The 72089-nt window shown below is 42.7% G+C and overlaps 1 protein-coding gene across 1 annotated transcript; it reads left to right on the forward strand.

The window, feature by feature from the left end:
- The first annotated feature begins 33255 nt into the window (after nt 1–33255).
- Nucleotides 33256–46994, forward strand: ATP6V1G3 (ATPase H+ transporting V1 subunit G3). Its single transcript, XM_033099715.1, has 3 exons — nt 33256–33363; nt 42811–42911; nt 46550–46994. Exons 1-3 carry the CDS (start codon nt 33282–33284, stop codon nt 46721–46723), a joined length of 357 nt encoding a protein of 118 aa, XP_032955606.1. The 5' UTR covers nt 33256–33281; the 3' UTR covers nt 46724–46994.
- Nucleotides 46995–72089: the final 25095 nt, after the last annotated feature.

Here is a 72089-nt window from a genome sequence, read left to right on the forward strand (position 1 = left end):
GAGCAGGTCTTCTGTGGTGAACTGAGCAGGCTCCCCTCTGCCCAGAGCCAGGGCCAGTCCCAGGTGCCTGCTCGCAGGAAGGCGGTGGTTCCCCTTTTGGCAATTCCGGCTCAGAGCAGAGCCTGCTCTCACTGTCCTGCAAAACCTCCCTGTGCTGGATGGGGAGGCAGGGCTGCCCCCTGTGGGACTTCTTTCCATTGCTGGGTGGAGGGGACATGGGAGGGAGGTGCAGGAAGCGGCAGCCTGGGTCTCACAGTGCAGGCTGTTGGCTAGGGTGATGCTGAGCCCCAAGTTCACCACTGAGAGCTGAGTTCAGTGGCCAGGATGGAGCCGGGGTGGTTGTGGCAGAGGCAGGACGTGTCCTGGCATTCACATGTATGTGACACACACTGTAGGCAAAGCAGCTCCTCCAGCCAGGACAGGCCCCAGGCGCCCCTGACACACACATGGAGCTCACCTACATCCCTGCCCCGGACTCATGGATGCCTCCTAACTCGAGACAGGATCCTTCTTCGTTTACATGAAGAATGTGTGATTTCAGACCACATGGACTGGGTTGACAATCTCTATTCTGCCTAGAAACAGAGGAATGGCGGGGAGCCCTTCCTTGGTCATCATGACTTTCATTGTTTATAAAAAGGTAAACCAGTGACTGAAAAGAAGCAAAGGGCAGGGTGTGCAACAGGACTATATCAATGACAAACAGACTTTATCTTCTCAGGTGTAGGAGGGAAGGATATATTTTCTTGGTAGTCATCGGAATCAAGGCTGCGGAAGGAATTCAACTCATTCTATTAGATTTACCCTTTTGATCCCAACTGACCCTGACCGAAGGTAATCCTTGGATCCGGGCTCTTTTTGTTGTTGTTTTTTTGCTTTAAACTTTGTTTCTTTGAAATACAAGGGCAAGGTCCATGTTTGGCTGTGTTGGAAGAGAGTTAGCTTCCGTCTGGTTGTCTGTGGTGATAGTTTTAAAGGTGATAGTTTTAAATGAACGTAGGCTCTCCCAATAGACATTCATGGATGAACTTGTCTGTCTTCCTGGAAAACGAGCGTGCTTATTTATGGATGGAACAAGTAGGTTCTGTACAGCACATTTTGTAAGATTCCTTTGATGTAGAATTGTGTGTGTGTGTGTGTGTGTACGTGTGTGCACATGTGAACACAAATATGTGCATAGATACAGGTCCAGAAGTGTGGTTTCCAAAAGGGAAACAGTGATTGTCTCTGAGTGTTAGACAGACACTGACATTCTCTTCTTTGTACATCATAGTCTTTCTTGGTTTTGATAGTGATTGTTATATCACTTTAAAACACAAAAGTCTGGTACAGCAATTAAGTAACACATTGACTTATAGTCTTATAGGACTTATAGTAACACAGTCCTATAAGAAATCCACGAACTTGTTGACCAGAAACATGGTCTACATGACTGATAAGGACTTTTATAAGAAAAATGCAATGGCAGGAAGCTATTTTTAGGGGGTATTTATGCTATTCTCCTTTTCCATTTAGGAAAGCATTTGAATATGTGGTTTTTATTTCAAAGAATTTGAAATTCTAAATAATAACTGCCTCCAACACTGTATTTCCCTCCCTATCTAAGGAAAGAATTATTCATATACTGTAGGCAGGCTAACCCATTAGAAAAGCAAGTCCAAGTCCAACTATTACATTTTCAATGAAAAGCTCTTTCTACCCATTTCAAGTATCATTAGCAAGGTAGCCTATACGTCACCTGAGAGCTGTCTTTTGACTTACTCTCACTGTGTACTTTAGACTAATCCAATGTCATATGTCAATTAGATCTCAACCAAACTGGAAAAACACTTTTTAAGTTTATAAGATCTGTAGTAATAGCATTTTTTAAATTACTGATGTTCATATTTTATATTTTCTGTTGTTTTTCTTGATTAGTTTTGCTAGAGACTTGTACTAATCTTTTGAAAGGACCAGTTTGGGGACTTTGCTAATTTTCTCACATATATTTATTTTCATATTTAATTGATTTGGGTTTTGCATGTACATGTATGTATAAATATATACACACACACACATATATATGTATAATTATTATATATTATTTCCTTTTGTGTACTTTCCTTTGGTTTGACTCCATTCTGCTTTCTTGAGATGGAAGCTTATACCTCATTTTTCTTACCTCCTTCGTCTCTGAAGGCATTTGGGTTGACAAATCCTCTAAATGGCCATTAACTTGTCTACAATCAGTGTGACATGTTTATACGTTAATAAAAGGTAGCACAGCAAAGATTCAGTGCAGGCTAGTAATGGTTCAGGTAACATTGCGTCACGTGGCCAGTGCTGACCACCTAAGAGACAGCAACAATAGGACACTTATGTCACTCATAATAAACGCAGCCGTGGACATGGAGGTCTATATTTTATAGGATCAAGACCCTCCATTTGGCCCACGAAAACAGTGGATGAAGCATGAACTCAAAATGACTCAGAATACGTATTTTCTGAAATAATTTTCATCTCGAGCTTTCTGCTTTTCTATTCTCAACCTTGCCATAGGAAAATACAGGCAGATGATAAAAATGAAAACAGTAAAACAAACTCATGTGATATTCACTTATCTTTTTAAGTCAGCATTTACTCTTTTGTGGTTTGAAACTAACTGTCCTGAAATGATAAAAGTCTAGGTTTATTGGAAGCATTTGAGACTTTTAAATTGAACATAATAATTCGGACATAAAGGGATTTAAATATAGCATTGCCTACATTTACTTAGAACTGTCATATCTGGTTTTGCACACAATGACTCATTCATTTATGAGCCTGTGATTACTGTTTGCATATTGAGGTTGATATTCTATGACTTTATTACCCATGACTTACTTATCATCAAACTGATTTTCGGTTTTGGACAGAGGGTGTTCTTGAAGGGATGGATCTGAGTTGCTATAAATGGGAAAATAGTTCTCAACTAATTCCCTATTCAAGATGCGTAACATAATTATCGTTGAAGGTCCAGCAAGTTTGAAGCAAAATCTTGCTGAGTTTCATTAAGTAGATGGACTATTGACATGTTCATAGTTCAATAAATGGCAAGCATTGAGTTCGCTGGCGTTCTTGACCTTGGAGGCGCTTAGCGCGTCTTAGTCTTGGCACCGCTGACCTTGTGGTCGGATGATTCTTCATCGTTGGGACCTGTCCTGAGGAGCGTAGCATGTTCCCCTGCACTCCTGGCCACTTCCCACCTGATGTCAGGGAGACTTCCCAGTGTCTGCAGTAACCACAACTGTCTCCAGGTAGCATCAACTGTCCTAGGGGTGGGGACAGAGGAGGGGAAATTTCCCCCGATTGAAACTACTGGGTTGGACATTAGGCATTTTTAAAAATGAATAAAGTACAATAGAAACAACGCGATGTTTACCTGGCATTGGTTTAAGACCACTTTCAACGAACGCAGGCACACGATGACATTCGTTCTCTTTTTCCGTAGCTATGAAGCACGGTCAGGACAGAAATGAAGAGTGATGCTGCGTTACCTGGGGATAGAGCTAAACCATGCCATCTAAGTAACCCCCATGAGAAAACACGCACAGGTATTGTCACTGGGTCGCTCTGTGGTCCGCGGAAAACCTCCATCTCTCACACATAGGAATGCAGAAAAAGTGGTGGCTTTCTTTTTCTTTCTTTCTTTCTTTCTTTCTTTCTTTCTTTCTTTCTTTCTTTCTTTCTTTCTTTCTTTCTTTCAAGTTTAATTTTATTCTTTTTGCTGCAATTGCAAAAGGAATTGTGTTTTATTTTTGTTTATGATTTCATTTATTTTTCTGAGATTTCATTGTTAATACACAGGAATGCAATGGATTTTTGTACGCTGACTTTGTAGCAGGCAACTTTACTGTATTCGTTTATTGTTTCTAATAGTGTTTTGGTGGAGTCTTGAGGGTTTCCTCTATAAAGCATCATGTTCTAGTGGTAGCTTTTCAAGGGCAAAAGAATCTGCTGTGTCTGCTCAGAAGTGACTGACAGTGAGAGGGAGCCTCTGCATTGGTCCCTGCTGCCGGCCTGGACGTGCCAGCGGGGAGCGTCCCCATCACACCGGCCTCCTGTTGTCACTTTTGATGTGTGCTGGCGTCCTGCTCAGAGCCGCTTCGCCCTGGGCAGCTCCTTCCAGAAAATATTAACAAGCACAGGCATGGAGGCACCAAGCGCTCTCCTGCCGGGATTCTGACCGGAGGCCACAGATTCGGGACTGACTTTACAGCTTCATAGCATGGTTTTCATTTAGTCACCTTGAAGATTTGTATTCCTCAGACTTGCAAATGCCCTCCCCGCATGCGTAAGCCCAGAGGAAGTTTCTGTTGCAGAACCCAGTCAGGTAACTAATGAGAGAGTTTTTTTCCTTCTTCCAAAGGCACTTTGGGTGAGTGCACCCGTGAAATCACCACCGGTATCCCTCACGCGGTCCCCTCCACCAAATTATCTCCTATTTATCAGAGTTGGTCACTCTGAGTAGCTTTGAACCTGGAGTTTGACAATTGAAATTTTAGATGTCTCCGGAAAAGACAAGACTGACTCTTAGAATTAACTTTGGCCACAGAGATTTCACCTTCGAATGACTTCAGGGTGGTAGATTTTGCTCCATTTAATGCAGGTTTTCTCAATAGTGACATTTTGTTTGGCTAATTCTTGTTGTGCAGCCTTTCCCAGGCATGCATCCCTGGCCTTTTCCCACCGGAGGCCCCAGGGGACAACCAGAAAGGCCTCCAGAGTTCGCCACATGTTCCCTGGGGGTGGTAGTGCCCCTGCTGGAGATGTCACACAGCTCACAGCTCACAGAAAATACCTGTCGTCGGACTGTAGGCTGGAGCGTCAGGGCTGTGACACATTTACTACCAGATACTGTGACAGCCACAAAATCAGGTGGCTTTTTTTTTTCCCAGAAGGAAAACTCTTATCGATTTAATTTTTAAAATTTGCCAAACATCTTGATATGAACTAGAGAGACACTCACTCAGGAGGAAGCCAAGGTTTTTCATTTTTTTGTGAGTGGCTTAAGCGATAAGTGGATTGTTTTCATAATCAAGATGAATATGACAGTTCTCTCCAACAGTTACACACTCGTTGCTCCATTTTTATCCTGATCAGGTCCAGAACCTCTGCGCTGCAGAGCATTGGGGGAAAGCTGGGCCATGAGATAAGGTGACCTGCTGTCAATCATTCATTTGTGATTGAATAATAGGGAACCCAGTGAGTTCGGAGTTTAGCAAGGAAATATCGCCAAGGCAACAACTGACAAACTATACACATAGAACTCTTCAAAATTAAATTAATTGATGTGGTCTTTACATCATGAGGGCATAAGGCGTGTTTAAAAAAAATATTTTTAACTACGTGCATTTTAATTTTACAAAAGAGTATAAATATCTATGCAGCTGGGTAATTCCTGATTTAATTCAAGTGAGGAATTAAAAGAGAGCTGACCTGTGCACTTTACAAGCATTATCCTTGACGCACAAGCTGAAATCAGGGTCATTTGCGAAAACCCGTAATAAAAACTATGACAGACAGAACAGGGCTTGATATATATAACAAGTAGAATAATCACCCACAAAAAAAGAAAAAAATTAAGATTCAAAACAAATAATGACACAAAACTACCATCATAGTTTAATCGCTTTGCATTTTGGAGTATACTTTGGCTATGACACAATAAAGCATAAAAAAAGTCAATAGTAAGATCCCAGCCAACCACAAGCAGATAGTTTTCCATGATAGTCACTGTTGCTAGGAGCAGGGGTGGGGAAGAGAATTTTGTCTTGCAAAAGGCAAAACAAAGTAGGACGAGGGGCTTCTGGGTAATGTCGGAGATATTCTTCCAGGAAGCAGCAGACAGGGGTGTTGGTCTCTAAATGTTCTCTCCCTGTGTGGATTTTAAATGGAAAGCTAGCTTACTTGTATGCATTATGTCACTGGCAGCTGCAATTGGAGGAATTCTACTGCCTCACTTTTTGAAGCTCCAAACATGAACAGAAACAGCAAAACTCTACCAATAGATTTCAAGGTTAATTAAGACACTGCACTTTAAATGACTGCCTTTGGAGTAAGTGTGGTGAGACAAGAATTGTCTTTAATTAGTGTGTCAATTCTGGGATAAATTGCCTTCCATCCAAATTGTTTTTGCTTAGCATGTGCTGTAAATCAGGATAAGGGATAAAACACGAACAGAGAGATGTCAAAAGAAGACAATCACCATACAGGACCAGGAGCTAGAAAACTGCATTATTTGCTTCTGACTAAAGTCCCCATTAATAATCTAACAAGAATAAGTGGAAACTAATATGGAAAACGTTGTTAAATTTTTATATTACTTGTACGTAGTAGGTAATGTATTTACGCTTAGGTTCGACTGTTTAGTAAACTAGACGCATTATTTTATTTTATGTTTTCCTCTTTGCTTTGTACCCATGCCCTCTGACGGGTGAGCTATGAACCACTTCTGATTTAATGACGTGGTTTGGTTGTCTTTATTCAAGCTACTGGCCTGCCATCGCTCTTGCTTCCTCCACAAAACGTGAGTGCAAGTGACACAACATTTCTGGGTGGCAGCATTAAGAAATCCTGCAGAATTACTAAATACCAACCCAAGATGTTGATGAATTTACTCTGAAATCACCCACTCCAGACTTCTTGTTAACAAAGCAATAAACATCTTCATGCTTGAAACCACACTTGGGAAGTTTTTCTGTTATGCATTAATTCTTGGTGATAGAGGGAACACTAGCCAAGTAGCAGTTTAGACAGGAAAGCAAGTGTCAGCAGGGAAGTCATGGATAGAGTTGTAGGAATCCAACTTAACTGAAATCTTAATTGATAGCATGTGATGGGATAAACTGGATTTTTTTTTTATTTATTTATTTTTTCTTGGGTTAGAATCTTTCCTCAATAACCAAGGCATCTTGGTATAACGGAAGAATAGCGTTTGCAAACAAACAATCTACAAATCCACTCCTGTATATTGTAAGTGTGCGACTTTTGGCCAAGTGACCCAACATTTTTGTGCCTCTGTTTCTTCACCTGGGAACAGTTATCTAGGGATCTAAGGTCATCGGAAGAATTCAATGAGATAATGCATGTAAAACACGCAACGCACAGGGCCTGGCACATGGTTAGCCGTTGGGAAACGGTCTGTGAGCATCCACTTCCTCAGGACAAATTCGCACACAGGCTTGATGTGAGAATCAAATGCGACGACGCATATCGAACACGGAGCAGAGAGAAAGTTCTCAGTCACCACTCATCACTGCGTCTCTAGAACAATACGCACGGCAAATTCATTATGGGACCGTTAATAGATGCTTAGCTATAATTGTTTTCATATACAATTTCTGCTGGAAATAAAGTGCGTAGTCAAAGAAAATGTCCATTTTTACAATATGGTAGAATAATTTGAAAAGTGTCAGGATCTAGTTGGTTTGAAGATCTTGGAGGTCAGAAATTGAACCTAAATGGGAGGGGACTATAATGAACTAGACATCCTGTCTATAGGACTATAATGAACTAGACATCGTGTCTATAGGACTATAATGAACTAGACATCCTGTCTATAGGACTATAATGAACTAGACATCCTGTCTATAGGACTATAATGAACTAGACATCCTGTCTATAGGACTATAATGAACTAGACATCCTGTCTATAGGACTATAATGAACTAGACATCGTGTCTATAGGACTATAATGAACTAGACATCCTGTCTATAGGACTATAATGAACTAGACATCGTGTCTATAGGACTATAATGAACTAGACATCGTGTCTATAGGACTATAATGAACTAGACATCCTGTCTATAGGACTATAATGAACTAGACATCCTGTCTATAGGACTATAATGAACTAGACATCGTGTCTATAGGACTATAATGAACTAGACATCCTGTCTATAGGACTATAATGAACTAGACATCCTGTCTATAGGACTATAATGAACTAGACATCGTGTCTATAGGACTATAATGAACTAGACATCCTGTCTATAGGACTATAATGAACTAGACATCGTGTCTATAGGACTATAATGAACTAGACATCGTGTCTATAGGACTATAATGAACTAGACATCCTGTCTATAGGACTATAATGAACTAGACATCGTGTCTATAGGACTATAATGAACTAGACATCCTGTCTATAGGACTATAATGAACTAGACACATCGTGTCTATAGGACTATAATGAACTAGACATCGTGTCTATAGGACTATAATGAACTAGACATCCTGTCTATAGGACTATAATGAACTAGACAATCGTGTCTATAGGACTATAATGAACTAGACATCCTGTCTATAGGACTATAATGAACTAGACATCCTGTCTATAGGACTATAATGAACTAGACATCCGGTCTATAGGACTATAATGAACTAGACATCGTGTCTATAGGACTATAATGAACTAGACATCCTGTCTATAGGACTATAATGAACTAGACATCGTGTCTATAGGACTATAATGAACTAGACATCCTGTCTATAGGACTATAATGAACTAGACATCCTGTCTATAGGACTATAATGAACTAGACATCGTGTCTATAGGACTATAATGAACTAGACATCCTGTCTATAGGACTATAATGAACTAGACATCGTGTCTATAGGACTATAATGAACTAGACATCCTGTCTATAGGACTATAATGAACTAGACATCCTGTCTATAGGACTATAATGAACTAGACATCGTGTCTATAGGACTATAATGAACTAGACATCCTGTCTATAGGACTATAATGAACTAGACATCGTGTCTATAGGACTATAATGAACTAGACATCGTGTCTATAGGACTATAATGAACTAGACATCCTGTCTATAGGACTATAATGAACTAGACATCGTGTCTATAGGACTATAATGAACTAGACATCCTGTCTATAGGACTATAATGAACTAGACATCGTGTCTATAGGACTATAATGAACTAGACATCCTGTCTATAGGACTATAATGAACTAGACATCGTGTCTATAGGACTATAATGAACTAGACATCCTGTCTATAGGACTATAATGAACTAGACATCGTGTCTATAGGACTATAATGAACTAGACATCCTGTCTATAGGACTATAATGAACTAGACATCCTGTGTATAGGACTATAATGAACTAGACATCCTGTCTATAGGACTATAATGAACTAGACATCCTGTCTATAGGACTATAATGAACTAGACATCGTGTCTATAGGACTATAATGAACTAGACATCCTGTCTATAGGACTATAATGAACTAGACATCGTGTCTATAGGACTATAATGAACTAGACATCGTGTCTATAGGACTATAATGAACTAGACATCCTGTCTATAGGACTATAATGAACTAGACATCCTGTCTATAGGACTATAATGAACTAGACATCCTGTCTATAGGACTATAATGAACTAGACATCGTGTCTATAGGACTATAATGAACTAGACATCCTGTCTATAGGACTATAATGAACTAGACATCGTGTCTATAGGACTATAATGAACTAGACATCGTGTCTATAGGACTATAATGAACTAGACATCCTGTCTATAGGACTATAATGAACTAGACATCCTGTCTATAGGACTATAATGAACTAGACATCCTGTCTATAGGACTATAATGAACTAGACATCCTGTCTATAGGACTATAATGAACTAGACATCCTGTCTATAGGACTATAATGAACTAGACATCCTGTCTATAGGACTATAATGAACTAGACATCCTGTCTATAGGACTATAATGAACTAGACATCCTGTCTATAGGACTATAATGAACTAGACATCGTGTCTATAGGACTATAATGAACTAGACATCCTGTCTATAGGACTATAATGAACTAGACATCCTGTCTATAGGACTATAATGAACTAGACATCCTGTCTATAGGACTATAATGAACTAGACATCGTGTCTATAGGACTATAATGAACTAGACATCCTGTCTATAGGACTATAATGAACTAGACATCCTGTCTATAGGACTATAATGAACTAGACATCCTGTCTATAGGACTATAATGAACTAGTTGCATCCATTGGAATTAACGTCTGAAGAAATGTCACGCACGTGAGAAAGGAGACGAGCACAGAAGTCTCAATACCCATTTCTTGATACTCGAGTGAGGCTCTGCTCCCTGCCTTTATCACCTATTTGTTTACAGCACAGAAGTTGAGCTTACCCCAGCTAAGACTCACGTTGGGTCCTCCCTCCCTAGAATGCTCCCCGACCTGTGTCCCTGGCCTGGGATCCTGAAACCTGTTAGAGCCCCAGACATTGGCAGCTGTGTTTCTAACCACGGCCTGGTAGCCCAGCCATGAACCCGAAGAACCACCATCTGGTTTACGATGTGGTTTTCTTTTCTACTGGAGCCTGAATAGTTTCACCATTATACTTGCTTGGCCCAATCAAATGTCAGCGATGTGTGACTTCTGGGTGGCAGTGCTAATAGCCAGTGTATGATTCACGCAGTTACCTTTTCCTACCACATAGTCCCAGAGGCAGATCCACAGCTGATCTCCGAGGGACTACAACGGGCAGAGCGAAAGGTCCCCTGCCCAGAAGCAGAACTTTGTTCTGTTCAGTCTCTGCGATGTTGAGCCTGTTGGCTTCTACTGCATAGTCTCCCCAATCCAGAAAACACCCCTATTAAAGGAAGCTCCCCGCCCCCCCAATGAAAGAACTCAGAATCCAGATTGGGGCGAGCCATCGCAGGTATGCGCCATCCACCTGAATTCAAGATACTGGTAACGAACTAAGGTTTCAAAGGCCCAATGGCGGGGGCCATGTTTCCACCTCATTATCTGATTGATTAAAGCTCAAGGACAAAATGGGGGGGGGGGCATTGGTCAGGGTTCTCCAGAGAAACAGGAGAGAGAGACAGAGAGACAGACAGACAGACAGACATTGACTGAGGAACTGACGCGCGCACTGTCATTGAGGCTCAGAAGTCCCACTATCTGCCCTCTGCAAGCTGGAGACCTGGAAAGTCGATGCCATGATTCAGTCTGAGTTTGAACGCCTGAGAACGAGGGACACCAATGATGTAAATCCCAGTGGGAGGACAGCAGAAGATGAGCTGAGATGTCCCAGCTCAACAGTGAAGCAAAAGGGCCAAGTCTCCCCTTCCTCCCTCACTGTCCAGGCCCTCAGAGGCCTGGAGGACGCCTGCCCACACAGGGACGGCCGTCTGCTTAACTCAGTCCATCCACGCAAGTGCTAAGCCCAGCCAGAAGCGCCCTCACAGACACACCCAGAAGTCACGTTCAACCTGGGCACCCTTTGACCAGGCAAGTTGGCACATAGAATGAACCTCCACGGCGGGTAACACAAACAAATGCCAAGAATCAGAACGTCACTACCAAGGCAGGGAGAGCTCCTTCCTCGGCTTCCTCCCTCCACTCCTGTCTGAGGAAGCAGGCAGCTCTCCTCTCAAACACTGGCTCATCTCACATGTCAGCACGACTGACTTCAAAAACCATGAGGTGATACGGTTGAAAGTAATGGATTTTTGTCCCCTTTTGTTCTTTTACTCCATTTCCAGTGAGATAATTGGAGTATTTCCTTCGTAAGGGAGTCCGGGAGGGCAACCAAGGGGGCCTGCCAGCTCCGTGCCTATCCATGGAAAAGCTGCTTTGTAGGTGACACGGTCACTGGAAGGGCCCTTGTCACCCTCACTTTCACACTCCCCTGGGAGCAGAATGCACATTTACACCAGGCCCCACTTCCACACTCTTTCCAACCCTTGAAAATGCTCACACCACTTCTTCTCCAAGGCTACAAAAAAACACGCCTGATAAATAAACTGTTTGCTTCATTTAGAAATTGCATTACTCATGGATAATTTCAAAGGAAAATTCTACAGTTGCCTCAGCTCACTGATTTGAAGGAGACTCCAGGCCCTGGGTCAGTGGGGGAGGAGCTCAGGTGGAGCCTAGAAAATTCCCTGAGTTGAGGAGATGGGTCCAAGAGTTCCGGGGAGACCAACAGGGCTGGTGTGCAGGACAGAGTCCAGGGAAGTAGAAGGCTACACGGTAAGAAGCCTCGAGACCTGCAGAAGGACCCCTGAGTGCTGAGCAGAACGTGCCCATAACAGACGGACTTGGTCATTGGGGTCACAGCTTCTCCGCCTGCATCCACAGCCCATTTCTGTCAGTCTCCAAAGCGACCACAAAACAAATAGCTATATGTTCAGTGATGCTTTCAGTTCAAAGGAGCCTTTATTTCCTCTTCCAACTCATATTTCAGACGATGGCAGAGTGGCAAATGCCTTCTCCGTTCCTGACTGGAAAGGCCTTTTGATGGTGAATTTGTCTCTGGGCAGTCAGTGGACAGGTGCATTTTGGGAGCGGCTTTGGAAATGAATGCCCGCTCCAAAGTCTGGGAACAAGTTGTGTGCCAGGCCAGCTGCTGCTTTGGGGCACGTGGGTGTGTAGGCAGGCTGAATGCACCCCTTAGGAAGCTTGGAGAACATTCTGTGGTCAGCGAAGAAGACTCTCTCTGACCAGAAGTGCAGAAACACAGGCTGTGCGTCCAGCTCACCACCCTGTTCTGTGCCCTCAGCTGTCTCACTTAACAATGCTTAGTGCACCTTCCTTACGAGTGACCCAGGAGGTCTGGATCCTCAGGGTCTCAAGTTCAGTTTCTGCATCAGCTTTGTTGTCATGCCACAAGCCTCCTGAGGACCGACTATGTCAGGACATTGGATAATTTACATTTCATCAGACCAAGAAAAAAGAAAAATGTCCTCTTAGCGAATTTCTATCTTTACGTGCACTTGTACTCCACCGACAATCAATTACTCCCCTGTACACCAAGACGTATTTCCATCTATTCAGAGAAGGGAGCAGCTGGCTACCCACGTGCTACAATTCCTGCAGAGAGGTCCCCTACGCGGAGTTTCCAGAGAGAATACAGGACACCCAGTACTGGCCAGCATTTGGGACATATTTATACTTTAAAATATATGATTTATTCAAAATTCGCATTTAATTGGGTGCCCTATGTTTTGATTGCTAAATCTGACAACCCGACCCTTGCACTGAGTGGGAAACTGAGCTAGCCCTGCAATACTCACTCTGAACACGGGTTTACCATTCCCAGTATACCGGACCAAGACCAAGAGTAGGATTTAAGAGAGGGGAAATAGTCATTGAACAGAAAAAGAAATTTGCTAATCAGGCAGACCTGTACCCCCAAAACGTGACCCATTAAATGAGTACCCCATCACCAGACCAGGTGACCTGCATGGAGTCCAGATTGTGGTCTGCAAAACGGGAATGTGCCCAGCTCAGGGGACACTGAAGGCAATCCACCGAGGTGAAGGAAGCAGAAATGACAACATGCAATTTTTAACTAAGAAAGAGGTGTTGTACTATTACTGAAGAGAAGAGTTGAGCCTGGTCCCTGTCGGTGTCAGGAGGCGAAGGTGTCCTGAGAGCTATGTGACGCTTTCACAGCAAAGGGAGGTCAACAGAGAGATGCAGATATTCATTTTCTGCACATTAAACTGGATGGATAAAAATGTTTCCAAATTTGGTGCTTTGATTCGCCACAAAGGATGTGGCATCTTTAAAAATGTATCAGCGTAGTGTTCTAAACTTAGATTTTCCCATACAATGTCTGCAGAGTTTAAATTCATTTTCAAAAACAGGAAACTCCAAATCTTCCAAATACCATGCAAAAGTAGCTCATGGACACCAGGGATGGCAGGAATTACTGGATAAATTTCAACAAAATCCTTTGTTTCATTGCTGGATGAAATTTAGTACCATAATTTAATAAGCACAGTTAGTAACATGTTGCTTTTTCTTTCGGATCTATAGATCAAGTTGGCATATATTTTTTTCAATTATGACAACCATTAAAGGTAAGTATCAGAATTGCATTGTCGTAAAATTTTTGACAATAATGAAGCATTTCCATATTTTCCATGTATGAAAATATTTTTATACATCTTTGTGAAAATAGAAGTTTTGATATTTTACCTTGCATGTAATAATAGTTCAGAGTAATTAAAAGGTTTTGAATTGTTCATAATAAAATAAGATCTATTATAAATTATTTTTATTTGATCTTTACCTCATCCATTTATTTTTAAAGTTTGGTGCATATTTTATTGTATCTGAGTACATTTGAAAACTTATATAATGAGTAAATAATATTCAGAAATTAGAGGTGAATGCTTAAAAATGCCTGTCAATAACTGTGTATTAAAATATGTTTTCAGTGGCTGGCACAAATATCCATCAGAGGTAGTTAGGGGACGTTCCAAATCTGGGCTGGAAATTTATTCGAAATGAGCTTTACGTTTTGTTATTTTTTTCTTCCACTCTGAGTTTATGATTTTTCAGTAATTCCATGTTATCCCAGGTAAAGCTGCTTTCTTTTGGAGGGGTCTGTTTTTGCAAATAAAATTTAATTAGGGGACCCAGACCAGAACTATTCTTAAACTACCTTTTGCTTCCAAATTTAGTGGAACATAGATAATTCTTTATCTTTTCTTATAATAGCTCAGCTTATGTAATATCTAATCTAATCATTTCTACTACAGATTAAACCTACGAGTATTTCCTCTTATAACCACTCAAAAAAATGACCTACAACTCTGGACTGGAAAAAGATTGTTAGGTACTTTTCTTTAAAAAAGACTTTTGTCATTTTTAATTTGGTAAAGAGGAGAGCAATCTGTTCTTTTCTTCTCTTTCTTTCTCTCTCTCTCTCTCTCTCTCTCTCTCTCTCTCTCTCTCTCAATTTTATTACTTTTTTAAAAAATAATGCATTTGTGAAGTAATTGAATAACAAAACTAATCATTTGATTTTGTATTTGGGAATAAAGAGTTAACCAAGAAATTAAGAAAATATTAGATGGAGCAAAAAATGGACAATTTCAGGTTCCTTAGAAGTGCTATGCCTTTTTGGAGAGCTGAAAAGAAATAATTGGACTTGAATTCACATGAACTTAGATGTTAATAATATGCATAAGTGTGACCTTTTTAGTAGGGGCAGCTCAATTTCAATAATATAAAGTTAAAAGTCTTTTTTAATTCAGGAAAGAGATAAAGTAATGGTTGTATGACAAACAAAAAATGTTCTTAGTGTTTTGACTAGGCCTCATTTTACAGGCAAACTAAATATAAAGGAAAATATTTTAGGGGTCTAAATTTATTGTTGGATGCCATTTTTCTACATAAGAGGTATGTGGTAGAAACTACATATGCATATAAAATCAACACATATGCTGATTTTTTTCAACCTGGCTAAAGTAATTGAGTTTTCTAAAATAATTCCTCTTATTAATACTTTGGTAACTTATCAAGAAAGGTCCCTAGAAATTGGCATTTAAGCACGTAAAATAGCTCACTGAGTTACTATACACTGACAGCAGATAAGACGAGTTAAATGGACCCTCGGCCTGAATGCCCTCAGGTCTGCAGGGACCTTGTCGGTTCTTAGGGTTTCACTTGACTGCAGCAGACTTCTATAATGCGCTGTGTTGGACACAGGAGTTATTGATAAACCGTCACCAGCATTGTGGTTACCAAAACCACGCTAAGAAATAAAAAGAGGGACTCAGGAAAGAAAGTAAAGGCTCAGATAAAATAATGTGACATAATAATCATCCTATTTTCTGTGCTTTTTCCAAGATCACAAACCCTTTTTCGAGGATCGTCCAAGCTCTTTCCCTCTCCTTAATTCCATTTAATTTTTAGGCGACACGTGGAGATCTAGCATTCTGATGTAAGCCCTAGTTCCCAGCACTCCCGTCCACCTGAAAAACATACCTTTGAAGGCTTAGCTTATTTGTTGCCTCTTTTGTGAAGACAGCCCTGATGCATCCAGAATATTATGCTATGCAGCCTCAATGATTACCATCAAGACGTTTAAAACACTGTCTTCTCAGTTGGAATATGAGCTCCACAAGGCTAGGCACATACCCTGTTCCTCTCTGTATGCCCAGTGCTTAGAATGGGCCAGCTCAACACTGATAGATGACTGACAAATTCAAGAATAGAAGCAAGAGAGAGGGAGGGAGAGAGAGAGAGAGAGAACTGATTAAATGAATGGAGAAACAAGTGAATACATGGTATTTCCAGGAGGTATTGGATGTGTCACAAGTCATTTTCAGAGTTATAGGAAGAGTATAGCACATGCTCATTTAATATTCTCTGTTAGGCAAGTAATAGACTCAGCCCCACGCACTGGATGGAGTGAAGCCCCAGAGTGTGGAAATGGAGCCAAAGGTAGTATGCAGCAAGGAAAAGTTTGTACTAAATCACAGCTAAGCAGATCATTAAAACAGAGCTGTCAATTCAAAGAGTCTCAGCAAAAAGTCAGAATCCACATCAAACCCAAAGGAATGGAAACAGGGAACGGTAGATGGAAGAAGAAAAGCACAATGAGAGAATCCCGAAGGCAGAGAGAGTAAATACTACGCTTCTTTGTGTGCTAGCAATGGTCTTACCGCTCCACGTGGCTAAGTTTCAGATTCTGGAATAGGCAGCCCGAATTCAAGCGTGGGTTCTGTGGCTTACAGGACGCCTTACTTTTAGCATGACATTTCATCATTTGTAAAACAGGGATGACAACAATACCTGCTTCATAGTTAGTGTCGGAATTAAATAAAATGTGTCTGTAAAGCATTTCGTTAGTTCCTAACACGTAACCAATAATAAATGTTAACTACTGTTGTTAGGAAGTCCTGATTCAATGTGGACAGATGAGCTAAGATATGAGATTAAAGAAAAAAAGGAGTGTGTGGGGGTCGGTCCCGGGTAGGGTGATAGCATTTATTTGCTGCTTAGACTAGTCCTGGTTTATGTATGTTGCCTTCGTATTTTATTTGGTTAGGATGTTCTTTTACTATCACAGACATTTTAAAAACAAAATGGGCTAGGTTATCTTTAGGATGTCAAGATAGGGCATAATTTTCTGAAACATGAAATAAGAGATACAAATTATAAAGAAAATAAGTAAAGTCGGACTGTGTCAAATTTAAAATTTCTGAACAAAAGACAAATATTCCCCCAAAATGAAAACTTGCACTAGTATTCAAGAAAATGCAAATAAAGCGCGATGATGATTTTGCTTCTATAATAGCATGTTCCATAAAGTATGTTCTTTGATTACTGTGCAAAACTAGAAATCAATAGAAAAAAGGTAAGTACAAAATACCTAAATGTTTAAAAACTAGATAATATATTTCTAAATAACCCATGGGGCAAATAATTTTTAAAAATATGTAGATGAGATCAATGAGAATTAAAATGTGGCATATCAAGACCTTGAGAAGTAGCTAAAGCCATGCTTAGAGGAAAATTGATAACACTGATGAATATTTTAGAAAAGAAGAAAGACTGAAAAACAGCAAATGGTTTTCACTGATCTACATATCCTTTTAAAGACACTTGAAAAAGAAGAGCAAATGGAACCCAAAGAAAGTAAAAGAAAGGAAATAAATATAAAGGCAGAACGAAATGCGAGAAAAATGTATTACAGAATTAACAAACCCAAATGTTTCTTTAAAGAGAGTTATAAAAGTGATAAACCCATGCTGACTGACAATTTTTTTTACAAGGTAAAAAACAACTATCAGGAATAAAGAAGAGTGTGCTACTACAGATACTCATTCCAGACAGGCATTTCCCCTTAAAGACTAAAGCAAGTCACCAAATCAAGGCAATAAGGGGAAAAAGTATGTCATTGTTTCCGTAGAAACAGAAAAGGCATTCAATAGAAGTCAATATCTATTCAATACTCTCATTGAACTAGAAATAATAGGGAATTTCATTAATCTGATTAAACAAAACAAAAATACCCACAGCAAGCACTCTATTTCAGGGTGAGCTATTGAAAGCTTTCCTCCTTGGATCCCAAATTAGACAAGGATGTGATATCATTTTCCCAAATCAGAGCAGAAAACTGAGAGTCGCATGTAGGTTAAGAAGGCCTAGGAGTGTGGATCCTAAGTTTCTGAACCTGTTCTCTCCGCGGGGGTGGAGGAGGCAAGGAGAGAGGGAGAAAAAGGGCAGGAGGTAATTAGCTCTCGCTCCACCTTTTTTCTTTCCCTTAAAAAAAAAAATATGAAAAGGCATTTAAAAGACAGAAAAATGTAAGAAGTGAGGCTGGAGTGAAGATGCAGACGTTGTGGGTGTGACAGAGAGAAAGAAGGTAGCAAAAGGCCAGGCGACTCTGGTGACTTACAGGGGCGGGGCAGAGAGGTGGGCGGGGCCGGGGAGAGAAGTGGGCGGGGCCGGGGAAGGAAACACTTGCAACCTGGGAGTAGGTTTTGGAACGTCCCTATGCTTTGTTCTGCTTCTATTTTATTTTTAATTCGGGTGCCCTAAATGCTCCTAAATCCTGGTACAAATTAGATGATTTGCTTTTCACTGAGTCAGAAATAGCCCTTGTCTCTTTTGACTAGGATGAAACATTATCAAAATAAGGAAATAAAACGGCTTAAGATGATCCTAATTTCTTTCAAAGCCCCCCGCCCTCCGGAAATGAAGACCAACTGCTTCTCTGTTATCACCCTAACAAAAAAGACATTCTGCCACACCCTGAATTTAAGAGAAATAGATGAGCATATACAACAAGCACCTAGAGCAGTAGAAAAAGCCTCATCGTCAATGACAATGTATCAACTGATATTTTCAATGATGACTCATGTGACAATAATCATCACCGATAAACCTGTTTATTCCAAGTAAATTTAATACGTGGATTTGAACTCAATGAGACGAATATTGCTCTCTGTTACAGCTCTTACAAGTTAATACAAATAAGTAGTTTTTTCCCAATAGAATCTGTATAAAAAGGCCACTCACACAGGCACGCAGTAAAAACCCCATTTGGACCTTGAGTCTGGGCTCACTAACGGTTCGTGTTCAACCGGTCGGCTCGCTTAAAACATCAACGTCAGAACTGTGATGCAGTCAAAATCGCCGGTATATTGCATTTGCCTCGGGGTCACGTTGGTATCTCACAGGCGCAGCCAGACATTCTAGGCAAAATCGAGGGCTCCTCTCTGTACCAGAGGTCAGTAGTAGAGACTATGAAATTCCATATTCAGTCACAAAGGGACCCTGAAAAGCTAACTTTATAAATAAAATACTAACGAAAGCCACCCATCTGCGGGCTGACTGTGCCGGTGTGTCTCAACCAGAGCCTCCCGAGTCCACTCTGATCACGCAGGGGAAACTGCCTGTTATTAAATTGTTTTTTCCTGGGGGCAGCAGACAAAGGTCCACTGAAGTCCGGCAGGTAACGCCTTAGCCCCTCCACCCCCGACTCATTCTCCAGACTTCATGGAGCCAAAGTCTGCACTGCCAGTCAACACGGAGTCATGCAGTTGTCTGTCACAAGACCTGGCTTGCAGCCACCTAGCAGGGTGGCACCAAGGAAGCTGATACTGGAGGAAGGGACAAACGCTTCTGCACCCCCCTACCCCCGGGGTCTGTGTTATGTGTGCTTTGCTATACAATCAGCGTTTTCAAAGAAAGCTATAAAGTTGTATTCCCCAAGTCACAACTCATAGGATATGGTTTTAGTCTATCTAGAGAAGAAAATTCTAACACGAAACTCTTGCTTCAGATCTTCAGCCTCCCACGTGCCCCTCCTAAGCAGAAAGGGTCCGAGGCCCAGATAACGACTGATTACGTTTTGAACATTTGGTTTACTCATTTTAACTTGTATTGTCTTCCACAGTTCTGGAATTCTGGACACTCTGGTAACTTAAATGGGGGGGGGGGAGGGAAACGTCTCCAGCAGAGAGGGATCCAGTTTTTACACAGCAAAATGCAACGGAACAAATGATGATTAAAACTAAGATAAGTGTCAAAAGGAACTCAAGTTTGTCATTTCTGAACGCGGCCTTTCGAGCTCACGTTCTTGTCACATGACTGTAGTTTAGGCCCTCAGAAGAAGACAGTGCTCTTGCTATTTATGATTTTTCAGCAAATACTGTGTTTCCCCGAAAATAAGACCTAGCTGGACCATCAGCTCTAATGCATCTTTTGGAGCAAAAATTAATATAAGACCCGGCATTATATTATATTATATACCCGGTCTTATAGTAAAATATAGACCGGGTCTTACATTAATTTTTGCTCCAAAAGACGCATTAGAGCTGATTGTCCAGCTAGGTCTTATTTTCGGGAAACATGGTAAATCAAAACAGGTTATTTACATTTTTTTTTTTTTTTTTTGGTGATAGAAGAAAATGTTTATCGAAAAGGTCATTATGAGAAGCTATGGGAAGGAGAGTGCTTATGTGTGACTAGTACATTGGGAGACAACTTTATAGAGCAGAAAGCCAGAGTTTCGAGAATTCTATTGCCCATAAATAATCTGCCATACATGACAGAAGATTTCCTGTCTTTTACTGCTGCGCAAAATGGAAATCCCTGGGTAATGCAATCAAAATATGCACTGAGGTTTCTCATAGTACGTTTCTTATCCTTTTGTGAGGACTCAGGCCTCCGAAAGGCTGAGCAGGTGTATCTAGGTGTCGAGTAACATGAAACTTTGTCTTCTCTAGTTCCTTTTTTTTCATTTTGGAAACATAAACATTTATTAGCTTTTTTCTCTCTAGGGGACATGACATACCCCAAAGGTAGGGAGTCAATTCCATAGTTTTCCACAAGAGGTACACCAGTTGTTCCAATGAGGGGAGGGGCAGTGTGGTTATGGATCTGGGAGAGTCAGGAAGAGTTTCTCTCCATCCAGGTGTGAGATGTCTTAAAGCCTGACAGAGGCTGCACATCTACCATGACCTTGGAGCTAGGACACGCTTGGCAAGCCTGCATGGGAACGTGTGCTGCTTACCTGAGATGGGGCTTCTGGTTCCCCTCCCTGGCCCCACAGAGCACAACACTGAGTTCTGCCTGTGACCCACAGGGGGACAGGCTGCAGGGACAGTCTGCTGCTTCTCAGGTGGGGTGGAAACAAACCTTGCACACGGATGGGTGCAGAGGCTCTGGGACTTCTCGGGATCAATGCCAGGCCTTTCCCAAGGCAGCAGCTTGACTTGAGGGAGGGGCAGAGTGGGAGTCAAATAATTTAAAGTAAATTGACTTGTAAGTCATTTTAAAAGATAACATCAAACCAGCTGTTGTGGAGTAATGCACAAAATCTGTACATGTTGTAAGATGATCTTAACCAAATTTTGGCAACTTCACCGAAATGTCATGCTCCCTCAGCACCCCATCCCATCCGGACTGACAGTGTCTTCTGCTTCTAGAACTGCTTTGGTGGGACGTGTGAGAGGAATGACAGAGAAAGAGTAATGCTAAGCTGCTGGGGTCCCCTGCCAGCGCTGTGAATATGGCCAGACGCTGCTCAAAATAGATATAGAATAGCCAAGAATAGCCAAGAGAGTGTCACCAAGGCGATATCACAGAGATTTTTTTTTTAAAGGAATCAAATATGACACTGTAGGTGAAAGCCCTCTGCCAACTGGAGAAAAAGGGAAAAGCAGATTTTCATTCACGTATTCTTTTATGTAGCAGATGTTTACTGAGCATTTACTATGTGACAAAACTCCGCTAGATCTGGTGCTTCTCTTTGAGGAGCCTACAGGCTAAGAGGGAGATGAATGACTCCGTCACTTCTACACAGGGCACGGGGCACAGAGATGCTTTCTCTAAGTTTAGTGACATCTGAAAGAAGATAAAGGAATGAGCTGCAAGGAGACACGCAGGGGCCTCGGTGTAGGAGCACCTGTCATGTTAGAGGGAGACCATGTTTGAGGACTCAGATCGGATGTATGTTTCTCTCCAGAAACATTTCACTGAGAACAGGAAGGTAGCTTGGGTTTTGTTTTTGTTTTGTTTGTTTGTTTGTTTTGGCATTCAAGCCTTTCCCAGGTGATTACAAACAGGGGTTTGAATGGATAAGAAAGGAAGTGGCTTTCTGGAAGGGTCGGGCGCCTTCAGGAGACATGGGGAAACTGCTGAGAGAGGGCACATGACAGATAATGTCCGTGGACGGAGGGGAGGTCCTGCGTGAGGGTGGACACTAAAGCACACTGGTCACTGGAGGATCTGACACATGAAAATAGATCTAAAGGTCGGGGAACGCAGGTTATAACCCAGCACAGCACGTCTATCACCCCAGTTTTGTAAAACTAAGGACTTGGAAGGGTACACATAAAAAAATGTTAATCGCGGTAACTGCATGGTGACAGAATTACGGGCCCGTTTTATTTTATTTCCCCTGTCCTCTGTGTTTTCCAAATTTTCTTCGTGGACCTTATATTGCTTTGGTAATTGAGAGAAAATTAAAAACAGGTGGGGTAACCCAAAAATATGGGAGTAAAACCAAACAGGTAATTAATGACAATCACTCCCAGGCCTGAAGAAATGGAGAGTGACAGTGGGCACCCTGAAAGCGTCACAAGCTGACTGTGAAGTGTGCAGATGTGACACACTCACTGGACTTCCTTCACGTCTTCCCCGCACCCATCTTCCCCTGTGTCACCCGGAAACACACATGAAAAGTCCCCCACACAGTGTGAAATTCACAGCGCACGCACAGACACACACACACACACACACACTCACCCCTGCACTTCCTTTTTCTCAACACCACCGACACAGGCAACCACACCCAGTGCATCTGTGAACATTTCTGCCTGGCTATGGATAGTTTTCACACAGGAGGCTTTGGTGTCACACAGTGGGCTTTGCCACAAGGTTAATATATTCGGAAGGCTCATTTAAGTCAAGAAAACTCCCTGTTGAATAATTCCAGTTTCCCTCTCCTGCCTCCATTTCCCTACTCCCATCTTCACTTCCAACTAAACACATTCACAGAGACAGATTTCTCCCCGCCAGGCCTGCAGCTGTGGTGTGACCAAAGAACAGCACGTGATGACCCTCTAACATAGTTGTGGTCACATTTCTCTGAGTAATGGATCAAACCACTGTCCAGGCAATTGGATGTGGCTCTCCAAAAGACCATCCTCCCCAAACCCACAGACTTTCCCCTTCTACTCCTCCAGCAGTCACTGCTACCTACCAGCCCAGGTCTATGGACAACTCACGAGACTGGCTATTGACAACAACAGATTTTAAACTCACTTAAAGGAAGTCATGATAGGCACACACTAGGTACGATCACGCCGTCTTTTTTATGAACTGCTTTTTTTCATTCCCTTTCCCTCCTCTAATACCAGCTCGAGGCCTAATCCCTTTTGACTCACTTATTCCACCTCGGTCACAGGCTCGTTTATTCCTTCAGTACCATGTTGGTCCTGGGAAAGGCAGCATTGTTCTGTGTAAGCTGGGGGTCCCAATGTCAGTGTCAGATTGGGCAGGATGAATCTTACACTCAACCAGACGGGATCGCCTCTATTTGCTACACATATGTTTTCGGACAAAATTTGGATTTCTTTCCTAAACTCTTCAGCTTTAACTCTGTGGTGACTTGCATTATTTGTTCTGGAAAATGCAATGCACATGGTTCAAAAAATACCTGAGACCTTAAAGGAGGCCAAGTTTGCACAGGGAACCCAGTAGCGGAGGAGGTGTTGGCATAAATGGGATGGATCCTGACCTTGACTTAGACAGACCTGCGTGCAAATTCCTTGAGTGCCATTGTTTAGCTGTATGACCTTTAGGACATTACTTATGAGAAAGAAAGGAAGGAAAGAAGGAAGGAAGGAAGGAAGGAAGAAAGGAAGGGAGGAAGGGAGAGAGGAAGAAAAGAAAGAAAGGAAGGAAGGAAGGAAGGAAGGAAGGAAGGAAGGAAGGAAGGAAGGAAGAAAGAAAGAAAGAAAGAAAGAAAGAAAGAAAGAAAGAAAGAAAGAGAAAGAAATTAGTTGAAGTCCTTGGAGGAGAGGAAAAAAACTGTTCACCTTCTGGCAGCCTGTACTCCTGTATTATACTTCTAGTGAAACCATTAACCTCTAGAGACACAAATCTCTCCAACAAAATCAATTATTTCATTACTTAATTTAGACTTTAATACTCTTTCAAAGTTATCAAACTTAAAATTTTCTAATCAAGCTAAAAAAAAATCAGAATCTGCCTGTGATCATATATATATATATTTTTTTTTACTATAACCTTATCACCTCTGTAACCATTTCTTTCTCCAGTTCTTCTTCTCCCTAAATTAAGAAAGTAAAACCTCTGCCAGAGAAACTGCTCCCAGATATAGCCCTTCTGGCGGACCCGTGTGAGTAAGAAACCAATGAGGGGTAGAAAAAAAGACAGAACACGACACTCGCTCTGGATCTGCTACCTTTTCCCACTTGCTGGTTTGGAGGGCTCCTTGGTTTCTCCTAGGACCTGTGTTTGAATTGGGGCCTCCTGACTTTTCCAGATTGCATGCTGAGGGGTACCACGTGCTTCTGTGTGTCTCGTCGTCCCTCCGGAGGTCCCAGTGAGGAGAGAAGAGGCACAAAGGCGGTACAAAGAAATGAGTGCCCATTCTGGCAGCAGATCCAGAAGCTGTGAAGGCAGCCAGGTCGTAAAAGCGAAACCATGGAGCGCTAAACCACTGCCAAGAGCTCTGCTTCCTCTTACTCAGTACTTGGCTTTCCTTAATACACCTAAGTTCTAGAAAGCGATAGCAGCTTGAAGAAAGGGCTAAGGTAAACTGTTCCAAATGCTTTCGTCCCAAATCTAATCAAAGCTACCCATCTCAGCCAGGAGGTGTGGAAGCTCTTCGCAGTCAGATGAGCTTTCCAACACGGGGAGCTCAGGGCCGACAGGGAGAGTTCTAAAGCAAGGACCCAAATCCCAAGTCAATCTCCAGGCCACACCATGCTCAGGACTCCTTCAGACTCCAGAGCGGTGGGCACCGGTCACCTGCCTTCCCAACACCCTACATTAGACAGGTGCTGACTGGTCCATAACAGCCACCCCAGGAACTGGCCTCCTGGTCATGGGCAGGTAATGTGTAATAAGCTTTTTACCTTAGACTAACGACAAGGACCCTGTTCTCTACTAGGTCCTTAACACCCAGAACAGAGCCTATCGTGTACCAGTAGATACTTGCTGAATGAATGAATGAATGAATGAAGTGCTTACATTGTGATAGACACTTAACTGGACGACTTTAAGTGTCATTGCATTTAATGTACAAGCTTACAATCACCGAGGGCAGAAACTAGGCATTACTCATCCCTCCATGTGAAAGGGAAGAAGAGGAGCTTCCGGAAGGTCAGGTGACTTGCCTGAGCCACAGACAGAGCTGTCTGATTCTAAAACTCCTTTGGCAACACAGCATCATCCTCTCTTATCCTTAGTCTTAAAATCGAGGTTCATTAAGGAACCATTTGATAACGGCCATAACGGCAACAAAATCCTTGCTCAAAGTATTCTAAAATGTCCTTCCAAGAAAATGAAGCTTTCCTGCGTTTAGCCATGCATTCAGGCAACACACATTTCTTAAGTGCCTACTGCAATGTGCCAAGGACAGTGCCAGGTTCCAGGATGGTACAGACAACTTGGGTTCCTGTCCTTGGAGATCCAGACAGGCCCACAGGTAAGTGGAAACCCATCCAACAGAGGGCTGGCCTCATTCTGGAGAGACGCATGGGTGCTGTGGGTACACAGCAGAAGACCTCTGTCCCCTTCCTCCAAAAATGGCACACATGATACGAATGAAGGCGGCACGAGGCTGAAGAATGGTGCTGGAGTCTCAGGCATTCAGCTGAGATGATCGCAGGCTGACGTCTGGCTTCAGGGGGTATACTCATTGCCTCAGCCTTGTTTGTCATTTCCAATCGTACTAAACGTTCACTCATCTCTTTGCCAGTTTAAAAACTTTGTGGGTTTATTGTCTTAAGGACTAAAGCTGTATTAAAGTTCTCTATTCTCAGATATTTCATCTCCTAATCTTTTAACCATTCTTGGTGTTCTCTCAATAAGCATCAAGCTCATTGTAAATAAATTGAGGGGCCCAAAATTAGAATCAGCCCCCTAAAAACACCCTGGGACAACAGTATGGGTCACGTGAAGAGAACTCTCCTGCTAGTCGAAGCCTCTTTACCTGTCCGGCTTACATGGGTAGGTTTCTATCTGTGCAAGAAATTCCAGACTAACAAACCGCACCCTTCACGCCCTGCCACGTCTCTTAATTAAGCAGGTGCAATGCTTCCATTTCTCATTTCTCTTTTAGGTTGCACTCCTCCAGATTCTGGATTTTCCCTGTCTTTAGAAGTGTCCACGTGATATAGGTTTTAGGTTCACTTCTAAGCAAATTAAAATTAGTCCAGGAGAAGAAACTAGCAAAAGAAAACACACAAATCAGCTGCAGCTTCTAATTAAGCAGGTCAGTCATTCCGGTGTGATTTTTCCTTATTTACAGTTAACAAGCAAAAACATTGGTCTGTTTGGATGAAAACACCTGCCCCACCTGCTGGACGCTGAACTCTGTGCTTCCTGCCACAAAACCAGGATGCTTTATGGAGTTCACCTTCTTAAAAGATTGTGAAAGTATTATGAAAAATCATTGAATTTTTATTCTGTCAGCAAAATACTGCAGATGCTTTTCAGAGCTACAACAGTTGGCTGGAAATACAGAAACACATATTTAACATTTTCCTTAAGATTCACCTCTGATTTGTAACTGTACTTCACTGGAACTCTTTTACTAAAAATTCAAAAGAAAAACCAAACTATACTAAAAGCACTTTGTAATAGTTCATGCTTTTGTATGTCATTTTGGTACCGCATATACAAAAGTGCATGTATTTTTTACAGTAAATAGAGAGACATAGAAATATTAGTAACTAAACTTTCTACATCCCAGATATTTTTCTAAGTGCTTTTCATATATCTAATCCTTTCATCTTCACAACTCAATTACTTTACAGTTGACGAACTGGAGGCACAGAGAAGCCGACTAACTCCCCCAAGGACGCACAGCAAACACATGGCAGAACCAGGCTCAAGAGCCCACAGACCAATACAAACATTATATGAGCCACGTATGTAATTCTGAACTTTCTATTAGTCACAGTAAAAAAAGGTAAAGAGAAGGATGCAATGAGTTCTTATACATAATATTTCACCCAGTACAGCCAAAATATTTTTTCAATATGCAATTATTTAAAAAAATAAATAATTGACATGATCTTTTGACAGGCTCTTATGCATACTACCTACATTTTCAGCATTCAGCAGGTGGTCACATTTACAGCACATGTCACTGTGGACGCGCTGCCCACAACTGGTGGGGGTGGCGGCCATTTGGCACAAGCAGCTCCGGAGCCCAGACATATTTTATATTATTTTTATTTTTTTGATGCTCGACATTGACCCATGTCAGGCTTTAAATTGATGAACCCTCCAGATTGGGTTAGTGGATTTTACTTACATAAATATACATCACTTCTAAGCACTAATGCAATTATTTCGTGTCTGTTTTGACTTCCGGTGGAGCTATGAGCATGAGCTGAGAAGCAGTGCCTACCTCCGAGGAGAATGGGAATGTGTTCTATGCAGAAGAGCTGTCCCCAAGCTGTTCCATGGCACCACTCATGTGTGCCTCAGTCCCCCTCTGCAGCCTCGGGCCCCTTCCCCCTCCTGCCCATTTCCACCCACTTCCTCCTGCCCCAGACTGCTTTTCCAACCCACCTTCCCTCTGTGTGTGAGTTCCTAACACGACGAGCTTCAAGTGGCTTTCGCAAGCTCCCTCACATCTTTGCACAGCTTCCTGCACTAACGTCTCTTCCATCGACTGCGCCCAGTGCTGATTTGGCCAAGGGCAGATGACACCTTTGGAGCCAAAGCTGCAGGACTCAGAGTATCCCAGCACCCAGAGAATGCACCTGGGCACAGGGCTGTCCCAGGGCAAAGGCTGCGCTGGGCAGCCTTGCTCTGGGTCTGGCTCTTGGCACTTTCTCTTTGACACCTTCCCCTCCTTTCATTGAGGCTTCCTGAACGTTCTCCAGGGTCACTTGGGTAGCTCAATGGGTACTTCTTCTTTCCCTCTCCTGTATACCCAGGATGGAGGAACTAGGTCAAAGGAGCATTTGCGGCACTCCTAGAAGATTTAAAAAAAAAAAAAAAAAAAAGAGAGAGATCTCATGAAAGGACAGCATGGGGAGGGGAAAGGTGCAAGGAAAGGGGAACACCACGCCTTCCATGCCTCCCCGACCAGTTTGTAGTGAGGGTGGTCATGAGCAGATGGTGTGCAAAGCAGTCTCACTTCTCTAGAAGACGAGCTGGGAAACACCCTCTTCTCGTCTATCTTGTGATATCCTAAGTCCCCAGAAGCAATTTTTACCCCAACGCAGGGCACTGCCCCCTGGGACACCATCAATACAGCAAAAGTGCTTCCGGCAGGGGGGTGTCTGAACCCTATGTGACTCAAAGAACCTGCTTGCAGGCTAGCCATGTTCAGCTCCCATATCTCAAGCCCACTCACCGCCTTCTCTGATAGGTCGGCAAACAGGCTGGAGAAGGTAATGCCAGTGGCTGTTGAGGATGGATGTCTACAAAAACGTTTGTACACACCGCCCTCCTCCCGCCTCCCCTGCTGCATATAAACAGTCCAACACGTCTGCAGCATACTCAGTGTCTTCCACGATAACCCATGATGGTTCATCCCTACCTCTCTCAGCAGGAAGACAGACTATCGGGCAGAACGCATGGTAAGGGTCAGTGTGACATCCTGGTCCTGACGTGACCTTTCAGGAGCCAAATGTCTGGGACAAATGACCCGAGTCGTCTGCATCTCCGTTGCTTCATCTATGAAATGGGCAAAGTTGTGCCTGTCCTGTTTAGTTCACGGTGTGACTGTGAGGTTCAAACGAGTTGTAATGCACAAGCGAGTAAGTGTTCAGCAAAATGTCAAGCGCTGTGTGCACATGCTGAGTGCTGTGTGCTATGGCTACGTCACAGTCACGGGGGGCAGGAGGGGTGTCCCCTGCTGTAGGACACCGCAGGTGCCCGTGGCACTGAGAAATTTACAGAGCTCAAGCCAACGGATGTGTGCCCCATAGGCTACACGGATTTTCCAGAACTTAAGACCTGTAGGCTGATCCAAACTATGACACATAAAAATTGCATTTTTTGCAACTTGTTTTCCTTTGATGGAGGGCTACATCTCGCAGATCAAGGGCGAAGGCTACTACCCCGATATTAAAGCCGAACTCTGAGTGACTTGCTACTCTATTATTCTTCACAAAACCAAGCACAGTGAAGGGCATATGCTATGGTTACAGGTTGATAGTCAAACAGAATGAAGCAAACATTTCAGACAATCAGGAATATTTCCTAATCGCCCATCACACCCCATTCACCATTAGGCGAGTCGGCTGTCGGAGAGCCAGAAACCCTGGAAGCCCAGACACTTTTCCTTTTGTTCCTTTCAGTCTGTCAGTGGTTCTCAAACTTGAGGATACATGGAATTACTATACATGTCTTTGAAACAAACAAAAATAAGCAAATGCAAGTAAGCCAAACTTTACAGGGCTTCTAAGGGTTCTCATACGTATCTCGACATGGGCAAGCCGCGGACTTCAGGACCTAAGCCAGCATTTGAAAGCTGCATGTCCTCCCCAGGACAGCCAGTAAGAGTACTCAGTGTTACCACACAGATCCCCTCACCACTCCAGCAGCTGACACTGAGGACTTTCTATATGCCCGTCATTACAAAACGCATCTTTTATTGATTATGTCTGATGCTCACAACAATAGAAAAAGGTAGAATGGAAGCCCTGCGACAGGTATGCACACAGTGCTGAAGATTACCAATGGAGGAGGGATCAGTAGGTCTAGGGATCTAGAAAGTTCCGGCCTTTAAAGTAGACCTTGGAAGCAGGCTTTGAATGATTTCTTTTCTAGGCAAATAAGAGACAGCTCTGCCAGGCAGAAGGAGGAGTCTGACTGAAGCTGCAGAGGAAGGTTTTTGGTGTTGAAGATAAAATGTGTAGTGTGGTCAACCCACTGGCGGGAGAGAGGGGAGGAAATCAGAGGATGAGACAGGGATAAGGAGAACCACTGCCCTCGCTAGTGGCAGAGATAAAAAAATAGAAGGCGCTCCGTATTTGACTTATATTTGTTTTACACGTCACTGCCCAGCCACAGTGAGTGTGTGACATACATAGTAGAAGCATCAGCTCGTTTTCTTTTCCTGAAAGATTGGAGTTCCCGGTTTTGAAATACCTAGAAGCTGCAAGCCTTCAGGAAACCAGGAATTAACCTACTTTTCACTGTCGTTCAGATTCAAGGGCTAAACCAGCACAGGCAGAAGGAGGAAGGAGCAGACTAGTAGCTGAACTAGGCGGAGGTGATGATGGAATGGGTGAGAAGAGGAAGTCTGAGTAGAAATGAAACTGCAAAAAAGAGAAACCAAAAAGATAGACACGGAACACTGGCTAAATTTGTAATTGCAGTTATTCAAAACACTCGACATCAAATTTTTTTCAAGTGAAGTATGACCAAAAATCAGAAGCGTTTCACTGTATTCCTTTCACATTCAACAACTGGATCTTTTCTAAAGGGCATAGATTTTGTTTTTAAGATTTTTGCCATTTTTTGGTAACAGTTTTTGTATTTTGCACTAGTAAAAAAGAAATATGCAAGTATTTTGAAAAGAGAATCAAAGAGCAGGGAACTAAATATACACTATATGAGTCCTACATTTCCTTTTTTTAAAGTTACTATGAGTAATACATCCATTTCTCTTCCTCATCTGAAAAACCAAATCCCTTTCTAGTCCTTGGAATTTTTGTAAAAATGTGTAATCGAATACCCAAATTTATCGTTAAAAATAATAATGACAACATGATATTATAATATAATAAGTAATAGTATTCATAAATTATGTTTCTGATAGGGTAACACATAGAAATCATAACATTAATAAAATAGAAACCAGACACGATTTATGCCACTCGAATTAAAGAAGAAAGTATCATTTGGTTTAATTTCTAGGTGGCAGGAAAAACTCTTTTCCTCACACAAATGAAGAGAAGGAAACCTTCTGTCATAAAATTAGGAGTTACGGTGAGATCATAAAGGAAATGTGATGACACTTTCCCGCCACTGATCTGTTCACTGCAAGTTACAGACGTGTAGACAGAGCCCACCGATACTACCGGAGGCACCGGCGTCCCCCCAAAGTGGTCATGACGACCGCCAGACTTTGCACACAGGATTCTGACAGGTGTCGGAGAGCTGCGTCAGACCAGAATTGAACCTGGGCATTGCGAGTTCTGAGTGCTTCCGTCAGCTTTTAGCACAATTGGCCCCGATGTGGCCCACGGACGCCCAGTGATGTACGTGGTGATAGAAAGGGTCCCTGAAACACCCCTTGTACTTCACATAATATATATTTCCTGTTCTAAGTAAATGTTTGAACATATACTGTCCTCTAACATGCATATAGAGGACGTATATTGTCCTCTAACTTAAAATACGCGCACATGCACGTTCTATCATTTACGCAAACTGATTCGACTGAAATAAAAATGAAGCGTCAGTGAAGGATGCGGTTTGGCCAGGCACGTGCGTCCGGTGGGAAAGGGAGGCCATGGCCGGTGAGCAGCTAATTACGTCACTTGTTCAAACTGTGGCAAAGTCATGATTCTTCAAGCTTTTAGGAGACTGTGTTTTTCTATCCCAGTGGGAAGAATCATCTTCTCCCAAAGTCCTTCCGACCTAGTGTCTCACCAGTAACCTCACTCCACTCCACGTACCTTTCCTCTGCAATTCAGGACCAGGCCTCCTTCGGGGGAATGCATCCAGGACGTATTGAGTAAATACTCAATATTGAGTAAATATTGAATCAAAGCAAGTTCTTAGACCATGTCCGCCCAGCCATGCAGACACCACAGATGACCTCCATCCTCGCGGTTAGTAAAAAAGTGCTAAACCGATGCCTTAGATGAGCCGGCTGGAGCCTCAGGAACCACTCTCTACTCTGCCTTCACACGTCTGTTCGTACAATGAAAAATGTGTGTTTGCCACCGAGCTGTATCTGTTCACATATCTATTTATTCCAGTTGTACTTGTTATTGTAATGACGCAACAAAAATGAAAGTCTATAAACTGACCCGATCTGAATGCAACAAGAAAGAAAGGTGATCCGTTGGGGAAAATAAAAAAGCTGCTCCTTGTGGGAAGATGTGCCAGAGGTGATGTGGTGATAGAGGTACGGATGATGAGATGACTCTGAAATGTCGAGGGAAAAGGACCACGAACGCCTTACGCGATGTAGCTCTCAGATTGCGTCACAATTATCTTTAAATCCGGGCCCCTAGTTAAAGAAATTGAACCTCGTTTACATGGGTGAGGCAACAGAGGTACAGTTTAGAAAAGCACCGACACGTGAAACTGCAACCTTCAGATTATTTCTGGGTCATAAAACCTTTGGCCGTACGAGTAAGTCAAAAGAGTATGTTTGCATTCCAAACAAGACTGTTAGATACATCTAACTGATCCTGTGTAATTCTCCACTGCGACCAGCGTTCTCATTTGTCCAATCACTACTGGATTGGACCAAACCAAGTACGATGGAGTTCACTGAACTATCTGAAGACAACACCCAACATAAGAAGTGACTACTATAAAACGCATGATTTTAGTTTAACTTCAAAACCTACAGCTATAATTTCCCTTAGACTGGTTCAGTCAGTGCATGATTGCTCCCTGGAAAGGCAGCATATTACATAACTAGAGAGCCATGCAATTCCCCCCCCCCCCCCAGAAATCCTTCTGTTCCTGTCCCCAAAGGCCGAGAGAGAAAAAGGAATAGCTCCCTTGCCTATCTCCTGTGCACAGAGCCAGGAAGTCTCCTTCCCAGAAAAAGGTAAATAAATTTGTCCCAAGCGGATCATTGAAGCACCAGAAACAAACAAGAACCTAAAATTAGCAGTGCACAGACAGAGAACAAAGACAGATCTTACAACTGGAAAGAAAAGTTCGGTACACAAGTCAATATTTTCTGGAAAAAGAAGGAAGCCAATCTCCCTATAGATATCTTCCTCATTAATTTTATAAGGAGACTCATCACCCCATTGAAGTCTTCGTGTTTCATCCAGAAGAACTGAAGTTCGCAGAAACCATGGGTCCTCAGCTTCCTCAGAGTGACTTAACTTGTTTTTCTGGATTCCACCCTTGGACTCCCCTAAGGGCCCAGCTCTCTGGCCCAGTCAGGCCATTTTGGAACCAACAGCTGTGTTTACAATTCACTGTTGACACCACAATCTGAGTTATGTGGTGGTGATTTCCATGAGGATAAACAGACTTGTCCCTTCCCAGATTTCACAGAAGCCACTCGACCTGCAGCTAGCCGCCATGACCAGCCAGTCCCAGGGGATTCACCAGCTCCTTCAGGCAGAGAAAAGAGCCAAGGACAAGCTCGAGGAAGCAAAGAAGAGTAAGTCCCCATTCGGAGTGAACTCCGAGGGAGTTGTCACAAAGTAGAAAGTGGGGGTGGGTGAAGTGGGATGAGCACGGAGCGCGGTGGCAGGCCAGCTCTGGTTCAAAACCTGGTTCAGATTCTGTCCCTGTGAGACCTTGGCAAGTTCCCTAAAACTACCCAGTTATAGTGGGGACAAAGTTCCCTAACTCAGATCCTTTCGAGAGGCCGTGTACAAAGTGAGACAATAATGGACACTGAAGTCATAGGCGTAACCCTTGTTTCTGCAACTTCCCTGATGTCACCACACCCCAGTGTCTCAATACTGTGACCGGCTAAGAGAGAAACAACTTCCAGATGGGATTTCCTTGCTGGTGAGAAAATGTGCGCAAGCTCCCTCCCCTGTGAATGCATCTATTCCTACTCCTGTGAAAGTGTGACAATCATACTTCATAGCTTTTTCTCACCCCCTCCTGGTGGCTTTTAATCGCCAGTGTTTTAAAATACTTCTATTTTATTCTCATTTTCTTCCTTTCTATTTAGTCATGTGTGTGTATACTTACCCATTTAGTCTCTTTGATATTCACAACAACCGCGTGAATTGGGTATTACCATTATTCCCATTTTATATCTGTGGAACCTGAGAGGCCATACTTTGCCAAAGGTCATCATTTTTTAAAATAGAAAATATCATGCCAGGCACCATGCTCAGCGTTTATTTTGCTTCCTTCTCACATGAGCTCTTTTTGCAAAAGGGGAAAATGATGCTTAGAGAAGAAATTACACAACTCGCCCAAGCCCCCACTGAGGGTACATGGTGGAGGCAGAAACTACACGGGCAAGACCTTAACCCCCGCATGACACATAATGTGCCTTTCCTATGCTGGATAAACCTACCTCGCAGATCTGCAGCCCAAACTCAGGCTGCTTGGGCCAACACCTCTGCTTTTCCCACTTCCCGTTTCATCGTTACTTAATGTGTAATAATGTGTGTCGTGAACTTCTTCCTAATTCGATCTAAAGTCCAGCAAGATAGGGGCCGTGTCTTAAAACTGGGGCTCGTATAATTCTTCAGATGAGTGTGGTGATGGGAGCAGAGCAGGTACTGACGCAAGGTGGCTGAAAGGTACTGAGTGTGAGTGGGAACAGCACTTGACTATGCAAGAGACAGGCTTGGGAAGCCGCTCGGGGCACTGGGGTTTTCGTGGGCAGGTCGATCGTTTCCCTTTCGTAAAACAGCTGGATTTCCTGCACACTCAGCAATGTGGGCACCAACAAGCAAAGGAAAGGCTCTATGCGGAGGCACTAAGAGAGGAAAGAAGGAAGAAGGTCGTGGAGGCACACTGTACCTACTTCTCAATTTTTGTTTCTACAACACTCTATGCAAGTGCTTGCAAAATGGCCTGAGTGCAGGCTGCTTTTACAGAAAACAAAGCCACTGGTTGAGACAGTGTAGAAAACTCCCTGACCCTTTATTCAAATTTCTTTAACCACATTTAAAATACCCAGAACAGAGAAGACCAACTTATTTTGAGATGTGGAATAATTATGTTACCTTTGCTTCCTCATTATGGAAGAAATAAAGTGACAGTATTGAGCACGTGCGTAATTAATGTTAACGGATGATTCAAATGATTTTTACCAAGCAGCTCTCCTTTTCCAAAGTCCTTAGATAAGAAAAGTATTGTGACTCCCGGAAGCTGTTTGGGTGGGAAGCATTCCAGCCCCAGGTTCCATAATTAGCCAAACGTGTTTTCCTTTCCTCATGAATATGCTGTCCGGGGACAATCTTCCCTCAGAAGCCAGGATTGGAAAATACACACTGTCTTATTAGTACCCAAAGTGTTCATTGCATCTGCCAGTAACTTAAAGTACTCGTGTACTTTTTTCCTTGGTCTTTGTTCATGAATATTCAGGCAAATATTCAACCAGTACTAGAAATATCCAGGCCTTGGAAACGTTGTGAGAAATATTTTGACTTTCAACAACTGACCCCTGGCTCAGGTTTCTAGAGAATGTTAGCCTGTCCCTTTACCTCGCGAAGCACAGGCTCGAGGCCAGTTGTCCCCGGAGGGAAGCCGTATTCTCACACAGCTATCAGCAAGCAGAAGTGGGTAGTGATGGCACCCACGGATCACCTCGTAGACCTTCTGTGGCCAAGTACAGTATGACTTTGTGTACCTGGCACTTTGTAACTTCTCTCCTGCTTCACTAGTTTTTATTTCACTCATTTATTGCATAGGATTTGTGGGGTGCCTATTGCCAAGCCACTCTGATGTGCATACACACTGATGAAAAGACCTAAGCTCTTCCTTAAAGAATTCCCCAGAGAGACAAATGCATCCGTGAGCATGAAAGAGAGAAAGAGAGAGAGAGAGAGAATAACATGAGAGGTACACGTAGCTATCATCTTTATAAACCTATATATTTCACTTCCTGTTTTTTTCCTTAAAGAGATTTGTTGGAAAAGCTGCCATACATGAAGGCCAGATAGAGACTCCGAATGAGAACCCACAAAATCGCGGTACTGAACATCATGGTAGAAAGTGTATGGTCACTTCCTCTTTCTTAAATCCATTCATTTAATGGATTCTCCCAGAACACTTGCACCTTGAGTCTTTGCTAGAGCAGGCCTCCTGCACGGACATTTAAAGAAGAAAGAAAAGGAGGGAGTGGGGGAGGGAGGGAGAGTGAAAACAGAGCGATTCCCGTGTTCATCGTTTTAGGAAACTGCAGGATTCATTGGCAGTAGCATTCACACGTTGTGCTGCAAACACACTCAGCTATTCCATGAAGGAGGACTCCCTCAGGTGTGGGAGGCGGCTTCCCTAACACAGCTCACGGTGGGGCTGTGTCACCTTAGGGGTACAGATAGGGGCTGTAGACCTGTATCAGGAACTCTTCTAAAGCCTGTTAGGTCCATGGACACAGAGCTGACTGCTCCTCCCTCCTGAGACAGCTGCCGTACCGAGAGGGACAGTTTGGAGGGTGAGGGTGGAGGGAGCAGATTGTGAACAGGCTTTAAAAGCTGGGCTATCAGGCAGCAGAGTAGAGAAACCACTGGCTTTAAAAAAAAAACAAAAAAAAAAAGTTTGTATCCGCTTAAGTTTCTTGGTGGAAGTTATGGAGCATCTCTGAGCTTCAATCTTTTTGGGAAATAAAAACATCGCCAAGATGCTTGAAGGATCAGAAAACCATACCTAAGATAGTAGAGTACAAACTAAACAGTTGTTTTTACTTTTAAGAGATGGAATCGAACAATCGAGTTCCACTCTTTCTGACAACCGCTGCAGGTTCCTTCCCCGAGGGGATCGGCACTGCTTCCGGCAGGATGAGTGGAAGAGCTCAGAGAGCTGCTTCTGTTCTCTGATTATGGATTAAATCATATTTATGAGTGAAGAGACTCACACAGATTTGTATATGCAAACCAGTCTCTTGTACATGGGTTGAGTTTAGATGGGATCGCAGTGGGTTGGCACTACCTTAAATGATCTTACTCGAACTTAACATCTTTTGCCTAAAAAATGGTTCATTAATCAAAACATGAAAGTGGGTGTGTTGGGCCAGGACGAGTCACAGCGGGACCTCAGTTTTCAAACATCTCCGTTGATGAACATTTCGGTTTACAAACGCCCTAAATTTTATGAGTCGATGGTATCATTATATAGTAAAATTCGTGCTAAATGTGCAGTTTTAGGGGTGGATTTTAAAGGTGTGGAACGGATTAATCCATTTTGCCTTACTTTCTATGGGGAAACCGTGCCTCGGTTTTCTAACGTTTCAGAACTCGAACGGTCTTCCGGAACGGATTACGTTCCAAAACGGAGGTACCACTGTACGTTGTTACAACGGAACATCAGACTTCACCTGAGCTCCAGTCTGGGGTATCCATCGAGGTCAGATTAGAAAGTCAAGGTCCCAACATCAGCAGGTGAAACAAAGATTTGTGTTTCTCTCAAATGTGTGATCCTTTTACTTCTCCTCACGGCTGGTTAGGAGAACCGTTTTTGTTCCATTTACACCCATTGCACACTTGGAAAACTCCCCAGCTCTGTAGTAACACCATTCTCTAATGCTCAACAGCACATAAAGAACCCATATTTTACTATTTCCGAACCTACACCGTAGCCTCTCCCACAAATAAACAATCTGTCTACTTTGGCAGCGGCAGAAAAATAGCATTTCTGTGTAACTCAAAATTACAACTTGCATTATGGGATACAAATGGAAAGATGTGGTAAGCAGTGCAAATGTTCAAATGTGAGTATGAGAGGAACCAAACAAGCAGGTACATCAGAAACATTCTGACAAATGGCAGAGGCCCCCAAAGTTCCCTTAAGCATGCTCTCCTATGAGGCCCTCATTGAATTCTGCTTTAGTGCAAAATTAATACTTAAGAAAATATTTCTACTTAGATAATACTTGGCTAGCACAGTAATGCAAATTAGTTTGTGTGGGTCTATAGGATGCAAACCATCCATAGTTTTAAAAATCTGCTAGTTGCCTATTTGTTCCCAAATATGCAGATATTCTGAATTATTTAAACAAGCCCCTTGATTTAGTAAAATTCTTCACTGTGCAAGGGGATATTTTGGTCCACGAAGACATGACTTTTAATAAACTAATAAAAGAGAAGTTGTTATATTAGAACTCCAAGGCCCTGTTTTGTGTGTTTTGTAGGCCTGTAAATACTTCCTCTTTCTTTATAGTCCACAGACTAATGGGCTATTTGTAAGTATACTGGACTTTCATTTCTTCAAGGGGGTCATATTAAAATAATAACCATGAAACATTTTCATCTATTAATACCATTTGATTGTGTTCCATCCACGACCTGCACAAAACTCCATATGATATTTTTTAATAAGGAAAGTCCAAGTAAAGGAAAAGCAAAGCCCAGACCCAGGAAGATGAATAAAATCAAATGGATCAGGGACAAACGAGAGGCTGGTTCTTTGTTTTCCTGGGGGCTTTTTACCTTTTTTCCAAAGTGTGTGAGATAGGAGAGCGAAATACAGCATTGTTTGAACTGGGCTAACTTGGTCATGATATTAACAAACCCCGAAGCCAAGAAAGGTTGTTGTTTTTGTCCTGCTTTGTTTTCTGAGTGGTAAAACGATATCAAAACAGACCTTAGAACAGGTAGACATCTCCAAACATGCCCAAAGTCCTCCTGGTTTTCCTAGCAAATCCAGGTTTCCTCTATTCTGCGTATGCACCTTTTTCTCAGGTGACACATGTGTGCAGATACCTGCTCTTTCCACCGCGCTCAAGTGCCTGGCTTTGCCACCCATACGCAACGGGCATTGTTCTCTCTGCATTTCTCATGCAGCCTCTGTATTAGTTCCCCAGGGCCCCTGTTAACGAATTACCACAAACTACGGGGCTTACAACAACAGAAATATATTCTCTCACAGCCCAGGAGGCCACAAGCCCAGAAACAAGATGCCAGCAGGACTGGCTATGTCTGGGGACCCAGGCCCATCCCCAGCTTCTGCAGATGCCACAATCCCGGCGTTCCCTGGATGGAGCCACATCATTGTCATCAGCGCCTCTGCCATCACATCGTCTGCTCTCTCTACATCTCTCTCATCCCCGAATGCTGCCATCCCCCAGGCTAAGACCTCAACCCTTTTGTCTCCTCATTCTGTTTGCCACCTCCATTCCCGTCAAACCCCACTGCTACGACCAACATGCGCACAGACTCAGACAGCAGACGAGCCGGTCTCTGGATCCATTGCAGATCTTTCTCCTAGATCCCAAACTGGTCTGTCCAGCTGCCTTCTGGATATCTGCACCCAGATGTCCTCGGGGAAGGTGACACAGGCTTCTCTGGTGACAGACAGCCAGAGCTTCTCCTGAAACTCACGCTTTACTCCCCACACTCCTTCCTAGCAAAGGACCCCGGGCAGCTGGGCCTACCCTCCTAATAATGACTAGACATGACTGCGTCTGCTTGGTGTAGCGCGCGACACACATTTGTGCAGATCCTGCGCCTGCCTTTCCGCAGTAGATTATTAAATCTGTTCTGTAGAGGACAAAACTTGGGTTCAGAAACTCTAACTTGCTCAAGGCTGCAAAACTTCTTTCTTATTGTGCGACTGACTAGTGTCTCGTGTTGAGTCCTGTTCAAATTGGAAAATGAAATCCCATCCTTCCCTTCAGAAAAAGGTTCCAGAAGCATATTAGCAAGCCAAGCAACAGAGTGGCATTCTCTGTGTTTCCAGGGACCTTTGACACATTGGACTCAGTCCACTTCTCCTCTTGTCACCAAGAAGCCAGGAAGGCCCACCCGAGAACTGCCCCCTGCCTCCCACACAAAGCACAGCTCTAACGTGCTCAAAATTGATGTTCCAATCCTGTCCTCACAAATCACCTGAAAATCCATCAAACAGCTTCCTCTCCTTTTTTTCCGCCCCTGTGGCATGTAGCTCAGCGATGGCTTGTTGTTGGATGTAGAACCTCTCTATCTGCGTAACAAGACGCATGTCTAAAAAGGAATGAATTCCCTAAGGGGGAACCGTTTGCAAAGAATCCCCTAAAATATCTCCTTGCCTTTTTTTCTAGTCCCCAAAATGGACTGCCCATCCCCGTGTCTGTCCTGGCTCATCCGTCTCGTCGGCTTACTGGCTCCTGCCTCAGAAATCTTTCCTGACTGCCCCTCGCAGCCGTCCCTGCGTCCCGGTCTGCACACCTGGGCCTATTTCTTTATACTTTCGACTTACTCTGATAATATGAGACACGACTATTGGGGTGGAGGGGAAGCACAGATTCCATAGGTTTTTAGTAGCCGTTTCCATAAAGGTGATGATTTTTAATGGTCAGGGAACAAGCAGAACTAAGATTCGTGCTTCACTGTTCTCCTGGTGGATTTTGTGCATTCTTCACCATTCTGTGTGTTTTGCAAATTTCCCTTTGGAAGCTGGAGCAGCATGGATGCATTTCCAAAAGGTAGTTTATTTACACCACGGGTGGCCAGTGGCACATCACATGTGTTTCTCTATCCTCTCTTCCTAGCCCTATGCATAGTATACAGTAGACGTCCAATAAATATTGAATGAGGGGTGGATGAATGAGCGAAAATCATCCTTGCTGGCACAGTTCTTTCGGGCCTGCTTTAGCAGTGTTTAAAATCAGGATGCCTAATGTAACCACATTTTCTGAAATGAAAATCAGACATTTGGCCTGATTAGGAACTTGAGGACCTAACATTTAATGGTCACATTTAAAATCGACATTGCCTCATGTGGGCATCCCAACGTGTGATGCAGAAGGTACTGAGAAAGAGGAATGCAGACCCCTTTGGGTTCACAGTAGCCATCCTTTTCATGCGTATGGAGAAAGAGGTCTAATTTTCAAATTTGGAGACGTCCGCGCACAGATACGAGGCCAGCCAGAGGATAAGCTGGTGGATGTGACAAGTGCATTTCGCTCCGCCTCTGAAGAAATGGCGGGCTTTAGGCTCCAGCCTCTCCCACGGGATTGAATCAGGGATGGCGTCTGCAGCTCTCGCCCAGGCAGCTGCTGAGTCTAGCCAGGAAAACGGCTGTGCCGGCAGCGGTCTCCCTGTGGCTCTCCTAGTTAATTGAATGAGAACCAGCAGGTGACTGGTGCCATGACGGGGGGGTCACAGACACTCTGAGCCTGTCACTGTGTGACGGGGCTAATATACAGCCTCTTAAGTGGAGTGCTGGATTCTGCTCAGGGGTAGGGCATACAGACCTCTCCCTGTTATTATTATTATTTTTTTTTTTATGGGCTAGAGTCACGACTTTGAAACCAAAATGTTTATGTATTATGGAATTAAGATGGAGAGGAATGATGTTTTATGTGATTTATTTTTATACACTAGTTACGTATCCGACAATCTATCATTACTAAGAAAATGTGGCTACATCTTAAATGTATCTTTATCCTAATGTTAGTGAGTAGCAGTGGTAAGACAGTGGCCTGGGAACAAAACAATAGTTTTCCCTACCCACATACCACCTATTTCTTCTGTGAAGAGTAAGTCTGGTTGCCACAAAACAGTTATACCGGTAACTGTAGAGAATAAAGGCATCTGTACCTACAAAACGGTAATGAGCATTAATGAAGGAGGGAAAAGGTAAGCATTGCTGATAATGAGTCCTAAACCTCAGGCTGCAGAACAGCACTAATTTTCAGCAGACCGGGGATGTTAAAGAGAATAGAGACAGACAGAGGGTCTACTGAGAGCCATTCAACAGTAATTAAAAGAGACATATTTCAATCTGTCTTTTCTACACACATATATAGAGACATACAGTGACTAGCAAAGCAACTCATACCCAACAGGGAGGGAGGTTTAAAAGCCACCTACACTCAAACGCTACCAAGGTGTCTAAAAACAAAAGCACATGAAAACATGTATCTAGATGACAGATAAATATTTATGTTAAGATTTTCTTTTATGCCACTTAATCAGAACACCGTTACTTAGTTCAAAGTCTACATAATCTAACAAACCCTTGGCAACAATTATAAACAAAAGCTTGAGACATTATCAGAGAAAAGAAACTATGTGAACTTAAAAGAATGAAGGTGTTTAACTGAAATGGGAAGACAAGAAACACAGAGTTTCTTTAAAGTTTTAATGATCACAAAGCATTAGAAGCTAACCCCTCAGAAGGTGGTAGGTAGTGGGGGCGTAGCCGCAATTAATATTAGTCTATAAGCCCCCAAACTTCCTCTGGTTGTCCAAAAAGTCATGTGCTGAGCTAATGATCCCCACAGCATTGAATTTGTCTGAAACTTTCATCTACGTCGCTGTCTGCTGGCTTAAGGCTTACACCTTTGCTCTTAATAAAAGAAAAGAGAGCTACTTAACTAAACTCCTAGCCATTAAAAACAATTGGTTTTACAACCACTTTCAAGTACCCCCTCAGAGAAAGCTACTGGAGGAAAAAAATATCTACTTTGATGTGCTGTGGGGCTTAATCAGACATTCTAGAGTCAAGAAATGGCAAGGAAAACAATCCCAATAAAATGCTTTAAAAAATTGTAAGTCAGTTTGATAGAGTCTGAGTTGCGTGTTTGTAGGGTTTGGAGCTCCGCCAGTGTTAATCGGATCCAGCTGGTGTGGACTGAGGGATTCCTGGCAGCAAATCAGGACAGAAAATCTGACCAAATAATGTCTTTTCGAGTAAATGACAGCGAAAATCTGTTCTCTGGCTGTTAACTGCTGTGAGTAAGTGGGCAGATATTTTATTTAAACATGTAAGTGTGAAAGAACGTTGTCATTTCCATGTTCTAAAAGAATCCAATGGGGGGGAAAAAGGAATTTTCCAATATCGGTGTGTTTTTTTTTAGTGAAGTTTGCCATTCTAGAAAAAAGTTCATCAAAAAATAATGTAGACCTCACCTTGTATGTTTACAAATCCAGCTGGACAGTCCATGCGTATTAAAGAGAAATAGCATGTCTTTTATGCCACTGTTAATTTTCAGGAAAAGTGAAGCGAATAAAGCAAGCTAAGGATGAGGCGATGGTGGAAATCGACCAATACAGGATGCAGAGAGATAAGGAGTTTCGAATGAAACAATCTAAGGTAAGTCAGAAAGTCAGCACTGGCTTTCATGCAGCATAGATTACAAGATTTTAATATTCATTAGGTGCTGTGCAGAAAATACACTAGCTCAAGCAGACATAGTTCAACCAAGGCTGAACATCCAACTGAAGCTTAAACATTACCAAATTACTGATTTTTCATTTTCCATGTCAAGGCTTTTTGATTTGTTATCTAAAATGTCAATCAATCATTATTATCTCATACATATTATATATTAAAAATCATATTCTCAAACCTACAAATTGAAGGGACTGGTTGCCAAGTATTATTCCTACCACTGATTATTCACTGATATATTTCAGTAAGAAAAGACTTCAGAAAACATAGTTTTTATCAATTAATGTTTCCTAGTAGAATCAATGAAAAGCGTTGTACAATGTTACAGAATGAGCTGGTTGGGCCAAACTTCCTTTGGTGAATTCAAGGTTCACAAATGACCAAAGTAGATATTCTTACAAATTGCTGGAAAGTCTTCTGGTGTTTCCTTATGATTTCCTTTCAGCTGGCTGGGGTCATTCAACAAATCTTTCATGAAAGTATAAAGAGATGCTTTCTCCTACACTAGCAGTTTAAAAGTATCTGTTTACAATAAAAAATAAATGTGTGAAGTTTTCAGAGCCAACACCCTCCTTTCGTGTTGTGACATGGACAAAAAGAAATTATTAAATTTCCTGTACCATAACTAAAGTTTATATGGTATTTTCTTTGGGCCTCCGTAAAACTATAAATAAAGCTCTGTGCAGAAGCCGGACTTTGCAAGACAAACTCCACGCAGCTGGGCAATCTCTCCGTTGAAACTTTGATTTTAGTGGGAGAAGATGTGGCGCTTGTGTGGGATCAGGTAAATTGTATCCCAGAGCAGGCAAACCTTTTCCAGTTTCTTAAAATAAAATGTCCTGCTTAGAATCAAGTGAACCACTCAGCAAAAATAAATTCTTCTTATCAATATTTGTAAAGAGGAATCAGAAAATCCATTTCCATCCATGAGTGTACAGCCCTCTGTGATTGGCCCCTGGCTATCTCTCTCGCCTGATGGCTCTGAAAATGGCACGCACTTACTTCTTACTGTAAGCTGGAGATTGTTTTGAAATGCTAGTGTAGGAAAAAGCATGTCTTTATATTTTCATGAGGGATGTATTGCACGAAGCCAGCCAGTTGAAAAGGAAATCATAAAGAAACAAGCGGAAGATTTTCAGCAATGTGCAACAGGATCTACTTTGGTCATTTGTAGCATCTTCTCCTACCTGCATCTTTGCTTGTTCTATTCTAACCATGTCTGTCTTCCTGTTGTTTCCAAAACAGCCTGAACCTGCCACCACCCCAGAGCCTTTGCATCTGCTCCCTGGAATCCTCTTTTTTTACAGACGTTCATCTTTCTTTTATCGCTACTCAACTGTCAGCTTCTCTTCCTGATCACCTTATCTAAAATCGTGTCTCTCATAAAAAAGAAATGAATGTCCCCATTACAGTTACAGCATTTATCACTACTGGCTATATTACATATTTCCATTTTGTGCTTATTGTCTATTTTTCCTTCCGGACTCTAAGCACCAAAATGGCAGGTCCTTTGTTTTGTTCTCTGTTGTTTTCTTCAATATTGGAATCATGTCTATCCATAGTGAATACACGATAAATTTTCGGTGAAAGAATGAATCAACATTTCTTCTGTGCCTTTTTTCCCCCCCTCTTAAGTCCCGTCATAAACATGACGCTTAAGACCTGAGAAAATAATCATCCTTAACACCAACCAGCTTGTATCATTCTGTGTAGGAGATTTCTGAGATCTGTACTACTTGTTTCAAGGAATAACAAAACTGACCCTAAGAGTAGAAAGTGGTTAGGGTGAAATCTCGAACTACTATTTCTCCAGAAGAATCTTAAGGTGTAAATCTGGTTCGAGATGTTTGTTCTCTGCTTGGGAGGATAATTAAAACTGCTCATCCATCGCTCTCCTAATTAGAGCCCGAAGCCGGTTTTACAGCTCGTTGATCAAAGGCGCCCAGAGAAGGGTCAGCAGGCTTAGGTCTCAGCCACCTCAAGCATATTGTAACGCCGTCGGCACAGCCCGTCCCTTGTCTGGACCTCCAAGTGTCAGACATACTGCTTTTCCAGTTCAGTCTCATCATTAATCCAGGGCAAGGAGGCAGCCTGGGAGGAGACTCGAGAAGCCAGTTTCCTACTGCTTGGAGGCGTTCCCCTTCCATGTCCCTTTTTTTGTTGACCTTTAACTCTTGTTAATGCGGTTTTTTTTTAAGTCTCCTGACATCAGCTGAATCAGATATCCCAATGTGGGTTGGACATCAACAAATACTGTTGGATCAAAGGTTAACTTTTCCCTTGCTTATCATTTCTACCCAACATAGCTTCTCCTGAAGAAGGTATTATATGGCTAAAAAGAACTGTAAACTACAGTGAAAAAATTAAATCTATTGTTAATGCAACAAAAGTTAGATGGACCATGGATGTAAATGGGAGACCTGACAATGGCGGCTTTGGGCATACTGAAGATTTTTAGACCTTTAATCTTTTTTCCTAAATTCAGTATCGTGAAAGCATTCTTTTTCCTTGAAGAAACCACAGATTTGAGAATGCGAAGCAGTGTGCGGGTGCCGAACCTCAGCTTTCCCTTAAACTGGAACATTTGCACAACTTACAAAGAAACCTATGGAGTGTTGAAAGATTTCCCCCACGCCATCCGTCATTACACTGTAAAGCTTGCACACGTCAGTCTCAACACTGAAATTTCGAAAATTAAAATGGAAAAGTGCTTTCATAGCACCCTTGAACCAAATGTACCATTACCTGTCACATAATTATCAACTTCTAATTTATATCGTGTCCCAAAATGCCAGACAGCAGGCTTCTGCCAGCCAGAGCAACAGAACCCAGGTAATGAGTTGCCTGGCGATCTGCTTGTCCTGTTCAGTTCGGCAAACGTGGACTGAGCAGAGCCTTTGTGCCAGGCACTGTCTGAAGCCCTTACAATTCACCAGGGAACAAATGACACGTACCCCTGCCCCTGTGGAGTTTCCCTTCATTCGTTTAAAGTCCTATATGGAGTAAGGAAGCTATGCCTGAGCATGTGAAAGTCTCTTACAGGGCGTGTTGGGACATACTGGGCATTTTCAGGATCTTCCTGAAAAACAGGATCTAATAATTCAGATCATGTATTTTAAAAATTGGCCAATCAGTTATTGGCTGTTTAAAAACCAGCCAAACTGGGTTCAATGATGTCTTTCAACTTTACATTGAGAAAGTAAGCAATAGGGGAGACACAAAAATCTGAATGGAAACTTATAAATACATGAAAATGTGATGAAAAACTTTCTAAGCCTGATACAATGACTGTGGACTTGCATTTGATTTGTATGGTGCAGAGGTCAGCTTACAAGTAGAAGCAATCTGCCCCGGCAGTTTCCATTTTTTAGGAAACTTTACCCATCCCACTCATGGTATTGGGAAATCTCAGCCATTCTCTGATCAAATACTGGAAAAATAACACATAAAGTGTACACTATTGAACAATCATAGATGAGTAGGCCAACTTTAACTTACAAAGCAATTACAGTTGAACATGATGTCTAGTGCAGTGAATTCTGTGTGTTATATTCTGGCAGATAATGGGCTCTCAGAGCAACCTGTCAGAAGACATAGAAGAGCAGACCCTGGAGAAGATCAAAGAACTGCACGGAAGCTACAACAAGTACATGGAAAGTGTATTAACACAAGTTTTGAACATGGTCTGTGACGTGAAACCAGAAATCCACATGAACTACAGAGCCACCAACTAAATGTGCCCCTATTGCTCCATAAAGGGTGTGTGCGTACCACTTGACTGCTTGTGGCTTCATGTTTCCATTGAGAAATTTGAAAGGTAAATCCTACATTTACTAGACATCTACAGATTGCCGTGTGACATAATTCACACATTAGCACTGAATTTAGAAGCAAACAAATAAAAAGTCGTTACCTCTTTTCTGGTAACAGGTTAAATGACCTTGTCATTTAATTTGAAGTCAGGAAAGCAGAGTCACATATTTTCTGACACTTGACAAAAACTTGACGACTGTTTGTAGGTGTGGGAGGGTTTGGTTCTGTTTTTTCCTTCTCCTTTTTATCAAGTTTGAAAATGTGTTCTTAGTTGCAGTTGTTAAAAAAGACCATTTTTAAAGGAGGATATAATCATGACTCTCATACAGATAGAAAGTGAACAGATGTCAAAGATGTTTAACTCGTAAGTCAATGAGGAGACCAGTAAGATGCTGTCACTAGTTCAAAGAAGCATGCTAAGAACTTCATAGATAGAAAGAAATTGGATGGATGGATGGATGGATGGATGGATGGATGGATGGATGGATGGATGGATGACGGGTGGATGGATGATAGATGATAGATAGATAGATAGATAGATAGATAGATAGATAGATAGATAGATAGACAGACAGATAGACAGATGATAGATAGATAGCAGTGGGTTACATAACTATCCTCTCTGCCTAACCTCATCTAACCACATATTCTTCTCTTTCAAGTATAATTTTTACACAAAAAAACTAAATGAAAATTAAAGAGCTGCTCACATAGCTGTTTAGGCTAAAACAAATAAATAAATGAAACCTTCCGGAGATATAGTAGGTCAGTATGTGTTATGAACTGACTGTGTCCCTTCAAATTCATCTGCTGAAGTCTAATCCCCAGGGTCCTGGTATTTCCACGTGGGTCCTTTGGGCGGTAATTACCTCGTGAGGGTGGAGCCCTGGCCAATGGGATTAGAGCCCTTACAGAAAGAAGCTGGGCAGCCAGCTCCCGCGCTGTCCTGTGACGACAGAAGGAAACAGCCGCCATCTGCAACCTGGAGGAGGGCTGTCACCAGAGCTGACCACGCTGCACCCTGACCTCCGACTCCCAGCCTCCAGGGCTGTGAAAACTAAGCTGCTGTTACTTATAAGGTCCCCGCCCTTCCCTGCTGTGGTACTTTGTTAGAGCAGCACCCAACCCAAGGCAGTGTGCCATTAACTCAGTAACTTAGACGGGAACAGCTAAATCCTTGTTAAGTACCAGGTACTGCAAGTGTGCCGTCTAAGTTATCTTCCTCCCACTGTGGAGGCGAGCATGCGAATCCCCGCCTACAAAAGGGAAGACGGTGGCTGGAGTGGCAGTGGTGCCACCCACTGGCCTCTGACGGCAGTGTCCCCACTCTTCCTTACATACCATGCTGCCTCCCCGAAAAGTTCACTTACGTCACTAATCTGCTCTGATTTTCCAGGAATATGTACAAATTTTAACTCCCGTCCAAACAAAATTAAATTAGTAAGTTTTGTTACCAAGCGATTCCTAGATCTAGTTCCAAACACCAACTGAAGTGACTCTAATTGATAATTGTTTTAGATTACCCTTGACTTAGATCGTTGAGTAGGTTTCCCTTCAACAAAGCTGATATTTTTACCGCCTACTTTAAAATCTCAGAAATATTCAATTTTACATTCACATTTGCTAAAAGAGAGAAAATTTTAACTCTGCGTGTTTCTCGATGTTCCCAACTTCTGGGGCGAGAAAAACCCACAGGGTAGTGTGTCGGCTTTCTGTGATGGATTTGCTCATTTACTAGAGAACTGGAGGGTTCCATCGCTGTGTCCCACAGACCTGAGACGTGCCAAACAATGAGTGCAACTGCACATTTGAAACCTTATTGTGTGAAGGGAAATTCTGAGAAACACAGCCCGTGATTTACCTTAAATATCTCTGAAGAACATCTTACTGCCTTATCTCCCGAAAACCATTAAGATGTCCATTTTCTGGATGGAAAAGGCTAGAATACTATGTCTGGCACACCCAAGTTACTAATAAGTCCCTCAGACTCCACAGAGATAGGATAATGCTTTAGGCTTTAAGTGCTATAGAAACACCCTGAAATCAGTAGAGGGCCCAGAACACAGTGACGGAGACCAGTTGTCCAGGTGCGCGTGTCTGGTCTGCTTGTGTCCCATGCTTGCTCTCTAAGGTCCCATTATCAATTCACGCTATCTCCCTGCGCCTCCGATGGTTTTTTTTTTTTTTTAATGTTTTTAAAAGACAAAACGGTGTCGAGCTAAGTGATCTCTGTTGGCCCTTCAACGCTGATGTCTGCATACGCAATCAGACCGATTCCACAGACCAGTATTCACTGCTCCGTTTCCTCATCCGTCTCCGCGGTATCTGTTAACGCTTGCCAGCGGCCCCACATCTGTGCTTACACGCTTTTTGGCAGAGTAGATTTTCTGTAACTCACATAGTTTTACATTCAAATCCAGTTTCACGTCTTTGCCTAACTCATGAGTCATCTGCACGCACACTCTCAGGGACGGTCGCAGGACCAAGGTTTAGCTCATTGCCATATGTAAAAGGTTTTACATATTTCAGAGGTGACTCACTTATGATAGCTTTCTCAGCCTCACACACAAAGAAAGGAGACTTTTTTGCACATGCATGTATCCTAAAATGCTTTTTCTTCACGCAGAAGTGGAATAACCTACGGGTGTTTTGAATCCCCCTCTATCCTTGTTTTGATCTTTGCACAATCAGAAAATACAAAATGAAAAATGACTCCATGAAGCTCTTACCCATGTCATGGCACCTGAAAACACAACGCTATGATTTACAGAAATGGAGAGGAATGAAGAGGTTTCAGGTCATGAAGTGCCACCAATAAATCAGCACCATTATTTTCTAGATGGACAGAGCTGGTAGAAGAGAGTCAAGCAGAATACGCAAAGTGACCCAGGCTGTCCTTCCAGTTTAAGATGAGGTACACATGGAGTGCATGAGGTCCGCTGTGTCCCCAAACCAACTGAACCCCTGCTATGGCACTGTGAATACAAAGCATATTTACTAGGTAGCACATGTGACAGGTAGCTCCGTATTTAAGGGGACCGACCCTCCCTGCGATCAGACTCTGGATTCATCTCCCATAGTCGTCGGTTATTAATGGTGACCTGGAACATGTTAATAGCCCTCTGTGTTTTAGTCCCTCATTTGTAAACCAGAAGGGTGACAAGTGTCACCACTGGAGCGACTGGAAGTCATAAATAACCAGATGCCCATAAAACGCTCTGAGTGCTACCCAGCACCGAAGGAGCGACACACAAGAGTTTATCATCATAATGGCAATTATGATCATTACAGTTGAAAAAGAGCTAAGCCAAATAAGCCGATCTAAGGATCCGAGAGTGTGGAAGCAGGTGCTGAGGTGAGGCTGGCAGAAAACCACTGGCATTTACTTCCGCAGCCAGTTTCAGTACACGGCTATGAAATGGTTTTCATTTTTAAAGTGAACTAACTGTCCATCTTCGGCTGTGTAGGATCCAATGAAACAGCCATTGAATAGTGTTTTCTATGCCAGTTGTGGAAAAGCATCCACAACTGTTCACTTGTTATCATTTATATGAATGTGTAATTAACTATAAGAACATATGTGTTCCACCGACAGACAAACCCCGAAGATACTTAATTGCAGCTCACAGTGAACGCGAGAACCTGGCCAATATTCTAAAGGCCTGTCTCCCAGTGAATTCACAGTTTGTTGTCACAGTTCAGAAACATGCTTTCCTAAGCAACACTGTAAATATGTCCGAACAGCCCAAATAAAACCACAGCACCGAATGTGACGTGCCTTTCAGTCTGCACAAGAAGCAAACTCCCCACGGTGGCAATACCAGGCTCGGTTGGCAAAGTTCAAAAGAGCTAGAATTTTGCTGATTGAACCTTGGATAGGACAGCATTTATGAAACGACTTAGAAAATGGTCTGTGACCACACAGAGAGGAAAGAGAAAACCTCAGGCAGTAAATAAATATATACCGACACCACAATACCACCCCAGCTACGAAATGAGTAAATGTGTCGAGTGAAAACTAAGCAGTACCACTTTTTAACTCCAGTTAAGGCCTTGCTAGTGGTGAGAGAGACCATACAGGAGTGTTAGTGACAGTATTAGCAAGTGAAATAAATCCATTAAGGCCGGTGTCTGCAAAAATAGGGTCTTGTCTCTGCCTAGTTTCTCTTTCCTCCTCTATCTGGCAAATCCTCCTAGTTTCTCACGGTAGCATTTAAAGCGGTGTCTCATCTGTGAGGTCTTACGCCACTGCCTCCTTGGGGACTTTCACAGCCTCTATTCCAACACTCCCCGTGTTGTATGAGTCACGTGTGTCTCCCGCACGGACGGGGATTCCTCAAGGGCAGACGCTGTGTCCTGCTCAGCATTACCGCCTGAGGCTGGCGGCCGGGGCGCGGGTTAATGATTAATTAACCAGCTGAATTAGATCGTAATCAGCAGCTTGTTATGACATGAGCGCCACTGCTCCTGAACACTGCAACAGGAATTTCACAGAACCAGCACTGAAAACATGTTTTAGAATTTCCTGTTCGTCTGCCAGAAAGACAAAGAAACCCCCAAAAATGAGTTGGCAAGGAGCTAGCAGAGGGGGATGCTGCAAGAGAGAAAAGCAGAGGTGGACAGAAGATGCAGAAAGCTAGAGGACTGCATCTGCTGCTGGAGGGGTTAGAAGGGGGGCTAATGAGGGACCCTTTAGACCAGGGGTGTCCAAACTTTTCTCAACGGTTTTCACCAAGGGCCACATGCGGTAAAATACACCAACAGCCGGGCCACTCACTCGAGGTGAAGTACGTATTGCCTCACCTGGTTTATTTAAGTAAACTACATATATTTTTGGAATTTGCCGCGAGCCAATTAACAATGGATCGCGGGCCGCAGTTTGGACACCCCTGCTTTAGACCATGCTGAGAACTTGTTCTCTACCTGAAATGGATGGGAGGACACGCAGCAAAGAGTAACGTAAGGAGAGCTGCATGTGCAATGATCAGAAGTATCCAGTGAATTAGAAGGGGGCACAGGCTGGAGACAGAGGCATCTGTTAGGAGGCCACTGTCGGAGTCAAACTGGGTGACAAGTGGTCCTTACTTAGAGCAGGGATGGAGCGAAGATGATGGAGAGATAATAAAGAAGTAGAACTGACCTGCCTGAAAACTGGCTGGGGGGAAGGGGGAGAGAGAGAAAAGAGAGAGAGAGGGAGAGGGAGAGAACGTGATAGAATGCTAAAGAACACAAGATTTTGAGGAGAACTCAAAGGACTAAAGACTGTGGCATTGGGAAGAAGCCGTCCTGAGGCCAAAGGGGAGAACCGGAAGTTACCAGTCTGTGGCAGAGGGCTGAGCGTACATCCTGGCTGGCTCCTGTCAGACAGACAGACTCGCCTACTCCTGCTTTCTTGGTGGACTACTCACACCTCCCTCGTTCACTCTCAAAGTTGTCCTCCGATGCGGAAACCAAGGCTGAACTGACATAACATGCACGACATTCTGTGAATTCAGGTTGTGTCTGCTTCTACCTGCCACACCTGACACCCCTTCTTCCCACCAGAATCCTGACGCCCAGTTTTGTCCAGGATCTCCATCTGTCAATCTCCTCATACCTGCCAGCCCAGGCCATTGGTTCCTTCTCCTCCCAGCCCCAATAACAATGTAAAAATAACACAGACAGCCTGGACATCTCGGGGGTGGGGGCTGCCAGATATGTGAAATCTCCTCGTGGCGACTATGTACTCATCATGCCATGGGACATACAGCTGCCATCTCACATATGCAAGTGGTCTCTGCTCTGGCCTGTGACAACCAGGTGGCAATGTCTCACCATCACTGCCTTTCTCAAGAGAGTTCATCCTCCAAGCATGTGACGGGTTTCATACTTTTCCTTAATTCTGATAAGATCGTAGGGATTGTTCCTGCCCTAGCAGACACATTTCACTTGTAAAGTTCCTTCTGCACCCGCCTCTCCCCACAAAGTCCCTTCGGTTACTCCTGCAAGCCGTCAGGCTTCACCATCCTCGCAGCATGGAGACCAGCCACCTTGTCTCTTTCCTCCTAGATTTTTCATTCTTACTTTGTCTTCCTTTCCCTCCCTCCCAGCTCACCCACTGCCCTTGTATGTCCCCAGTATATGAAGGCTAACAAAATACAGCATCAACTTCTACCCCCAAAACTAATATTCCCACATTCATTACTTTGCTCAACAAATAGAAAACCATCCAGCTACCAGGAGCCAACTGCTACTGAGGCATTATGGGAATTTAAATAACACACTGCCAACCTTAAAGTAGTCACACTATGACACAAGTCCCCAGGGGAATCCACAAAAGTCTCCTTCTAGAGCACACAATCCATCTGAAGTCCCATGAAGAAAGCGGAACAATGGGTTTTAAAGGTATCTTCTTAAAGTGTGGATTTGGGGAGGCCACACACAGATTTTAATTCACTAGGTCTGGGGTGACTTCCATGAATCTGCCTGAATAACAGGCACCTCTGGTGATCCCAGCACAGGAGACTACGCTTTGAAAAAAATGTTGTCTGCGAGAAATCCACTTTAGTTATAAGGACATACACGAGCTGAGAGTAAAATTACGGACAAAAGATGTTCCATGCAAATGGTGGCCCAAAGGGAACAGGGGTGGCCATACTTGTGTCAGACAAAATAGACTTTCAGTCAAAAACTGTCACAAGAGACCAAGAAGGACGCTACACAATGATAAAAGAGTCATTATACCAGGGAGATATAAGAAGTCACTATACCAGGAAGATATAATAATTATAAATATACCTACACCCAACATCAGAGCACCCAAATATAGGATGCAAACACTGACAGAATTGCAGAGAGAAGTAGACGGTAAAAGAATAGGAGGAGATTTCAATACTCCCTTTTCAACATTGCATCGAACATCCAGCAAGAAGATGAATAAGGAGACAGAAAATGCGAACAATGCTGTGAATCAAGTGGGCCTGACAGATGTACCACACAGAGCGTTCTTCTCAAATGCACGCAGACCATTCTCCAAGACCCAGTTTGTTCATTTTAACAAACAGGAGGCGTGCTGTGCTGCCTAACTGACAACTGTGCTGTAGACATTAAAGTAAACAGTCCGTGAAGAGCCTAGTTCGGAGCCTGGCATACGGTCGACGCGCAGACGGTGGATTACTGTCTTTGATTCCATGTTCAGCTCAGAAGGCAGCATCTCTGCCACCTCGGGGCTCTGCTGGCTTGAGCCAGCAGCCTGCGGGACACAGGACATTTCTGCTCTCGAAGTGCAGTTCCTGCCAACCTTTCAAATAGCTTTCTAAATGCCTCTGTCCTCGAGTCCTACACGCATTTTATTTTTCAAGGATCAGGTTCCTCTTCCAGGTTTTCCTTTGCAAGTGGCGGACTTCTAGCCTCCACTCTGCCATCTTTTTTTGGCATGTCTTTTTCTGGGGTTGCCAAGTGCCCTTTTCTTTTCAAAACATTCTTTTCAGCAGAATACCCTTCTTTTCACTGGTTCGCATTACCTAGAAAATGGAAAGTGAAATTTGACGACAGGTTGTTGAGATCCTCTCCTTTTTTCATGGTGAATCACATTATATCATAAAGCGATTGTATACGAGTCAGACTCAGCTTTCCTGTCAGATATGTGCTGTGTTCTCACTAAGGCATTCCTGTAGCTTTGTGGGGCCCCCAAAATGTCCCCATCAGTACACCACACAGAACAGCAATAGAAGCCAACCACAATAAAAGGCACAGGGAAATTGGCGTTAAAAAAAAAAAAATAATCTTAGCTGTTCTTTTTTTTTTTCTAATGGCAAACGAAATCTTCTATTGTTTGGTTCATCTTGTTTTCTTTTTCTTATTACTGTATGTATCTCATATTGTTCATACACCTCTCGTTCCAGAGGTAGTGTGTTCTTCCTTTATTTTGCCTTCATCCTTTCCATTTGCATCTTATTCTTCCTTAATTTAAACAGTAAAGTCTCACCAAAAGCCTCCATTGATATTTTTAATAACATCGTGATTCCATTCCTTCCCATGTTATGGCTTTAATTGTGTAATAGGTATCTTTACTAGACAAGTGATACGCTAACCATGTTTTCATTTATCATTATTCACTTCAGCTTGTGACTTTTACTAGATTTTCTTTACTTCCCTGAACTGCTTTGTTTGGTGCTCGTCCCCTACTTCTGCTGGAGAAATGCTTCCTGTTCACAAGCAGCTGGAGGGCGTCTAACTACAAGGTGTAAGCACTGTAAACAAAGTAGAATAAGACAGAACAGGTTGTACTATTAAAATGATGGGCCTCATGAAGGTGAGAGTCAGCCAAACCTGGGGAAGGTGAGAAGGATGGTCAAACTGATATTTGGAGTGAGACAGAATGCGTTCTTGCCTCTCTGTTTGAGATTACAAATCACTGACCAGTTGGCATCAGGATAGCCAGAGCTCTTTTTCACTAAAGAAATGTGGAGTGGAATCATGTCTCCATTTCGAAGAAGAAGCTGTGAGAGCCAAGATCTTCACGTCTGTCCCACATTTTCTCTGTATCTGCCATGACGTCAGGAATGTCCCGAAAAAGACTGATCCGAGAATAACACAACTCAGCGTAGACACTGGACATTTAACACTGGAAAAATATGAATCTTGCTTTTACATGCCACTGAGATGTGGGGTCATTCTAAGCTGGCTGATGCCTAAGAAAGTGCTTTCAGGAAGAGGAAACCAGTTAAGCAAAGGCCCTGAGGCAGGCGCATGCCTCGTCCGACTGAGGAACAGAAAGAGGGCAGAAAGTGGAAGCAGCATGAACAGGGGACCAGGAGGAGAAGCCTCCAAGAAAGGGTGGCATCCGAGAGGACCTCACAGTCTGTGACAGGGAGTTTGGCTTTTTACTCTGAATGAATCGGTGAGTCGTGGCCAGATTTGAGAAGAAGAGTGAAACGTTCTAACTTCAAGTTCAAAGGATCACTTTGGCTGCTGTGTTGAAAATAAGCTAAAGCAGGATGAGGCTACCTGTATTGAGAACGCTTTGGCTCGGCTGGAGAGAAGGGCTGGTGGTGGCTGGGATCCAGGGGGCCGCTGACAATATGAGGAGATGGACTGGATTCAAATCTGACTTGCTCAGTGGAGACCAGGCAGCTACAGACTGTACGGTAGCTGGCACGTTCCGGAGGGTTCTGTCTATCAGGGCAGAATAAAGCAGGGCCTTGTCAGGATGACGTGGACACAGTGAAGAAATATCACTGGCCAGGACAAGGCAGGTTGTCCAGGGCTCAGGGCAGTACGGGGGCACAGAAAGCAAACAGGAAAAAACAGAACCCTGAATTTTTAATGAAGAAGCAAAATAAGCATCTAAGAGTTAAATTGTCACATATTTTGAGAGCTGGGCAAAAGCCATTCTCATGATTTACACATTATAGCACTGACGTATGCAATTCAGAGCTATATTATTTAACACTGATGGCAAGAGAGAGAGAAACCCACGATTATTTCCAGTTTTGTACCATTAAAATTTTCGTACACCTACAGAAGCTATAGTTAAAGCTGTCTGTATTAATTCACCTGAATATGCTGGTTCATTACTGTGTGCCAATTTATTATAGGCAATATAAGCACATACAAAAGTAAGTTTTTTGAACGTAGACCTGAACCAATGTTAATTTTAAATTTTCTTTGAAAAAAATGTATTTTGTTATCTACTTTTAGACTAGATTTTCATTCTATAATAAAGAATATAATAAAAACCTATCTTTTCAAAAACAGAGAGTTGGCCATTTTTGATGGGGTACAGAAAACTCAGATACGATTAAGGAAGAACAGCTCTCCTGACAGGTAAAGGTGAACCTGAATTTGCACAGCACGGGTGGGCGTGGGCTCCAGGCAGGGGGCCGGCCGGCCGTGGTGTGGATGGACCTGGTTTTGTGACACAAGATGCAACAGCTGAGTCAAATGGAGGCTTTCAGCAGAGGACGAAAAGTCAATCCAGTCCAACGAACATGTTTTTCTACCTGGCAAATGTTTTCTTCCGCCCGGCTGCCAGCACCCTTCAGACATGGTCCCAAAGACTGTTTTCCTTGTTCGACGTTTTGAGTAAATGAATTCAGGATTGGTTGCTATTGAAAAAACAAGATGAAATGAAAAATGCCTCTTCCCCTAGCCTCCCTCAACATAGCCCCAGGAACCTACCCAGTAGAAGGGCCTGACGTAAAAACACTTCTGCTCAAAGCCAGTGAGGCAGGGGAGGTCTGCCCACAGCTACCTATATCACGGTGGCTGCAGAGAAATATGCAACCTGGCAAAGTGGGTGCGTCTGACCGTTTTACAGCCACATGTTTTATTGTTCCCTGGCTGAGTTCATCGCCAAGGGCAAGGTGGCCTGAAGCAGCGAGCAGACGTCCAGCTGCAGCTGTCAGCAGGAGCCTTACCACTTCTGGCGCTGCTTTTTAGCCACAAGGCACGGCCCCTGCTTACCAATACGTCGTCATGATGAGTTGATGACGCAGGCGGACCAAGTCATAAACATTTTAGCCTGGAAGCAGGCGTTTCATCCACAGTGACAGAATCCTGCAAAGGCAAACCCCCCCCCCCAGGACGCACAGTTAGGGGGAGGTGGGAACAGCTAGTGGAGCCCGCAGGATAACCAGAAGAGGACTGTTAATTGAGTCCAGGAAATGGTGGGCCTGCCACGACCACAGTGAGGCACTGCTTAACACTAAGCACGTTTTTAAAATCTATACTATTTGGGCATTTTGCAATCGAGAAATATTTATCAAATATGACTTTGCTTGTCTAGCCATATTAAAACCTTAACACAGTGAATTTATCCAAAACGAGTTGGAAGGGATAAGAAAACGCAAAACAACAACAACAAAACGTGTGGTTGTACGTGACCAGCACAATCGATACAATGATGCTCCTGAGCTACTGAGTTTTCATCCCTTCTGTACATCAGCAATTTCCATTAAGTGCGTGGAAACTATGAACAGCCCACTTGGGGCTCTGCCAGCATCACTGCATCGTTCACAGTACTCACTGTTCCTTCCTTTAGAAAGCCTCACTTTGAGGCTTCCAAAGCCGTGTGTAAACCGTGCAGGAAGAGTTCACCGCTTGCCCTCAGGTACACCGTGGGAGCCGCCCTCTCCCCTGTGCAGGGCATTTAATTCTCCCTCCCCGCCCCTGCTGCTGCTCTTGTGTCCCAGCCACGCTTCCAAGACCCCACAAGAAAAAGGAACGAAGTGGGGCTGATGCTACTGCACAGTGCTGCTGGGAAATGAAATCCCACATACCCACGCGTGGACAACAGTATCTACCATATTCCAACGACAAAGACTAAAACGTCAACGTGGCACATGCGGGGTCTTGGTTCCAAATCAAAGGCGTCTTTCTTCACCATGCTCGATTCCCTCCTAAGTTTTAAACAAGGTTCTGAAAATACCAGTTTGTACAACTTCATATGGGGCGGAGGGTAATCCCGGCAGAACTGCGGGGTAAATAGAGGCTCACTGCTTTACCTGAAGTACCAGGAGACATCCCCTCACCTGTGAGTGGCTCCCCTCCTCAGGGAACATCGCCTTTCTGTGTTTTAGTTCTAAACAGATTCAGAGAACCTCTATTTTCAGAAATAACATCTGGCCTCAAATCCCTCCGTTTTGCTTCACCCTGTTTGGGTGGGAGCAGACTTAATTTATCTAAAGTTGGGATTTCAATCATTTGTCTTGGGTGCTAGCTACCGTTTGCTTTTACTGGTGGGTTCATTTCATGTTCGCTTAAAAGCAAAGGGACATATGTTTGTGCTTACGCTTTGGGGATTCTTTTCGAGCTGTACTTCAATCGAATCTTTTCACACCAGTAAATGTGATAAAACGTCGATACCCAATGAACTGTGAGTAACAATCCAAAGCCAGAAAATGCTGACCCGCCTCAGCCAAGTGCCTGGTCCAAGCAGAGAACTGAAGACACGGCTTTTTCAGCCAAGTCCCTGTTGAACATTTCTCCAGGTGGGCCGGTCATTCCGCTTTCAACCACTAGATGGCACTGTGAACCCACTTAACTCGGAATCCGTCCAGAATTCCAGAGGAAAAGACATGAGAATTCTCCTTAACGGATGTGGTAGTCTGACACATATGCTTAAGGAAATGAATTTATGTGATGTCACAGTTATTTAATTAAGTTTCAGGGAAGAAAAAGCATTTGGCAAGGGAAACGTGGCTGTTTCTACACATACACACACACACTAATCCAACCAGCACTGAAAGTCTAGTCAGAGGGGGGAAAAAAAGTCAGACAGCCTTGTTGGCTAATTTCACTGCTTTCTGGCTGAGAAATATTTTCTTGACTACTTGACAGTGTAAATAGTCAAGCTGGTTGGTGTGTGTCAATACAGGCTGCAGAATTTTCATGTTACAAAGCGAGCGTCTGTGTATGGTGGATTCCTTTCCTGCCACCTTTGTAGTCTGGCTGCTTAGCTCTGCTCAGGGCAGTCTACAAATGAGGCCAAGGTCACCCCATACTTCATTCTTGCCTCCTTGCAGGGGGAGGAGAGGTTGTAACGTGTTTCTTTGGCCAGCAAGGGCGACTTTAACTCTAACCAGCCACCCCAGGAATGTCTGCTCTTAGAAGATTCCTGCATATGGAAATCTAGATGATCAGAATAAACACAGCATTACAAGGAGATTAAAAACAACTCAGAATGTATATCCCATTAACAGCAGGTCTGCGATGGCATTTCTCTCTGGAAAAGACTCAGAGAAGGCTTCCCAAATCAATGGTTAGCCAGCATAATAGCATTAATTGTCCATCTACTCGAATACATTATCAAGGGCCTAGTCTGTGCCAGGCAGGGAGCCTGACCCCAAAGGATAGGGGGGCAGGTAAGGAACGGCCAGGATCACGATGAGCTCACAGTCTCATTAGAAAGATAAACAGGCAAGCAACTGGTAGATAACATGACAGATACCTGGACAGGCGTGTCTATAACCTGCCAAGGAAGCGAAAGAGAGTCCAGCTTGCAGGCCGTCATAAAGCTAGATCTTAAAGGACTAACATGCATTCAACTACGAAGTGTGGACCAGGACATTTGAGTGAAGACACAGTAGGTGAAGACCCAGAGCTGCCTGGAGAGACACGCCTGAGGACCCAGGAGCACTTCCTGTGCCTAGAATCCTGGGTACGTGGTGGGGAGTGGCAGGAGCTGAGCCAGGAGGATAAGGGTCTACAGTACGTCAGGCAGGTTTTGCATCATCTAAAAAGTCTCTGAACCCCAACGTGTAAAATGAATACCCAGTTGGATACAGAAGTAGATGGGCAGATTAGACAAAGCTCCCACCCAGAAGAGTCCCAAGTAATTTCTGCAGCTACTCCCTCCTCCAGGAGGAGCCATTCCTCCCCAACCCTCCCGTGTGGCCCGAGCACAGTGACTCCCTTCCAAACAAACAGGGAAAAACAGGGACTTCACCAGGACAAAAGCTGACAGACACACCTCAGATCAATGAGAAGCCGTCTGATGGTGCTTCTTCGCTCTGGCCTTCCTCCCCCAAACCCTGACCTCCAATCTAACCTGATATCAGACAGATCCCAACTGAGAGACACTGCACACAATACCTGACCAACCGGTATGCCTCAAAATGGTCGTGGTCACCAAAAACAAGGGCAGGATCACAGCCAAGAGGACACACGACAGCTCTGTGCTATGTGATGTCCTACAAGGGACCCTGCGGCAGGAAAAGGATGGGGGCTCGGACCCAGGCACTGTGAGCAACGAAGCATGGCCTTTACCTAAGACTGTAGCTATACGGCTCATCAATGGTGATGAATGGATCCCACTATTAGGATGTTAATTACAGGAGACACTGGGTGCTGAGCATGTGACACCTGTGTACCCCCTCTGCAATTTTTCTGTAACATAAAGCTATTCTAAAAGTTTTAAAAGCCTGAGTTATAAATTACCATTTGAATAAAACTAATGTATAATTATTTTTTAACAACTATCTGTAAATGTGGTAACATTGCCTACCTCTGCCTACCTCGTGGAAGGAAGGAAGGAAAGAGGGAGGGAGGGAGGTAAAGAGAGAGGTAGGGGGAAAAAACTGAGAAAAGAACCTTTGTCAGTCCCATGGTCCATGGACAGAGGTGAGGAATAGATACACATACTATTAACCACAGAAAGTGAATTGTGTTCCCCCTATTTTTGTCTTGGGGGGAAGACTGAAAGCACCCCGGCATACGTGAGGCATTTACATTCTCCAAAGTCACATTAAAATAGAAGCAAGCAAAGGCTACCACCTTGAGTCATTGGTACAGATGCCCATGTTTCTGGGTCCCATCAAAGAACGATGGGGACACGTGAGCACACAATACCAGCCTGAAGAGATGCCCATCAGCAAAATCTGAGATAACTTCAGCATAAAGACACGACAGGACTAGATCGTTCAACCCACTGAATAAATCAGCCATTCGTGAACTCACACTGATATTAATTAACTGAAAGACTGTCAAGGAACAGATAGTAGTCATAGATTCTCAAAGCAATGGCCCACAAAAATCCTTACTCGTTACTAAGAGGAGTTAGAATAGAGCTTTACTGGGAGGCGGCCCGAAAGACCTGCTTTAATCAACTCATCCAAGTTCACATCACCATTCACGAGAGGAACTGACTTTGTGAGCTCCCAGGTAGGACACAGGGAGAAGAATCAGTGTCACTTTGGTTCCGTTCCTGCCAAATATGCAACAGTTGACTATAATCAATAGAAAAGACCAACTATGTTTACTTTTGCTCAGTCCCTCTGTGTGTAACCAATCTCCTAAGCCACCCAAGCCACCTGCCTGGTCCCAGCCCTGCCGCTGTCCCCTCGGCCCCGTAGCCCAGTTAGTCCTCAATCACTGCTTCCGCCATCGTGTGGCTGGTAACATAGGGAAGTTCTAATTTTAGTTTTATCAAATGCTTACGTTAAGAGACAGAGGCAAATGTTTGTTGTGGAAACTTTGCAAAATTTGGAAAGCACCAGCCAGAATTAACGACTCCATTTTAGTGCATAATAAATACTTTTAATTTTTTTCTGTCTTATGTTTGATAGCAGAGATGGTACGAGTAGAATCATAGTGTCCACATTTTACCTGACTCGATATCTTACATTCTTTTGCCCTTAATAACACTTACGTCCTAGAGTTTTATACTAATAAATATTCTTTTATGATGCTATTTTAACGAGTGCATATTATTCCCCATTTTAATCTAATTAATCTCACGATTTTGGATATTGATGCGTGCCCAATATCTTTCTATAATAAACATTGGGATATATGAATACTTTGCATATACTCATGATGATTTCCTCATCATGTGAAATTTCTGGAATGAAAACAAATTTATATTCACCAGATGTTGTTATTTATTACCAAAGTGCCCTCCTGATACATTGTAGCCATTTTTACTTCTACTGGCAGAGTAACAGAGAGCCTATTTTCCCCGCACCTTTTCCACATAAACTTAATACTTGTTTGAAGTGTCCTAATTAATTTGTAATTTTATTAGTTACAATAATTTCATTTTTGTGATATTAAGCGTTTAAAAAATATTTATTGGCTTCTTGTATTACTTTTTTTTTGTAAATTATTTGTCATCTTTCTAAGCATCTTTGGAAATTTTCTCTCTTGAAAAATTTATATCAGATGTTCTGAGTTCACCAATCCTAATCAGACACTATGTTTCTGTACTTCAAATACTATAGTTCCTTAACTTCAATACGTCAAAGTAACAATTCGGGGTGGGGGCGCCCATTCCTGTCCATGAGAAACTGTGGTGCCATGGGAGACGTAGGCCTAAAGACTGCGTTTTATCAGAGACTTGTAAAGTTTGGTGTGGGAACATAGCCAAAGAAGGCATTCAATCTCTGTGGAGGTCGGAAAAGACTCCAGCAGGAAAACTGCAGGGGAGCTGGACTTCAAAGGGAAATGGGAGCCATCCAGGTGGACAGGGCAAGACACCCAGTGCTCAGGGAACCTGAAGCCGTGGAAGTGGATGGCATGGTTAGGGAACGAGGGAATCTGGCTTGGCTGGAATGTGAGATACACACCTGGTTCTACACACACACACACACACACACACACACAAGTATGATGTAAGTATGTATGTATGCATGTATGTATGTATATATGTGTGTATGTAGGTTATACATACGTATGTATACGGTTTATGTCCTCAAAATTTTCCATTATAGGAAATACGTATTTCCATATATAAATGTAAGACTGTCATAGCCTATTTTATTTATCAAATACCATATACAAATAATCAATGTACAAGAGATGTTCCACTTTCTAATTTCCACTAAGGTAAACATTTTTAAATAAGTTGGTCCTTCTTACTTGTCAGCTAAAGCCCCATGACTGGGAATCATCTATTCAGGAAGGTTTTGGGCACGAATCCATTCATCCATGCATTGATTTTTAAAGAGTTTATAGGTCACCTACAAATTGTGAGCAAGCAATTTTGAAATTCAGAATCACTGCTGAATTGTTTTAACAAATGTGTAAGGTTATTACGAATTAGCCCCAAATCTATTAATACTCAGATGCAATGAAACAGCAAGTTGTCTCTTCACTCCTAGCAAACATTTGACACCAAACCAAAAACGATTCTTTAATAGTCAACGCTGAGCAGCCCAAACTCTTTCCTCATGTTGCTGTTCTTTAATCATGTTATATTCGTCCTGTTGCCTAAACATCTACCGATATGCTTCCACAGGGTTTTAATTTTAATTAAAAATTAAGTTGTTTTTCTCACACATAAAGACCTCAGGCATGGAGTCTTCACGTGCTGCTTACATTTCTAGTCTTGAACCTGTGTGAGCATGCTCGTTTCAGAAACACACCATATTTAAAACTTTATAAATACGTTTTAATTAGATCAAACGTAAGCCAGTCTAAAAGCATCCATAATTTAAAAATCGTAAATTAAAAACACTTTCCTGAATTCCGCTGCTGCGAAGGTGCATGGGAGGTGCTACAAGGGGATGAAATGTGGGGGCACAGCCTTGTAACTGGAACGATCTGCAATCCAATGAAAGAGGCGAAGTCAACACCAACGATGAAAACTTGAACGCCACCGCAAAAGTTAGAGTAATTGCGATAATTATTCCAGAGCTGTAACAAAGCAACATGTAATTAATCGCCAAGTGGGATGCATATCCGCAATGTATTAACGTTTTGCACAATGACTTTGGAAGTGGCTCCTCAATTCCTGGAAAATAAAGCCCACGGTACCCATCAACACCCATGGAATCCTTCTCCGCATCCTGTAGAAGACATTTCATCCACGTACTTTGTGTCTGCTGCCCCTTTCCACTGCCGCTTTATTTCAGGATAACTGGGTGGCAGTTTAGATGACACAGTGAAGTCCACAATGTCCGTTGAGACATACGTCGCGGCCAGGCTGCTCGACTTTGCTGACCACACAACTGGTTCCACCGTTTTGGCGGAGTCAGCCGTTTCCTATCGATTTATTCAGGTGGTTGAATTATTTGCATGTGTCACTTCCCTGATGAGCGTCAGGTGTGGTCCTTTGAGTTTCCCCTTCGGAGCCCACCCACTGGCCATACCACGGGCATTCAGTCAACTCTCCTGGCTCTTGACACAGATGCTGCCGGGATCAGAGGCTAAGGGGAGTTCTAGGTTTCTGATTGGCACGCCACCACTGCTGGAGATTTTTTCAACTTTTCTCTTTCCCTGTGTGAACCCAATCTTGCTGTGCATTATCATAATTACAAGTGAATTCATTTTCATGTCTAGAGGAATGTTGTACCCCAAAACAAAAAGATTGTAATAACATTGTGATTTGAAAAATGAAGAATCTTGAAGAATTCTTAGAGTGATAATTGCATTCAGGTGAAGTTTTATTGGTTTTAGAGGAGCATACATTCAATTCAGAAGTAACATTTATTTTTCCTTTGAACATCATCATTACTTACTATCTGTATTACATTGATTGACAGTTGGGGTTCTAAAATATCTCGTTGTATGACCTAAATACATATAATTTTTAAAAATAAAAAACGGAGAGTTCTATTTTTATATATGTCTGTACTTTTTCATGTATACGTGTAAGTGTATAGTGTATGTTCTCCATGTAAGTGAAATTTCCAAGATCATAATCCAGAACTAACTGCTAAATATACTCTTAATAATATTGTGGCCCTGGGTTCTGGCATGAAAATCCTAAACAATATTTTGAACTCAGGGGAGCTGTTAGTTCAGATTTCTAAGGAGCTGAAGTTAGTGACCTCATGCAGTTAGATTTAGAGGCCAGAGAACTGTGTAGTGTAGACAACTGTTTTTACAAGACAGTTTACCTTCCGTGTGTAAGCCAAAAAAAAGGTATTTCAATCTATGAAGCAATACATGTATCATGCAGGAAGGAATTTTACCAGCTAACCTGAATAAACACCAGGGGACACAGCTCCTGTACCCCCTTTCGCTGGGGCACACAACCTGTCTGGACCTCGGCTTCCTGGGCCTGATGGGTAAAGTGAAAGACTGCCATGTGGGAGTCCCCGGTGATGGAGGCAGCCCCACCGACAGGGTACCTTCCAGGAGCTGGTCAGGAAAGTTGTGAGCTGGCTTCTGTTCTACTATTGAGAGACTCTAGACTTTTGAGCATCAATTTCTTTATCTACATTAAACGGACAGTGTCTTACTGGTCGCATCTAGCAGTACCACAAATGACAGTAAATCCTGACTAAATATGTTATCAGTTAATGAGACAATAATAATATACCGTACTACTGGTGTCTCTAGCTGTTCAGTTTTTCTCTGGTAGAGGTTTCTGTTTTTGTTTGCTTGTTTTTGTTCTGTTTGACAACTCACCACAGACCATGCTGAAGCTTGAAGGAGAGAGCTATTATTCCTGAGTGTAATTGTTGGCTTCAATGTGGAGAGAACATGGGCGGGGGCAGAAACGTCCCTTCACCTCAATACACTGGGACAACATATCCTCCCTGAATAGTAAGAGGATGCGAATACGGGCAGACCCCAAATAATCACAATTAACTTGGGAAGGTCCCCTTTCCTGTGTTGTTCTAGAGCAAGTGCTGAAAATAAATGTGTCATGGATACAGATCACAAGTTTACATTCCAAATGTTATAAAATAAATAAATGAAATATTTTTATTCATTGGATATGATCTGTTTTTAATTTCATGAGATTTTTCTTTGGTGACGCTCTGTTAATTTCACACCTATTGTCTTAATCCCTTAACAACTTTCCCATGTAATCAATCCTAAAATTTTCCCTAAAATGAGAAGTGTTAGAATCCAGGACATTCATAAATCTGGATTTGTTAGAAATGGTTGAGGCACAATATAACATATTAGTACGATTTGGGCTGTATTTTAAATGGTTTATTGTTGATAGGGAATTGCTCAGCGAAATTCAAACTGTCAAATCTTTTCATACAGTTTTTTTCAGAATAATTTATGTACCATAACATCCTATAAAGTGAGAATTTCTCTTCTTCTTTTGCTCCAAATCTATTTCTTTTCTAAACCTTTCAACCCCACAAATAAATCCCACCTTCAGCATGGACTAGGCTACATTATTTCAACTTTCAGAGGTACACTTTCAGTTCCAAATTCCAACTATTTCTTAAATATGGATTCATATGTTGGCCCAGTTAGGGAAGCAGATAAACCAGTGACCTTTTTTTTCTTATAGACACCCATAGTACCTCAATGATATCACAGAGCTGTGCAGGGCTCCAGAGGTCCCCCCACTGCTAAAAAGAGAACAAAGACGAGTGTGCAAATGTCCTCATGGGAACAGCAGAGCACCGCAGGGTTTTAAGCAATGAGTTTGGACGACCAAGTGCATTTTGCCAGAAGCCAGCATAACAAGAGTAGAGCCTCTTCTGAGAGGGACCATATATATTAAACACATTCACCTGCTTATTTGGGAAAGGTCTTTGCCGAAAGACACTCATCTACTTTGTCGTCAAAATGTGTACCATATTGACTCAATTTCTTATAATAAATGGACTATGGTTATTTGTTCTGCCAATAAATAGACTGATACTTTTTGAAGTGTGAACTTTGGACTAAGGCAAGCCTGGGTTTGTATCTCGGCACTGTCAATTACTAATTATTGCAATTTGGGGCAATCGCGTCATTAGAGAGTTCTTAAACTCTCGACATCTCAGTTTCCTTTTTAAACCAATAATGGTAACTACCTCACAGAATTCCTCAAAAGATTCGATGAGAAAGTACTTAGCACGTTTTAGAAACTTGCTAAGTGCACAGTAAATGATGGGTACATTAGGACACCCGGGCCTGCCCCCTAGAAAGACTCCTTTCTCTTCTGCCCAGTCCCTGTGATTACCACGGGGCAGTACTTAGCTTAAGTCCCTGCAGTTACTGATGTGGAAGGGTCACCACCCAGTGCTTATCCACTGCGACTTCCCGGCCAATATCTGAGGATTGCAGTTAGTCACTAAAGCAGGCACGTTTAAATATCTAAAATATCAGATATTTTATAACTGTGGGTATGTCCCCACAGTCACCTAAGATGTTTTGGTTAAAAGCACCACGTTTACCTAGAGCACCTTGGTTTTACATGTTTAATGCTGTAGCGTTTCAAGCTTCCCACGCAGTGCCTGTAAAAGCTCGGAGACAAACAAGAAGTTACACGGGTTGTCACTGGATCGGCCAACGCTTAGAAGCATCTCCGGCCACAGTTGTCTTTACTGTACGGGGTATTAACCGAGCTGGTTCTGGTCCAGTGGTTCGTGTGTATGCCTGGCTTAGCCATGACAGGGGAGGTTAGGTGACATCTGCCATAAAATGCTCGCCAGGGAATCAAACAGAACGGAGCACAAAATGCCACAGAACAGACCCCTGACACTCACAACTCTAACATTCAAGGCTGAAATTCGCAAGAAACCTCTGCAGCTATTGACATAAAGCAATCCGCGATCACCCGGTGGCACAAGTTTGACCACTCACAGTGACAGTGATGACGAGAGAACTCGTTCGTGGGAAGGGCAGGGGCTGCTTCACACGTAAGTAAGTGAAAGAAATGATGGAATGACCCACCGGTGTTCGGCTTGAATGCGGAACAGCCGGAGGCTCTGTCCACACAGGGCTCTGAAAACACGACCTGAACTCAGAGAGTTCGCCCAGCTCAGGGCTCAGCATCTGAGTCACTGAGAGAAGAGGAATCAAACATGTTAAAGTAACATTTACTCACATTCACTCTGACCACGGAAGTCTTTTCCTGCATCCCCCACCTTTCCTCCAAACACATTTCTGAAAAAGATATGGGGAGGCTGGAAGACAGGTAAAAACACGCATACACTTCCAAGCGTCGTGTTAAAAAGGAGAAATGAATACAGTGGAAGTTAAATGCTTGTTTTAAGGACAAGAGGAAACAATCACACCAATAAGGGGATGGATATGAATAAAAGCTGTGCAACTGTCTGGCAAAATGCCAGAAGTGAAATGTCACTCCTGCTGAAAACATTCTAGTAAGTAAATTCGGTAAAGACCTTTCACCAACTGCAGAACAAACTTAGAATTCTGGTATTTTGGGTTGTTAATCAACATTGTATTTGTTGCTAGTTATGTTCCATAAAGAGGTTAAAATCCTGCCCACTCCGTCTAATAAAAATAACGGAAACCACCATTATTAGAAGGCAAGAAAAAGCCTTTATTCTCTTATTCTCTCTCTCTCTCTCTCTCTCTCTCTCTCTCTCTCTCTCTCTCTCTCTCTCTTTCTCTCTCTCTCCCTCTCCCTCTCCCTCTCCTTCTCCTTTTCCCTCCCTCCCTCCCTCCCTCATGCAAATTGCAAATAGGATTCTGCAAAATCAGAGAGAAAAAGTCCAGGGCGTGGGGAAGGGCTGGTCCCCTTACAGCATTCCATTCCCATGAACAGTGCAAATTTAACAAGATGTGACTTCTTGCTTACCAGGTGGGAAAAGGTGTGGTAAATGGTCCATTTGACAAGCTTTTAATTATTGCTTTTCTTTTTTTATTTCCTGAAGCCTATCCAAATGATCCTAAGAAGACATTTCACAACCACTTATTTCTTTTCTGACTGTATGTTGCTTCTTAAATGGTAGAGTGATGTGTGTGTGTGTGTGTGTGTGTGTGTGTGTGTATGCCTTATCATTAATTGTGACTCTAGATTCCTTTTTAGTTTAATATAGTAGCCATGTTTCACATTAAGTTATATCATTGTGTGTGTTTTTGGTCACAGTGAAGTATTTACTGGGTGCCCACAAACCAAGCAGGCTAAATCTCTCACCATCCTTTATTCATTTTAGAAAATTTGTATTGAGAGAATTCTATGCAAAAATGCAGCAGCTTCATGATCAGGATGCCAGAGACACCTGACACTCAGGTGTGAGGTCTTGCATGTTACAGAAACAAGATGCTCGAGGCTGGGAATCGTAAGAAAGCACATGCTGTGGAATGAGGATAGGTTTGAAATAAAACTGTTCAGGTATCAACCCTAGCTCTTTCGCCTAATAACTTATTGACCTTGAGAAAATGACCCAACACATTCCGCAGTTTGGTTTTCTCATCTGAAAAATGCGTATAAACTATCAAAAGTATGGATTTGTTGTAAGAATTACCTGGAACTCAGTGGTTACCTCTTGGGCTAACTTTCTGTCTCCACTTGTTTATTTTATTCTCATATAAGGCTTTCTTCACCTCTTGCTTAAGTATCTTCTGTTTCTTTGGGGCAAAAACTGTCTGTCACACATGGCTACGTAAGTTAGGGTAACAGTGGTCCCCAGTGACGAAGAGACCTTTGTCAAAGTCACCACACCCAATTTAGCATCTAGACTGAGTCACCTCCAACATGAACAAAACAGAAAAGGGTGCAGAATGACCTCATTGGATGGTCCAGTATTTTCAATATTTGAAAGCAGTTTGAAATACTCCAATCATATAAGAATGTGCCCGTTCCTGTATTCATTCAACAAACACGTGTGGGGCGCCAGGCATGGCTCCTCATGCGGTAGATACTGGGCTATAAGGAAAGCCTCTGCCCGGTGATCCCTCACCTGAGAATCAAATAACATGTTACTCCAGTACTCCGCATTCCAAATGGGGTCAAAGACACTGGGTTGTACCCCCAGCTCCACCATCCTTCACGGTGTGGTTTGGGGCTAACCAGCTTCTCTGAACCTTACTTTCCAAGGTGTACATGGTCTATCTAAGGTCCTACAATGCAGACACACTGTGATTTCATGATTATACAGAACACTGCCTTTAGTATTTTTAAAAAATCTGAGGTTGGAAAGTTTACAATTAAAAACTATGTCACTCCTTAATATGAAAGAGTGTACTATCCTATTGTGTCAAATGCAGTATCTTTTTACAACTATTTACCTCCCATGGTAATATTTTTAAACTAAGTTGAAAAAAATGAAATCTATTTGGAATACAATTATCTTAGTTTTTATCTGTTATTATAAATGATGGTCTAAGATTCAATCCACTACATCTTATCTTCTCCTCTAAATTGTCTAAATGCCAATGTTTGTCTGTTTGGGGGACACATTACAATGACAAGAACTTCCTTATTCTCCAAAACATAATCAAGAAGGGTTCCTATAAGTCAGTTGTCTGGGTTCAAACACCACCCCCATTTAAATAAAAGACGGTTCCCCCCCAAACATACACCTATTATCACCATTATGGTACCCAGAGGACTGATTTTTATTCAGTTCAAATGTGTTAGCCATCACTGTCAAGCAGACGCTATGCTGTATTCATTCTCTTAAGGCTAAAGAAAAATGGGGGCCGGGGGTGGCTATCGACGTGGTATCCCAGCTACCTCTAGATAAGCACTTTAGAACTGAGATTTTAAATCGGCAGATGGGATGTCGTTGTGTTTCTTTTTGCTCCCCACCTCCCATTGCTGCCTTGCATTGTCAGGACGGCTCCTCCACTCAGGGTGGCAAGACTGTTCTGAATGAAGGCAGCCCAGCCCCTTGCCAGCCGGCTCTCCAGTTCAATTACGGTGCTATCTCGGTTAATTAGCATTCCTCAGAGCTGGCGCTCCTTGAGTGACAGGTAACCATGGAGAATCACCCTCCTGTACATGATGGGCAAGAGTCTAATTAAAAATTAGGAAAGCCTTAAAGAAAAAGCTAGCATTTACGGATGTCTGCTGTTAGCCCAAGGTTGCCATGCTGGAAAGAATTCCGGGAGTGTCAGGAGAAAAACGGGGGCCATTGCCAAAGGAACAGAGGAAAACACCATGATAGTCAGATACAGGAAACGTGCATCTCGTCCTCCCCAAGAACAGACACCCCGAAGGGAAACACAAAAGGCAAAAGATTATCCCTTCCTGTCGGTCCGTTTAGGTAATATGCTCTCCTTTTGAAGATTTGAGAAATAATATTGCATTTATCAATAGAAGGGGCTTTTTGGTCATGTAGAAAGTATTAGAATTAGGACTTGGAATAACATAGGTAGTTAATGCTGAATAATACATATTTGGTCAGCGTTGACTGTTGATGATAAGAAGTTCAATAACAAAATGAAAAGGTGGTAAGAACTTATTTCAACCCTAGGAAATATTGGGAACATCCTCTGAGTATACAAATATTGGATCTGATCTTGGGAATTGATGTCAGCAGGTAATAATGTATCTTTCTAACCAAGTGAGTATTCTAAGCAGGGCAGAGTGGTGATTTAAATACTGTCACCTTAGTTTGGAAGCCTAGATGGAGAGAAAAAAATGAAAAAGAATTTTAGAATACTTTAATGTCAGTATAACTTTCCTATTCAAAATAGGTAAATAAATAATATGGATAATCAGAGTCCATTTTAATTTTCCCCACACGGAAAGGAAACTGCTCTATTTTCTTTTGGTTCTGTTCATCTTATAAAAGATTTCATTTTAACATGCCTCTCCCTTTCCTGTTTTTACCCAAAAGCAAGGTTATTGTAAAAACACTCTGCTGTTATTTCTGGCCCGCATAAAGCCAGGAAGCTCTGACAGTCTTAGGGGAGTGCCCCTCTCATGAGTTTACCCGTCTTATTTCAGCTATGGGAGTAGGGAAGGTTGCAAATCAAGCCACACCAAATTCTTCAACTATTATTTCAGAATAATTTCTGCTATGAAAAGAATCCACTCAAAAGACAGATGATAAAATCACATGGATTATTCTGCAGCATACTTTGCTTTGGCTCACATTCCCCAAAGTAGGATTTTTCTGCTAAGGTATACGTTGAATGAAGGAACAAATTTTAATTCCAAAACTCTGTCCCCTACAATATGTGAGCAACGGTCATTGTCCGTTGTCCACC

The sequence above is a fragment of the Rhinolophus ferrumequinum genome, chromosome 27 (genome assembly GCF_004115265.2).
Source record: "Rhinolophus ferrumequinum isolate MPI-CBG mRhiFer1 chromosome 27, mRhiFer1_v1.p, whole genome shotgun sequence".
Classification (NCBI taxonomy): domain Eukaryota; kingdom Metazoa; phylum Chordata; class Mammalia; order Chiroptera; family Rhinolophidae; genus Rhinolophus; species Rhinolophus ferrumequinum.

What these genes read in the sequence shown, in the direction of transcription:
- ATP6V1G3 (XM_033099715.1), top strand. Translation starts at nt 33,282, where the DNA reads ATGACCAGCCAGTCCCAGGGGATTCACCAGCTCCTTCAGGCAGAGAAA. An exon ending in GCTCGAGGAAGCAAAGAAGA is followed by an intron (nt 33,364 to 42,810) that starts GTAAGTCCCCAT and finishes GTTAATTTTCAG; the next exon opens with GAAAAGTGAAGCGAATAAAG. An exon ending in TTCGAATGAAACAATCTAAG is followed by an intron (nt 42,912 to 46,549) that starts GTAAGTCAGAAA and finishes ATATTCTGGCAG; the next exon opens with ATAATGGGCTCTCAGAGCAA.